The sequence below is a fragment of the Saccostrea echinata genome, unplaced genomic scaffold, assembly GCF_033153115.1.
Source record: "Saccostrea echinata isolate AGI-Se365-2 ecotype Australia unplaced genomic scaffold, CSIRO_AGI_Sech_v1 ptg000005l, whole genome shotgun sequence".
NCBI lineage: Eukaryota > Metazoa > Mollusca > Bivalvia > Ostreida > Ostreidae > Saccostrea > Saccostrea echinata.
Genome location: NW_026889754.1, coordinates 4,063,663 through 4,125,000, shown reverse-complemented (window position 1 = coordinate 4,125,000; position 61,338 = coordinate 4,063,663). Strand labels below are relative to the sequence as shown.

Genomic DNA, 61,338 nt, shown 5'->3' with positions numbered 1-61,338 from the left:
GCGCCTTCCGCATATCTACAGAGATAGGTCTACCATACCTGAAAGTTTCATGTTTCTAACTAAAGCCGTATATGAGAAAATCTGCGGACAACCCGACCCTTCGAAAACCATTAAATCGGCAATATCTCCGGACCGGAAGTGACGTCATCAAAACAGAAAAAAATGCATAAGGTTCAAGTGATGTTACATATGTCCTGAAAGTTTCATGGAAATCCATCGAGCCCTTTTCGAGAAATCGCGTGCACAAATTTGGTAAGAACAAAAACAATAATAACTAGATGCGATCTCGTTGCGAGCAACGAGTGGGTCTTCCGTCCGATTTTTGATAAGATAAGGAAAAAGGGGAAGTTTTGAAATTCAGGAAAATAGAGTAAAAGTATATCATTTTTCTTCAAAAAGCAACATTGAAGCGGGAAATAAACATGTAAAGTTAAGTTTACCAAAGTTTACTAAAGTTGGCACAGGTAAGTGCAAGTGAACTCCAGATTCTATTAATCCAGTTATCAAAATAATTTTTATCGAATCATAATCCAATCAGAATCAATTATTTTATAGAAATTAAATGATTTAATATTAAAAAGTCTCATAAAAAAATCTTGGGATCTTCCATGGAACTCGGAATGGATTGGTGCTTCTCAGTGCTAGGTGCTACTCCGTAAATGGTGTCATCGACAATGTAGGTCACCTCCCTGTACATTCAATATAACTCGCAAGTCAGAGATCAAGTAGAATTAAAAAAATTATAATAGGAGAACACCCCCGTCGACAATAGACAATAGTAGATTTTCCAATTATACATGATATAAGCAGCCCTGACGTCATATTTTTCAATGCTCTAAGCGATACCAGACCTTACGACTATCTACTTATTTGACGTTAAAGTTAGCGTAAAGTCAGTATGGTTAAACATTGTTGTTGGAGGACGTGTAATAGTAATTCCCGGTATGCAGAAAGAGAGTACATGACTGGAGTAACCTGGATTCTTTTTCCGAAACTGTTTTCTCAACCAGATAAATGCCAGAGGTGAGTCAAACTGTGCGGTAGAAAAAAAAACTTCTCTGTAGCTAATGTAAACAAGTCGACATATATATATGCTCGAAGCACTTTGTCCCTGGAAGGCCTACAGAGCAGCACCCAGACCCGTTGCTAGTCACTGGCTCATCGTTTGATATAGAGAAGGCACACAGGTAAAAAGAGACGAGTGTTGTCCAAAGTTGAAAATGGAAATGGCCCACAGGAAAAGAAAAAAAAATGGTACAATATGTTCTTTGTGACTAGTTTATATGAATATTACTAGTTATAAATTAAAATTTATCCATTGTAAAGTATGTATTTTGGTTTAATTTTTAATTTATCCAGAAAATTATGTTTTCATCAGAGGTATTAGCTGGGATGTGGGCGCCCATGAGGAAATATCTTCAGAAGTTGAGGGAATTCAAAGCAGTGCTGACTGTGATGTAATACAAATACATTATGAAGAGGTATAATATCTTGATTAAAAAGTACATTTGGGGGGGGGGGTTCAACTAAAAAAAAGAAAGAAAACTTTGGCCATTTCTTAGCAAGTAAATTTCCTCGCTAGATTAAAACCTAACCCCCCCCCCCCCATTATACTTTTTAGTCAAGATATTATACCTTTGGGAAATGTCATCCTTTCCTTCTATTACAGGCAACACTTCCACCTCTTCCTTATGTGTTTGTAGTACATCACAGTCAGCACTGCTTCGAATTCCCTTCTGAAGATATTTTCTGGATAAACTAAAGTATTGTGAACAGGGTTTGCATGTTTCAGGCCGAGGTGCTTCACCAAATCGCTTTTCGCAAGGGCATACACTTAATAGATCTCGACTATTTTTTCAGTTAACATAACGGAAACATTTCTTATCTTGAAAATTGCTGTTGCTTTCTTGAAATCGAGAGCATAACTTAATGAAAACATAAAATACTTGGTAAAGTCCCACATATTTCGGCTAGAGCCAAATAATTTGAAATTTAAGCTTATAAAATGCGAATTCTATTTAAAGCAGCAGCACACATTTTCAGTAAACTGCAAGTTATGTTGAAACAATTTATACTTAAATTTTTTAATATTAACTTGGGTATGCCCTTGCGATATTGGAATTTTTTGTGACATACATATAGTACACATTACATGCATTTATCGCTTAACTGTCAATTAACGTGACCAAACCAAATTCAGTACAGAGCGGGGTCCTTGCAAAGGATAAAGACTGTCAAAAAGTCTTCTCTGAATTACCTATCGTGTCCTACAAACGCAATAAAAACCTGGGTGATATTCTCACCTCAACAATTAAATAATCTTATTGTTTATGTGTAGATGCATAAATGTATAATGCAAATAGACTCCTGATGAGGCGGATTTGCAGCAGTAGGAAGAAAATTATTTCTTCATTATAAAATTAATTTGTATAAATATACCTCGTTTCACACCGCCGAAACACTAAATTAGTGTAGAGTCAAGTGATCGGAGGTAAATGGCTGATGGGAGCCACCTTTTTGAAATCCTTGTAACCAGGAACAATTAAAAAAAAATGATAACTGAGTCTGCGTCCGATGAAGAAGATGAATTTGATTATGATCTGGACCTAACAAATTTGGATTTACCTTCTACAAAAAGGAATTCTCAACCCAAAAAGGCACTGGCAGACATTGTGTCAGAAGCAGTCAAGAGGTTTGAGACTGAATTAAATAAGAGACACAATATTGCATGTGCGTGTGAAGGCATTTCCTACGCAATTGTGTCAGGCAGATTACCACCATACATGAAATGGCAAATAGAGTGTCGTCCAAACTTGGGGGATCCAAATATTTATAAAGAATTTCAGGAACTCTGGAAGAATGAAACACGGTTTCTGAAAGATAAAGCGCTAAAATCAACAGTTGACTTACTGGACGACAAGATTAGTCATTCCAATCACCATCTTAAAGATATCCGGGTAGAAACCATAAATTCAACTGGTAAATCTACCTCTGCTGCTGGTCTTGCTAAGACACAATTGAATGACAAAACAAGAGAACTTAAAGAGAAATTTGTTCGCTACCTAATGGAGTTCAAAATGAATATTAGATCGGTAAGAAAACCAACTGAACGGTTTCCTAAGAGACAACCAAAGGACACCAGAGAAAAACACGGGAAACAAGTGCAAAGAGGACAAAAATTCCGTCCATATTAACACAATAAGATGCACTCTGTTTGAAATTGACTTCATTCTATACTAAAACTCAGTTAAGATTCCATTCATCTTATTTGTGCAAATCTATGAATCATATCTTTTGTTTATGGGATTAGTAAAACGGATTACTATGAAAGGTATCTAATTCATTATCCTTCCACATGTCAAAATAGTCTCTTGGCTGCTTTAATCTGATTGGAGCGAAATCGCCCATAACTCCTCCCACATTTTGAGGAATATCTGTTGTCATTATTACACTCATTCACTTGCAGAATGGGTCCTCGTTTCAATCGAAACGCCAAGTCTAAATGTAAGAAAAACAGAGCTATGAATTTTAAAGCTCGAAAAATTAGAGAACACAAGAATAAAGTACTAATAGCTCGAGATCATGTGTTTAATCTCACACCTGACAGATTGTCAGATGAGGAGTATTTACTTTTGGCAAAAGGTCTAAAATTTGTACCTTCATCTATCTCACACCAAGTCAAACAACAAGTAATGAGAGATTTTAATGAATTTGCCAGAAAATTAAAATGTAAATACATGTTTCATGACCCAGATAGTGACAACAATATACATCCTTTCCGCATGAAAAGCGGTTTTGAACCTGAAATTATGAACAATTCAGTTCAAACATATATTGACAATACAAGACTTGAATTGTCATCTATGGAAGTTCGCAAATCAACTGACAATTTAAGCATATCTGAACGCCAAGCACGAAGAAGGCTAAAAGGTCGTAAAGACATCATCATCAAAAAAGCTGACAAAAACAACATGTGCGTCGTAATTAAAAAAACTGATTACATCCTTAAAGGTGAACGTCAGTTAAATAGCAAATACTTCTGCAAAATTACTAATCCCAATCTAAATCATCTCGAAAATATTATCACACAAAAATTGTCTGAGATGAACACTAAGGGTGTACTTGACAATATTATCTATGACTTTCTACGGAAAGCTAAAGACACGAGGATAGGGAGATTATATTTGCTCCCTAAAATACACAAGCTCAATATTGAGACTTTTAATGAGATTAAAAACAATGGTAGCTGGAATTCACCAATTATTCCACCAGGTCGACCTATTATCTCACAAATAGGTTCACCTACAGAACGCATAAGCCAGTATGTAGATTACTTTCTGGCTCCCGTCGTGCAAACACTAAGCACGTATATCAGGGACAGTTCAGACTTCATTCTAAAAGTTGAACAACTTAGACCACACGCTAAGTGCCTACGGGTCAGTTATGATGTAACATCGCTCTACACCAATATGCATTTCGAGGAGCTAATTACGGCTGTTCAAATGGCCTATACAAACTTCAACAAAGCAGAATGTATAATACCCGCTCCACCTACAACTGATCTTTGTTTTCTTCTTCGACTTGTACTAGAAAACAATATATTTGAATTCAACTCTGCTTTGTATAAACAAACAATAGGATGTGCGATGGGTTCTAAGTGTTCCCCATCTGTGTGCGACATACGCCTACACCAAATTACTGATGAAATCATCGATAAATTTACAGGGAAAAATAAAATAATATATCATGGTCGCTATCGCGACGACGGATTCATCATTTTTCATGGATTAGAAACTTACATCCATGAGCTATTTGAAATAGCTAATTCACAACATCCTCTGCTCAAATTCACATATGAAATTTCTACACAAGAAATCAATTTCTTAGACACCACAGTGTTCAAAGGAAAGAGATATAAAACCAGTCAAATTCTGGATTTTAAAACCTACATTAAACCAACAAATACATTCCAATATTTGGAACGCAACAGTGCACATAATTCCTCTGTTTTTAAAGGATTTAGCAAAGGTGAAACAATACGCCATATGAGAAATACAAGCAATAAAATCACCTTGCTTAAAATTCTGCCTGAGTTTGAGGTTAATCTCTTAAAGAGAGGATATGATAAAATTGAAATCAAATCTAACATGCAAAATGTACTCGCTAATTATAGCAGAGAAAAAACCCTGCAAAGTAAAAGTAGCATCAGGAAAAGAGGAATTCCTCTTGTTTTTGTCACAAAGTACAACCCCTGTATACGACATTCAAAAAGAAAACTGATAAAATATTGGCATATCCTTGCAAAGGATGAAGACTGTCAAAAAGTCTTCTCTGAATTATCTATTGGGTCCTACAAACGCAAGAAAAACCTGGGTTACATTCTCACCTCCTCAACATTTAAATAATCTTATTGTTTATGTGTAGATGCATAAATGCATAATGCAAATAGACTCCTGATGAGGCGGATTTGCAGCAGTAGGAAGAAAATTATTTCTTCATTATAAAATTAATTTATATAAATATACCTCGTTTCACACCGCCGAAACACTAAATTAGTGTAGAGTCAAGTGATCGGAGGTACGTGGCTGATTGGAGCCACCTTTTTGAAATGTTATTAAAAATAATATTATATAAAAGTAATGTGAAAATAAAATTGTTTTACATAAAAAAAATCAGTCTAATAAGGTATGTATTTATGTACGTTTTTATTCCGTTGATTTCTTCATAAACAGACTACCGATGAAAACCAATAAAACTCCCAAATATTTGACCTGCCCTAAGGTAACTAATTATCTATATACAGGTGTACAAGTTTAAAGGTAGGGCTAGGGATATAAAGGAGTTGTTGAAGTCGGTCGAGATGTTGTCTGAAAGAAGGAAAAAAATAATTAAATCATCCAAATAAATAAAACAAATTTTCAGATGTAGGTCGCGTAAAAATTCTTCGTGTAGCCGCTGGTACGTGGCTGGGGCGTTCGCTAAACCGAAACTCATCTTGTTGAATTCATAGAACCCTAAAGGTCCTGCTGTGAATGCGGTTCTCTCTTCATGATGTTCCTCAATCTCGAACTGATGGTAGCCGGACTTCATGTCGAGGACGCTGAAGTAGGTATTACCAGAGAGAGAGAATCCAAAAATTTCCTCGATCCTTGGTTATGCATAATTGTCCTTTATGGTCCGAGAGTTAAGTTGTCTATAATCAATGCAAAGGCGTAGTGAACCATCGCTTTTACGGACTAAGACTACATTTGATGAGAAAGGAGAATGAGATGACCTAATTATCCCAGCAGCTAAGAGATCCTTGATATGGTATCGCACTTCCTCTATCATAGCTAGTGGTATTCTCCGGTATTTCTGCTTGAATGGTGTCTCATCAGATAATTCAAACCGAGGCTTTACTTTATCAGTTGTTCCTGTGTCTAAATCGCCAGTTGAAAAGATTTATAAATACAGGACAATGGGAAATTTCGGGTTTTCGAAGGTCTGTTTGAACTATATCTAGTGATTTAAACCACTATACACTACAGACACCACATGAATAAACAAACAGCACAAAATACCACTGACAATAAATGAAAGTCAAACCTCCACTCAACTTATTGACCACCTGCTATAAAATACTACGTACTAAAACAATTATGTCTTGTCCGTAAACAGATAAAAATGTCAAAAGGTATAGCATTTAAATATTGTAGTTATTAATATCTGGTAGGTTAAAGGGTATAAGGCTAATGTGCACTGTTAATTTTACCACTTACCCATCCTGGCACTCCTGCTTTCAGTCCAGTGATCAATTCAAATAAAAATGTGCACAGAATATACAAATATAACCCAGGCTAACTACGATGACAGACGGACAGACAGGTCATGATCAATAAACACGTGTTTCTATATATAGGCTAGCTAGCTACCTCAAAAATAAATATAAAACATGCATGTATCAAACTGAAAAATCTTATCTAAAGAAAATCTTATCTACTACTGTCTTTGGTCCCGGTGCACCAATCAGGCCGATGAAGCATGCATGCTGCTGCGATCATTACACTGTCACTATCAGCTGATATCACAAACACACTAGTGTAAATGTTCTGATCAGTCAAGCGCGAATCAGTGGGATCACATACACTGTCCAGTGTTCACTCTGAAGTGTTGTGCACGGATAGCTGTTTATTCAAAGTACCAGTCGTGAGTTACATCTCCTTGGAATACCATGGTGTACACGATTTCCAGTCCTCTCTCCATTCCCTGCTGTACCTCACTCTGTCCCAACATGGGCGCCAAATTGAAACGGGGGGTTGTGTATAAATAAACAAGCACGCCTCTGTCAGGGTTCAGGTCTAATTTTATTGACACAGTGAGCAATATGAAAAGATAGCCCTGAAATATAATAAAACAACAATATTATATCACATCAAATCAATCCTATTAATGCATCCGCAGGTATGTTTTGGCTTCCCGTAGAATATCCCAGTGCACTCTGTGCCTTCACATCTCTGAACTACCAAATATGACGTCATAATGGAAAATGACGTCAAGTCACTGCAAATTTGAGGTGTTATGACGGAGAGTGTCATGAACTTTACACTTTATTTCAAACTGTATGTAAAATGCTAGATAGCTATTACAAAATTCACGGGTCGTTAAAGGTTTTTTAAGTATTATATGTCCGAATATTTTAAAAATACACCGCTTACCTACCCTTGATTGAAATTCAGCAAGTTCGAAATGCTTATGAAAAATATACTTTTGAAATGTACTCTGTTTTATACCCGTGGTTGGAGGTAGAATTTATTTTGTGTGTATAAAAGAGCATGGCGCAGGTGATTAATGAGAATTAATCTGAGAATTTTTGTGGAAATCTGTGAGAAAAGGTTATTCTCTAACTGAATCTTGCTTGGGAAAAATGTTTTAATACAGATTACGATATTGTGTGGAAAATACCCTCAAATTTGTAGATAAGTTGAATTTCTCAAAAAATTATAAATGATCGTCACGTGATCCACAAAGTCATGTGATATCATAACAAATATGTTAATATATAGCCGAGGAAACCCTCTATATAAATTGGGAGTACTTAAGTTCAATACTTATAAATTAAAACTAAAACCGACCTCGCAATGACATATTATGTTTTGAGCGCATTTTAGAGCTTCGGGAAGCCTTAACATAGCTGCGTCATTTATACATACATCTAGTTCTCATAGATAACATATTGATAATGATATATTATAGACAAGATGCATCTATGTATATTGACTTATGGTTCAAGAGTAAGCTGTCCAGTATCTTCCTTGAAGCACCTATCATTCTTTCCCATGCCCCGCCAAAGTGGGAGGCATGGGGAGGATTGAACACCCACATGATCTTGTTCTCCTCGAGATACTTTTTTGATACTGGGTTTTCCACCAGGTCAGAGGGAATTTTTAGTTCATGCACTGCCCCAATGAAGTTTGTCCCGCGATCTGATCGAAACTGTATAACAGGGCCTCTTAAGGCCACGAACTTGCGTAATGCATTAATAAATGAAGCTGTGGACAATTCTTCAATGGCTTCCAAATGAACTGCTCGTGAAACGAGGCATGTAAACATCAAAGCCCATCTCTTCTGATTCACAGTTCCCCCTCTGGTCCGTCGTTGCGTGGTTGTCCAGGGACCGAAGGTGTCTACACCTACATAAGGAAAAGGTGGAGCAGGCTGTATCCTGTCCTCAGGTAGATCTGCCATCTTCTGCCAACCAAAACTTCCTCTCAACTTGCGACATGTGACACAGGATTTGATCTCTGATCTTATGAGATTTTTGGCACCTACTACCCAGAATCCTCCAGAACGAAGTGCACCTTCCGTCAACAGTCGTCCCTGATGTAGCACTTGGTGGTGGAATTTGCGCACGAGCAGCCTGGTGACATAATGGTTCTTGGGCATGAGCACAGGGTGAAGATTGTCATCTCCTTGTCTGTTTTTGTCAAGTCTACCTCCCACGCGGAGTATGCCATGTTGGTCAATAAATGGCGATAAGGCCATAAGTGAGTGTCCGTTCGGCAGGGGACGTCCACCTTTGATACATCTTATTGCATCATCATATGCTTCTCCCTGGCATGTCTGTATCACATAAAGTTCTGCATGTTCATATGCTTCACTAGAGTCAATGTCACTGTGTTTCACTGATTTATATATGAATTGCTTCAGGATCTTGACTCCTCGAACAAGAGATTCCCATGTTGAGAATTTTAAGAATCTTTCTGATCCGATCTTATGGTTAAAAGGTTTCACATCATCCATCTGAACTTTGTTGCATGTGACTTCAGGTCTAATCTCACAGTCGTTGTTTGGTTCCACTAACGGATAACATAAGGGTGGTTCTGAAAATGTTTTTGTCAGGGTCTCACATGGAGGTCCAATCAACCACATACTGTTTGAATGTTGAGTAGCACAGACTGATCTCGTAGCCAGATCAGCTGGATTCTGCTCTGTGGGAACGTGCGTCCATTGTCTCGGAGATGAAGATGAATGAACACGCTTCACTCTGTTTAACACATAAACGTAGAATCTGCGAGTAGTGTTTGTTAGATAACCCAAGACAATCTGGCTGTCCGTATAGTATCTAAAGCACTCTGATGGAATACCAAGTTGTTCCTTGATTATGTCTGCTACTTCGACTCCGAGAACTGCAGCACATAGTTCCATCCGAGGAATGGTGTTGCCGCCATTAGGTGCAAGTTTTCCCTTTCCAAGCAGAAAACTGAGTGTAGGCTCTGAAGCAACAGGTCCAAAGAGCTGTAGATATGCAACAGCACCGATCGCGTCTTTCGATGCATCACAGAATACATGCACAAGACGAACATTGGAATCTGTATATGAGTGATCCGAGTACTGTCTACAAATGCACACTTGTTCTAGTTGAGTTAAGGATTGTACCCAGTCATCCCATGGGTTTTTAAACACTTCAGGAAGTGGGTCATCCCAATCTAAGGAGGTTGTACTGGACAGAATTTCTTTCATCAAAAGCTTCCCTTTCAAAACGACTGGAACAGCAAAGCCTATGGGGTCGTAAAGTCCGTTAATCACAGACAATATTCCACGTCTGGTGAATGGTTTCTTGTCTTTACATGTGCGAAATGTGAATTGATCAGTTTCAATGTCCCAAGAGAGTCCCGAACTTCTCTGCATTGGTAATGTGTCATTACAAAGATCAAGGTTACAGAGATCCTTAGCCAGCTCACTCTGTGGAAATGAGTCCAACACCTCTCTGTTATTGGATGCAAACTTGTGTAACCTAAGTTTCCCATTGTCATGTAGGACACGTTGTGTACGAACAAGCAGGTCAATGGCTTCTTCAGATGTACGGCAGGAAATCAAACCATCGTCGACATAGAAATTCCTGTAAATGAAGTCCTGAACATCTGTCTCTGCTTTCTCTACTGCCTTGCGCAGCCCGTAGGTGGATACAGCTGGCGACGGGCTGTTCCCAAAAACGTGAACGTTCATATGATAATCTATTAACGGTTTAGAGATGTCGTTGTCTTCATGCCAGAGGAACCTAAGATAACTTCTATGTCCTGGGGTAACGAAAAAGTTGTGGAACATTTGTTCAACGTCCGCGGTAACAGCAACTGCTTCCTTCCGAAATCGGAGTAGGATCCCCAGAAGACTGTTGTAGAGAGGAGGTCCTTTCAGTAGAACGTCATTGAGGGAATACCCATGATACTTGGCAGAAGAATCGAAGACTACCCTTACGCTGTTGGGCTTCTTGGGATGATAGACACTGAATAGTGGCATGTACCATTTCTCTGTGCCATTGGTTGTTACGGGAACAGGTTCAGCATGTTGTCTATCAAGTATCTTCTGCATAAACTCACAGACGTGTGCTGCCTTGGTTGGGTTGTGTATAAGACTGTTCTTGAATGAAATAGCTCGTTTCATTGCAGCTTCTCGATTGTTGTGTAGAATGGGTCTACAGGTCCGAAATGGTAGAGGCGCTGTCCATTTACCACACTCAGACATTATGAATCCTGAGTCCATGATATCCAAGAAGGCCTGGTCTTCTAATGACAGCCCTTCACATTCATCATATGCTGTTTGCTTAAACACTGGGTCATCTTTCACACAAAAGGAACTGTCACAGGGCTCTAGATAGGTTGGTCTACCATTGGCAAGTATGGCAGTCTTGTTGACGGTGACAACTGTCTGTTCGTGAACTGTTCCGAGACAGGAATTTCCAATCAGGACCCATCCAAGGGGTAGTCTCTGGCCTAGAGGAACGCCAACACGTTGGTCAAGTACTATATGAGTGTCAATAAGGTCACGACCAATGAGTAGTTCAATCGAAATGTTATCATCAATGGTAGGTATGTAGTCAGTAATATCACTGAGATGGGGGTAGCTAGCTGCAACTTCTGGAGATGGTATCTCACTGCGATTCTGTGGAATCTCATTGCACTCTATGATATCTGGTAGTCTAAACACTTGTGATCGATCACAGGACTCTATCACATATCCACATGCTTTACGTCCACTGTTCACAGATTCACCGGAACATGATTTCAGTGTGTACAGGTGGTCTGGACCATATTCATGGAAACAATCAAAGAACTTGGAGGTGGCGAGAGTGTTGCTGCTTTGATCATCAATGATGCAGTAGATATATCTAGCAAGGTCACGTTCCTGCTTTGGATACACAAGGGCTTTCACGATCTTTGCACATGACTTGCTGGTATTGAATGGCTTCCCACAGATCTGAGTGCAGCTGGAACTAACAACTGGTAGCCTCTCCCCCTCATGGGTTTCCACAGCCATTGAGGTGATATCAGGATCTTTGTGCAAGGCTGATGGGTGATCAGAGCCTTTACAAACAGAACATAGGACAGGCTCATTACACTTTGACCTTATGTGCTTCTTTGGCCCGCAGCAACGAAAGCAGTAGCCCTTTTCCTTTATGAATGTGTTCCGCTCATCTAATGGTCGGGCGCGGAATGAACGACACTCATTTAGTGTATGTTTAGAGTTTTCATGAATAGGGCACCTGTCCAACGTAGAAGCAATGTCTTTAAATAAAGTTCCAGAGCTCTGTACTTGTGTTTTAAATGCAGTCACAGTAGGGTTGCTCTTACGGCCTTGCAGCTTTACTGGGTACACTTTCTGCTGTTCACTTCTGTTAGCGTCATGTAAGGTGTCAAACTGTAGACTGGGGTCATTCTTCATACTTGTGATCTTTTCCAAGAATGCCACGAACACAGGAAATGTGGGATATGAATGTCCGGTTCTCAACTTGTAGTTTGTTGCTTCCGTCACCCATTTCTCTTGGATGTAATGAGGTAACTTGGCCACAGTGGGATTCACACCTGATGATGAATCGAAGTAAGCGAGCAATGTTGAGTAGACAGGGTTTTCCTTTAAAGAGTCAATTTCTGACACAATGTCAAAGAGTTCATATAACTTTGTATTGTCTTTGTTTCCTAGCTTAGGGAACTTGGCGAGTTTTCTCTTGATGGCGGACTCAACAACCTCTGGATTGGCAAAGCGGTCATGAAGACGATCCCATATACGCTGTAACCCACGGTCTGGATTTGATGCATTAGCATTTCTGATGCTCTTTGCCTGGGTCGCTGATGAGGTGTTTCCAAGCCACTGCACTAACAAGTCCATCTCCTCCATGGGTGTGAGACTTAGTTCCTTCACTGCATTTTTGAATGAGGCTTTCCATGATGAAAAGTTCTCTGGATTGTCGTCAAAGATGTGTATCTTTGAAACTAAGTCCTTCTTGGCAAAGACTTTAGCAAACTCTGAGCATGTGTTCATGTCAGTATGCCCAATCTGAGGTGTTTGCTGATTGAACTGTGTAGTATTCGGGATGTTTGCTTGGACACTGTTCGCAGAGGGACCAAAATATGATGTTGGTTCTGCTGTGTTGACTTGGGGGTTAAAATGTTCTGTTTCAATGTCCAACTGCCTCTGGGGTAATCTAGATTCACTTCCATCCTCGGCAGGAGGATGGTCTTGACTTGGGGAACTCGTATCACCTTGTTGCGAGTCAACGTAAGCTTCTGTGCGCTGAAGTCCTATTTCAGCTTCGAATGGATTGTCTTCGACTACGGATGGTGGAACATAGCTTCCTCCCAGATCTGACATATCGTATAACGCTTCAAGATTACATTTGGCTTCTTCAACTTCACGTTTTGTGCTAAGAATCATCTTGTTTGCGTTGAGCTCTGCTTCCTGTTTGAGAAGTGCGGCTTCTTCTGCTGCAAACTTGAGGCGAGCCTTGGCTGTAGAGAGGCGTTCTGAATGTTTCAACACAGCTTGACCTAGTTGTTTTGTGCCTTCCTGTGAGAGAAAGGTTGATAATTTGGAGTGCTGACTGAGTCGCCCAGACATTGTCATAGAAAAAGACTTTCTTGGAACCTTAATACGCTTGATAACATCATGTACTTTAGTCTTTGTACTATCCAAAACTGCTTTCCACTTAGCATTCTCTTGAATACTGTCTGATGTTCTTAGGGTACTCAGGTAAGTAGAGAATTTGGAACATAATTTCGCGAACTCACTGATATGTTGTTCCAATTTGTTTATGATGCTGTTCACATCTCTAAGATGTACTGGATTTTTTGCGACAAACTCACAAATGTTATCAATTTCGCCTTGGGACTGTGATAGCCTCTTTGAATATGATATAACAGTCTGAATATATTGTTCAGATCCAAATTCAGTGAGCTCTCTGTCTTTCCGTAAGTCGTGGGTCTTCTCAGGATTTGAAACCTCTTTAGTAGATCCATCAGCCATAGTGAAAAGAGAGAGTGAAGAAAGCTGTGCCCAAGATTTCCACTGTAAGTGTGTTCACGACGCAAGTTTATTGGTCAAACTTACAAACCTCTCTCACCGAGGGTGGAAACTGAAACATACATGTGGGGACAACATTAATTACATAATATAATCTCACAAGACAGTATAAGATTAACACATTATAATCGCTTAATATCAAAACATCGAAATAATGACATTCACGGCACGCCATACTCGAACAAAATATCAACGCACATTTCAAATCATGAAAACAGGCATGAGCATCACTAACAACATGAAAGCATTATGTTTTATAATTAATTACATGACAAATGATAACTATACACAGTGTACTTACTCTTTTGGGGCACAAACACCAAAATACAAATCAATTTTTGTAGGAAAAAACAAGCATGGTTTATGCCGGAACAAACTGTAAACAAACTATTAATCAAACCAACTCCGGAATCAATTCCGGCGCCACTACAATAACAAATATTACATCATAGATCCTCAAATGGCTGTGTTAGAGCTTGACAAATGCCCATCTGCAGCCCTCCCCCCCCCCCTTCCAGCTTTCAGATTTGTGAGACATGATGCTCTGAATTAGTTGATATTTTCAAAAAATTAAATAAAAATATCATATTAAACAATATCAATTAAGTCTTAACAACTTAATTTATATCAAATTAAAATTAAAAATAAAAGGCTAAAATAAAAGGCTGGCCATCAAATGACATATGCTATAAACTAACAAGCAGTTCTGTCTAATTCCCAAAGGATACAGATAAGAGCTGATTGATCAGAGATCCTCTAACAGAAATGATCAGATGATTGAGACAGCTAGCCTTCCTACACTGAACTCATTAATTAATCTTTAACTGGATGCATGTCCACTCACTACTCCCAAGGGATGAATGAATCTATACATACTATCTGCTTTGTAGTGCAATAAAAATGCATATTTATGTCATTCTGATATTAAATTTGAAAATAAAGATTTTTTTTAATTTGTTACAAAGATTTATAAAAAGAAAAAAAAAACGTGTGTAATCTTGATGTAACATTTTTAATAAGGTTCCTGCATTACTCTTAGATTTGCAGGGACTCTCTACCATAATTAAAACATTTTTTTAAATACATGCACTTGATTTTTTTTTTTTTAGATTTAATGTCAGACTGGTTTTAAACTGCAATTCATACAGACAGCAGGCATGCTGATTCCAATACCCCCCCCCCCCCCAAGTATAATCAGTTTTAATTATATTATACAATATCATATTAGTTTATTACACAATATCAAATTAATTTATTATACAATATCAAATAAGTTTTAATTACTTTTCACTAAATTCATTTTAAAAGTTAGGATAGCCAACTATTTAATCCAACAGGGCTGATTCTTTTTGCCCAGTTCCCAAGAGATATAGATAACACCTGCTTGATCAGAGATGCTCTACCAGTTAGCTCCTCACACTAATCTCATTAATTTCTCTCTAATTTGACATGCAATTTTCTGTTATCAAATTCTCCTTGACCAGTGCTTGATAATTACACTATCCCTACAATTAACCCCTTGCACAAGTCCAGACCTCTTTAAACAGTTTAGAGTTCTTTGCTGCGCATGTCTCACCTGTGTGGACACACACTTTGCATTGCCATGTTATTCTGTCAGGATGGAATTATCAAACTTTATGCACTTATTTTAAGCCAGGGGAAAAGTAACATCAAATATACAGGTTTTATAACAGTGTGCTTGTATTTATTTATGAGTAGTGTTCAGCTTTAACAATTTTATACATTTAAAAGTATGGTATATATAAGTAATTAATATTTACAGAAATACAGTGAATAATGTATATGCATTGTATATCTGATGTAAAACAGATCTTTAAACAATTATACAAAGAAGATAAGTGTACTAAAACTGTAAACTCTCTCATCACCAGTTATTGAAGTTACACTCATGCTTTGTCATTAAGGATGAAAACGTGGTTCACCAATGTCAATATTGTCAAATGACACATGATATTAAAGGAAATCAAACACTGGATATATGCATACACTATGATTTATCATTTTACACAAAATGATGCAATTCGAAGGCTCATAAAACTTCGTCTTAGTTTTTCAATTTTGGAAAGAGCTCTTCAATATAAAATTTATTTAGCTTTATGAGTAATGATTCCCAAAAAGAGTTGTCAAATTGGATGGGAATGACTAAAAAGTCTTTGATCGTATAAATAACAAAATCACATCTCTCCATTTGAAATACACCCATTTGACCCTGCACCTGGGTATAATATTTATGACTTTTCTTTAACTGAATTGTATTGGTATCATCAATATAACAACAAAATGTTTTATCCTTGCACGCTTCTAAAATAGTACACTGTCTCCATTTAAAAGGACACTTTACTTCCAAAAGATATTTGTGTGTTTCAAACTTCACTAAGCCATCAGGGCTTGCACCTAAGTAAGAGCAATGCGTATACAAAACCAGCCCCATATCTTCAACAATGACATTCTGTTTTTTCTTCAATGTCATGTAAGCTATGTACCTTTTTTTAGCAATGGGTTCTTGCTTAATCCCCCAATGCACAGCACTATTTTCTAAAGGTTTACCCTGACCCAAGAGTCTACATATGATATTTTCCGATTTTGTGGAGTCTTTTTTTGTTTTAATTTCATGAAAATTTAAAGCTGTTAAAAGAGCTGCTCGAGCTAAAACCCACAAAGGATTGTTATGTTGCCCTTTAGTTCGAACTTCAATTTCACCAACTATTTCTTGACTGCATGTGGATATAAGTCAGAAAGTCAGATTGAGACATATTTTCATCTTTAACAGTTTTGTGTAACGCAATATATTTGTCAGAAAGGTGAAGAATGTGGTCACTAGTCTATACTTCTTGAAAATGAGCAATATTGCGGTCACTTTGTACATCAATATTGTTATTAGCACATGGGGGAAGAATGTAAAAAATAGCAGCACGTGAGTTATTTCCAAGTTTTGCACACAATGAGTTTCTAAATTTTATGCTATCTACTTTATAATTCACAATTTTTTTTATTCTTTACATTTTCTCAAGATAATTTGATCTTTTTGAAACTCATGTCTTTCACAGGTTTTGTATCTTTCTTTCTTTTGCTGGGTCGATTCCACTCACAAGGCTTTGAAGTGCATGGAACATCATCGTCTGTCACAGGGCGTCCTTCCAGGGCAAACAACAGTCCAGCAACATGGGTACATCCTTCACCAAGGCTGCAAATACATAACATAATCATATACATGGATTCATATCAGCTATGAGAGTTTATAACATTTATCAATTTGATAAAATAATGCTATTCACCGAGATATCAAAAATTAAATTGAAGTGTTCATTTTTAGAATTATTGTTTTATGAATGCATGCATAATTAAATAAATAATGAGAGAAATAATTCATTTATTTCATAATTTTAATTTGGCATATTTATATCATTTAAGAAAGTGATTTTCATTTAGTTAATACTGGTGATTCATACTCTGCTTGGCACGTGCAACTTGCTTTCTGGACTTGAAAAGGGGGTTTCTTTGTCATTAGGATCCACTGCTCATCCACACCCTGCTTCATTGAAGGATAGCATTTTGATCGTATATAGCAATACTCGCTGTCAGCGAGCAATACTCGCTGTCTCATTCATCATAATCTTATGTATGTAGCCCTCTTTGAAAAAATTTAATCCTCTAATATATTGTCTATAGCACTGCATTTTCTTTGCATCGACAGTCCTGTGGCTACTGTGGATCAAATAATTCTCCACATCTTGAATTTTAATGTTGGGAAACATATCCGATTTACCTGCCCAACCTGAATGCAGGTCCTTTATATCTGGTACAGGTACATCTGAAGTTTGACACGATTGATGTGGGGGTATTTGACTGGGCGTCGTGCACGAACGATCTTTATAGCCTTCACTACACGTTGGGCGAGTTCTAGCTTGTTGCCACTCACTTTTATGTGATTTACTCGCAGAAATGTTTGTATTTGAGATTTCTGATAATTAAGTATGTCTTCCACCGTGGTATTGAATGATAACGGCAAGTGTAAGCCTTCATTACGAAGTGGTTCCATCGCATCGTTTGGAATATGGCGCTATGCAACTCTTTACTGGAAGTTTACATACCGTCCCGCAGGAACGATAACTCGTATAAGCAAACATTACGAAAGGAGGGAATTCTTAGTTTCTGCAAAAACCCTTTTAATAATTGATGACCCAAACAACCATACGTCTTGAGAATCTGAAATAATAACTCTGGGTTAATTAAAATCTTGGAATACGTATGTAGGTTTTACAGCAATTCGATTTGTATCTCCCTGAGGATTGGATAACTTGAGATGAAAACCCATTTAAAGCCAATTCCGTACTTGCTCCAATACGAAAGGAGTGGGATTTGTAGCCCAAACAATCAAGGTTTTATGCCGATATTGCTTTGGATAAAAATGAGGTAAACGGGTACGTAGAGAGAGAAGGCAGAAAAGAAGGTATTTTCATACGCCGCCATTCCGCCAAAAATATAGTCCCTGCTAGATTTCAAACTCTGTTTACCATTTCTATTTAAAGTTGTACAATTGTGATGAGGAAAGAAAAATATTTTCTTTTATATCTCTTACATCTAAATATATAAAACATATAAGCAAATATACTTTGAATATTTCATCTAGTCAGAAACCAGACAAGAATCCCTCCTCAAAAGTCTTTAAAGAAAAAACAATGAATCTTGACTGTTTCAATGCTGAACTTAGTTCAATAATAATAATTACATTTAGAAACTTGAGTGTAATAAAGAATTTCAGTAGTACATTAATAGAATATTTAATGTAGAAGGGTGAATGTACAAAGTTCAAATGAGCTTCTTCACAATAAATTGTATGAATTCATTTATTTGTTTCTTGTTGGTACACATCATTTAACAAGAGGTTCCTGAAAATTGACTAGACAACTTGCAACAAATACTAATTGATTTGCTACTGGTGATAAAGACAAGGGAATTTGACTGTTGATGCTCTGTTATCAGTGTCTGCCTTTAAAAAAAACTACAAGACGGCTAAAACCATCGATTCCACCATGTGTTGATATTCCCCATCTGTTTAAAAGATATGGATTGAATCCACCACTTAAAATGACAGAAATTGACAATTGGGGGGTGCCAGATGCATTATAAGGCTTTGCATATTTTAACTGGAAAGTCAAGGTTAACACAGCCAGTAAAACAATTGATAAACAATGGATATACCTTATCAGCTTCATGTGGCCATCTATATGCCAGTATGAATTGCTCGTTGGAACAGAGTATCTCCTGCGCTTCACAGTCTTTGTTAATCTGTGTACGACAGGAAAAGGACTTGTTCTATTTATGCTTTCCCTTACTCTTTTACTCTGAACTTGATTGCAACATACCACTCGACATCTGAAAAAAATTTAAATTCCAGTTAAAATGTTTCAAAACAGCATAGAAACTGTCCATCCATCTGTCAACTTCTCCAACTGTCTAACTTCTCCAGAACCACTGATTTCAACCAAACTTAACATAAAGCATCCTTGGGTGAAGGGGATTCAAGTTTGTTTAAAGGACATGTCCTCTTTGAAGGGGAGGTAATCAACAAAAAAATGAGTGTGTCTTCAAAAATCTCAAGATATTCACAATTGGGGGGGGGGGGGGGGTCTTAAATTCCGACTGTATCGTATTACATTAAAGTGAACAACGTGACTTACTACAGATCCAGCATTTGGAAATTTCGTCTGAAGCAGGCTAACTTTGGAGTCTAAATCTGCATCGCTGATATTGCTGTAACGATCCCTTTAAAGTTTTAAAGTGTCTGGGAAGTATGAAATAATGCTAGTTTTAAAATACGTAGAATTGTATAATAAAAACATTCCGTAAGTTTTACAGTCAGATTCGCAACGATAACGGAGATATTCCGGGTTAAAGTAGGCGGTTCTCGCACCTGTCTAAAACCAATCAACGCTACTTCCGGTTTTACCATAAATAGCGAAAAACCCCGCATGACGTCACATCACATCAAGTTCAAAATGGCGAGTACAAACAACAACAGCGAAGCCTCCGATTCTGCGTCCGATATCGACCTACATATGTCGTTTGAGGCCTCATCCTTCGAAGAAACACAAGAAGAACATTTCCAGAATGTAGCCCCTTATCGATTTGAACCTGAGGCGAGTGATTCTAGTGAATCTGATGGCTAAAGTGAGGACGATGTCGACAACCCACAGCGGCTCGGCAATACGGACTGGTATGACTTTCACGTTAAAACTCTCTGGTATAATACAAAGAAAAATATATATTTTATACTCATAGAATTTCGCATGGTCTGAACGAATAATAATTAATAAAAATATTACTATATAAGCCAAATGTTGCGAGAAATGAGGCCATGTAAATTACACCCATGCAACATGGCTGAATATTCGTTCGGGACGACCATTTGAATCTTATGGGCTAGCAGATTTAGATCTATTCTTGAAAATTGTCTCAATGAGAAGGAAATAATTAATCTGATCTTGAAAAGTGGTATATACACGCCCAAAGAGTTTACTACTTTTTTGTAGCTTGTCAACTTTTCTGGTCTCTATAGTCATGGAGTTTGGACATGTTTTTTTTTTCTGCGATGGCAGAAAATTAAGATGACAACTAAATTTGTCAGAACCTCTAACTCTGAGAATAAAATTTTGCCCCTTTACAGGCCCGTAGGAAGCAATTTCAGTTGGGGGGGGGGGGGGGGGGGGCACAGCTGAACATTTTCAGTTGGGGGGGGGGGGCACTATCAACTACCAAAATTCCTTGACAAGCAAAAAAAACAGGTCATCAGACGTTTTCATTGAGGGGGCACAAGCAACAAGCATATAGTAGCTATGTTTTCTATAGTAATCTAGATATCGGCAAAATTATTTGAGGGGGACAACCCCCCCCCTTCCTACGGCCATGCTTTATACCTGATGATAAGTTGAAAACAAAAACTGTATTGCTCTATGCACATTATCTACATGTATGGGTCTTCTGGAGTATTTTTTTTTTAAAGATTAAAGTTGATAAATAATCATTATGTCTAATGCATCTTCGTAAGCCAAGGGTTTTCGGTCTGCTTCGCGGGGAGAAAAGTGGACCGAAAACCCTTGTCTTGCGAAGATGTGTCTAATATAACTTCCATGTAATCATGTTTGAATATTGTAGGTGCACTTGTGGATTCTGTACTCCGAAACCCACACTCAGAGAAAGTATATGCTGCACTGAAATCACCAGGATTGATGAAAAGAGAACATCTTATCAGAAAGAATTGCCTTGCATTACAGAACACCCTGGATTCCAATCTGTTTGTCTCGACATCTACGTCTTGGAGACAGCCTATTATCAGTATCGTTCCCAGTATGGGGAATTGCAAAAGACCATTGAACAGTAAGACATTTTATTGAATTTTTACATATTTGTTCCAAAAATGAAATAAAGCATTTGAAGAAAATCACAAAGACTATCACAAGTAATAACAAGTGCATGATAACATGATTTTCTTTTATTCAATTACAGAAGAAACAGATATACAGCATATCGTCAGCTTGTTCGTTGGTGTTGGGGCTACTTGGGGAAGAGTGTTCGTGTCCCACTTCCCTCTTGTGCAGTTACAAAGATACACCATTCCTTCAGTTCTGAAGAGTATCAAGGATTCAGAGACCCTGAATGAGTAAGCCACTTCTATATTTTGGATTAACAAAAATTCACCATATTATCAACTTTTACTATCAATTTTACAAATTAAATAAATATAAAGTTTACACAGCATAAATCTTATAAATGAGAAATGGTTAAGCATAGGATACAGAAAACAACCTTGCCTAGTCACACATACAAGCAAAAAGCAGTTCAAAATAATTGACAAAACATAAGCCTCATGTACATATTACAATAAAATTTATAAAAGCATCAGCTACAGAAAAAATCTTGATTACATAGGTAAACAATTTTTTTTGCACCCAGGAACGGGACGTGGACCCTGCTTTTTTTGTTCCCATTTTTTTTTTTTTTTTGCAATTTTATTTTTGTTTTCCTACATGCAAATTTACAAGTAAATGCTAACTATAACACTATTTATACAATTATTTACAAACAGACTATGACAAACTACAGCATGAGTATCTACAACTGATATTTACAGTTCTATGTATACAAGGGCTAGAATCTCCTACACAGATGTCTCCTTCCTCCCAAACCGAGACTGGAAATTAAACACTGCTTCCTCCTTTTCAGGGTGAAGAAAATCACTGCACAGAGGAGGTGGTTGCAACTGAGGCAAACAGAGCGCAGGTGGAAAGGCGGGTGCTGGTGTCCGGGATGATACCTCAACGTATCGTAGAGTCTCTGTCATCAAATCAGATGCATACCCTGAAATGCATAGACAATATTTAAAATTTGTAAAATATTGAGGACTCTATCTCTGTTGATAAATACAAGTATCATTCTCGTGTTTTGCTTGGTATTGAATAAAATTAAATTCAACATATTTTGTTATTTATATATACATTTTTTTTTTGGTTGTTCAATTTTTAAATGAGGAGGGACTTTTACAATTTTTTTTTTTTTTTAGGTGCGTTAATAAAAGCATCTTACCAAACGTTGAATCTACAGTCTTCATGCGAACACTATATTCGCCATGCTTGAACTTGGGAAAGCTGATCTTGTACTGCAGGTTTCCCTCCTTTGTAACTGCCTGCATTCTTGAAGAGTTCTCATTAAAATGGAGAGCAGCAACCATCAACCTACATAAAATTTTTAACCTTGTAGATTACAATAAATAAAATCTCCATCTGCTTTCTGTATTGTAGAAATTTAAATAAGAAATGATATAAAAAAATATCCAATATTACTGTGTAAGCATACCTGCAGTACATGCCATGATAAGAGAAGGAAACCATCTTGGGGGCAAAGTGATTGATAGTGCTATGGAAAGCCTCAATCTGGGATGTTTGGTGCAGTGGGGACAGCTTGGGTATATCTTTCTTCATCTGATTGGACAGGATAATATCGCAAATCTTCTCACTGGCTTTTGTTCCTTTATGAAAACAAAATGTATACTTATTGTACAGGATTTTTCCCTTTAACAAGGCAGTTATGAAATTTGCCAATACAGAAAGTAATAATTATTTATCAATTCTAAAATAAGGTTTTACCTGGTTTTATCCACTTCTTTTTCTGCTCATCACCCTCTAACGTGTCATGGGCACAAGATGGGAAGAGGTCATTGTGGCCCTCATGAATATTGTGGATATGGTTTTCCACAGACTCCCACTTTGCCCACATGAAGTCCCCATTCCCATCAGGTGTTGAAGCTGCCACCCAGTACAAGTGGTTGGTCAAGCTCTTGATCCATTTGGCAAGATTCCCACACTCCTTCTGTTTGGATGCAGCTAGGATCTTTTTCTTTAGACCTGAAAATATTTTGGAAGCCATGTTTACAGAGTAAAATTAATATGTCCCATCTTAAGATGGGCATATAAAAATCATAATTTAACTGCTTCATTTCATCTTTTACATTCATAACTTTTTAAATCATACATGTTAATAATAACTTTGGAGATAACTCAGTAGAAGTCATTATAAAAGTTAAACATCAGCTAATGTTGATTCTGTACAAAGATGTCTTTAAATACATACAATTCAAATACTGGTAAAGAAAGAAAAGAAAAAGAATACCTTTTGCCACATGCCAAACATCATAATAGTGTGTCGTCTCCGTCAAGTTCTCCCTGATCCACTTTTGTATCTGGACATGGCGGTCAGTCACTATCGTACCAATCTCCAAATCTTGGTCTTTCATCCAGGCAATAGTCCGCTCTAATCCCTTCTTCTCCATTCCCAAGCTGTTTTTTACTTCATTGCTCTACAAAATTTAATCAGATTTCATTAACTTCACAAAACTTCAACCAAACACCTAAAGTTAGTACACATTTTTTCCCCTCATTAGATCCTTTTTAGCATTTTATTTTCATGTATACTTTGTTGAATCTTTTCAGCAGTGTTTGAGTGATAGTTTTATTTAAAATAATGATAAAATAATATTTTTTTTTTAAAACAGTTCATCTTTAATTTAAATAAAAAGTGCAGATATTTATCGAAATAACTTGTTTACCTGAACCAGCTGGATATCAATGACAATTCCTTCCTCAAGGTCAATGGTGCTGTACGAGCCAAACTTTGCACAGTGACCAGGGGAGTCAGCTCGCCCATCTCCACCAATAACCAGAGGATCTCCTCTTTCCAAAGCTCGACTTGCATACTCCTGCTGGTGCTTGTCCCACACACGAGCAATTACAGGAAACAAAATGGCTGACTGGTGGGAATTGAATGTTCTTCTGGTAATGGTTGCAACCCCCATGCAGTTCAGCACACGAAGAACTTTGGACACAAGGGCACCAGAAAACAGTATGGCGGCAGATAACCCAATGTTCCCAACAGGAATATTCCCAATGAATGGCTGACTGCTCCACTGCCAGGTAAACCCACAGAACTCACACTCCACAGCAATCTTCACCATTGTTCCAAGCACCTGCTGTACACTTGCTGCTGTATACTTGTGGCACCTCCTGCAGTTACTGAACAGCTCAAGCAGCTTGGTTTCGGAGATGATAAACTTCCTGTCTTCCAAGGGGTTGCAGGGTGCTTCAGTGCTACAATTTTTAAAAGATTAAATTAATTACAGGGAAATAAAAATTGCCAAAAGAATTGAGGCTAACATATTCATTTTCTCTTCATAGTAAACTTTTTGAAGCAATTCTTAGGTAACTGATCAATGACCATAGCCTAATCACTTACTTGATATCCTGTACATGAGAATCATCTGAACTAGTGCCAGAAGGTTCATACAATGAGGCAGTCTCATTCTCCGTCTGGATAGACTCTTCACCACTAGAGGAATCAGGAACAGGAACAGGTGCTGGAGGTGGACGTGGAGCAGGCAAATCATCTCGTACATCAACCTGAATACCAATGCTTCGAACTCTGGGTTGTAGGTCAACTTGTAATCCTAACAAATTACATATAAACATTATATGTCATTGTGAGAAAACAAGATTTTTCTCTTAAAATTTATATTTAGGAGGAAGAACAATGATCTAATTAGTCTTATGCATATGAACTTGCAATTTTTTAAAATTGAATACTACACACGAAATTAGGTACTGATAAGTTAAATGTTTTCCTCTCTTTTCAAAATTTAAAAAGAAATGGTGAAAGGGGGTATATAAACGATACTACATAATATAATTCAGTTATAATAATCATCAATGAGTAAATATGTAATAATCCCTGAATGTACGAGGGGTTATCAAAAAGTTCGTGGACTGATGCGATAAAATTATTACTATGTCGTCGTTGATTACAAAATTAAGAAGGTACATAAAACAATAAAAGTTAAAGAAGTGTTGAAAATTTCAGCTTAATACGTTAATAATTTGCCAAATTATCATCAAATAAAAAAGACATTGTATGATCACCCGGCGCTTTCGCCATTGAATTCAATAACGTCGGACAACGTCATTATTTCTCATTGTTTGCTCCCTCTGTCTCAATACACTTATCTTGATGAGATTAAGTGTAGTTAAGTAAAAACCTAAACCCGTCTTATTTATATGACTTTACAATGTCATGAACAGCTAATTTCAATGCATTAATAATGTAAATAAAACTTTACATAGGAAAAGGTCCTCGCTTGAGTATGCCAGCATAATTTGCTTCTCGGAGTTCAATGTCTACCTCACATAATTAACGTCACTTTTCGGCGTGACTGACTTTGGACACCCTGACTACAAATCGACATTAATTGTGCGTCTCTTCTCTAGTTGGAACTGTTTTGGAATTAAGAAACAAGTACTCTGGATGCATTTTATTTCTCTGTAGCCCGTTTAAACATTTTCTAGGTCTACGCCCGTTTTTTCGGGGCTGAAACCTTATAGAATGTTGGAAAATGACGCCCCCCCCTTTTTGACGTCATTTTTAACCCTTTGATTGTTCGAACATTCCATATAAAGATTATACCATAAAACTTCATAGAACTTACAGAATGAGGTAGAAATTGCAACTTTTACGAATCAATTGTGTCATATCACATGAGTGAATGTATGGGACTTTCGGATGACAAATGCTCTTTTCAAAAGAGTTTTTCTCAGTAACACTCAGGTAGAAAATACGTCATGTTGGAGGTTGCGCCGCTTGGACATACCATTGCTTACAAAAACATCAACAATTCATTGAAAAATAAAACTTATGATACATAGTATATTTTATAGATAGAAAAAATGATGCTTATTTATAGTTTAAATATTCATTGATGTACCTCAAGCGGTTTTAATTTTATGGCGCTAGTCCACGAACTTTTTGATAACCCCTCGTATGTCTTTCAATACCAGCTTAGGGGTCATAGTCCATAAATGTACATGTTCTAATATAATAAATGTTTTTTAAAAAAAAGCCAAACTAGCCATGGGGAATCAGATTGAGAGTACCAGGTATATTGCAGTAATAATCAAAGAATAAAGAATGACAATTACAACATATTATTATCTTATGTTGCAACAAGTTACTTCGAATAAGTACCTTTTTCCTTATTCCTTGCAGCAACTTGAATCTTTACGCTACGTTTTCGTGTTGATTCTGTCTGACATGCCATAGACACACTTTTCTCCTCCTAAAATGAACAGAAAAAAGATTTATAAGTAATCCGTAGAAGTATAATTGTGGCCTGCATACTTTACAGCAATATTTTTATCTCTTTTCTTTAATAATACTCGTATGAATAGTACAATTTTTTCTTCCTTTCACTAAATTTAGAACAAGTGCAAGTTTCTGTTTTATTTCATAATAGTTTACTCATACACATATGGACTTATTTGCATAGAGTCTAGTATTGTGGACATGTTAAGCAGGAAATTTAGATTTGGTTATTATTTATTTAGGGTCAAGTAATTTAAATTCAGAAGAACACAGCGATGAAGAATGTAATAACCATCTCTTTTAATCTTATATCTGAACTGAATAAATCTTCATGATATTGTGAATAATGCACAAGATGCATGATAACATCATTTATATTTAACAAAATAATCATTGAACTTTTTCTTAAACGAGGCAAGCTGACAAATTTATACTACATTTTTTATTTCGTATATTTTTGTTGACCTAATCAATCTGTGCAGAGTTATCTTAATTATGCCCAAACAAAAGTCATAGGAGATGTCAATTTAAATAAACATATCTCTTACTACACATCGGATCCTCACCAATCTATCCTTGTTTAATACCCAATACAGTAATAACCAACTTATCAGTTGTAAAAATCATTCTTACATTCATGGTCCTCATGGGACTTAGAACCGAAAGTTGAATAGCAAGTTGAATACCGATCCCAATCGGAATCAAGATGAAGAATTTAACAGAAAAGAAATTGAGACAGAATTAGATGAGAATCTAGGATTTTTTTTTTTTAAATAATGGCCTTAAAAAAAGATAAATAAAAGATGCATCAGCATGTGGAATAAGAAGAGAAAATTTAATAAAATCATTCTTTCTTTTCAGTTGGTTTAGTACTACATGTACATATATTGTGTAAACATAATTATATAAAGCTAAGGTGCAAGGAATGTAACAATTTACACATTTCTCTCTATTTTTTTTTTTTTTTTTTTTGGGTTCTTAAATATGTTATAACATACCGAAACAGGTGTGGGAAAGGGAACAGGCGTTGTTTGGATCCCAACACATTCATCCTGGTCTTGCGACTCTTCCTGTATTTCTTCAACCTCTGTGTTGTCATGAAGCAGCTCTGCCAATACCTGCGATAAAATAATGAACAAATTTTAACACAAACAAATAATATAAATTTGAATAAGTTTAAGATATTTCAGTGAATACCCAGTGTAATTTACTTTCTGTTTAACAAACAAAGAACATGAAAGCATTTTTAGTGCAGATGAGGTCTTTTTTCTTATTCCGAATTTTCTCACCAAAAGTCTACAAATTTCTGAAGTTAATATTTTTTTATTATCGAATCACCACCATTTATAGATTAAAACAAAATAGAATAGAACAAAAAAAACTAACCCTATTCCTCTCACGCTTTGCATGGGCTCCTCGTACTGGAGTAGGGGTGTTTACATGGGGAGACTCCAGGAACGCATCGTTCAGTTGGTCTCTTTTCCGCTTGGGATATATGCTTGGTATGGACCCCTGGCGTAGACGCTTCTTCGCTGGGATCCCAAAGTCCTTCATGAGCGAGAAATGTACCTCATAGCAATCCTCGTTGAAATGGTCACTGCAGATAACGGTGTATTTCGAAGGACCAGACCAGTCTGCCCTCGTCAGCTTCACAAAACGACACCAGGCCGCTCGCAGTCGCTCATCTTTGGGGAAAACATGAACCGACACGCCATCTGACTGTCTTTTGCTGCATCCCGCTACAACACACATGCGTCCGACACTTTTGCTGGCCATTATTCGCCGGAAAACACGCACAGGTCAATAGAAGACTTTCTAAAAATGGCGAAAACTGATGTGTTGTGACGTCACTTCCGTTTTAGCTAGGAATAGCCTCGTTTTCGGTATCGTAAAGGTGTATATTTTTAAAATTTTCAGTTTTTTGGCAATATCTCCTTCATAAAATCGACTTTGTTGGAAAAACTTGCTTTTCTAGATATTTTAATACTTAAACAAAATATATAATACCACTTTATCATCTACTTCCCAGACACTTTAAGCCTTCGTCCTTTAGCCTTTTATAAATGAGGGATAGTGAGCATCCAAATTTTTCTGCCATTTGTGTGGTAGTAAAATTTAAATCGTATAGCATTTTTAACTGCTCGTGTGGTATAATAACTGTGTATCTTCCACTTCCACCTGTAATTAATGTTTTGAATTTATAAGGTGAAAAACTAGGAAAGGGGCACAAAATATTGAGTTCATGCCGCCATAGTTATGTTGACTGCACACAATATTAAATATTTTATATTATTTTATTCTCCCCGAAAATGTCCCAATTCTAACACCATGTCCTAATCCCTCCACCTCCGCACAAAATAGGCTTCTTGAATAGTCACAGTTTTCTTTTTTTTTTTCGGAGACGTGGGTGGGACCGTGGAGTGTTGTCAATTACTCCTTGTTTACTTTTTCGCTCAGATTTATGATTTAGTTACCCTTGGTCTTTTGAACTTGGTTATCCTCTAATATTTACAGCGCAGTACAGTTAAGGCAACATTTTTATAAAAAGGCACCAAAAACGAGACACTTAAAGTTTATCCGTCTTTTTTTAGCATGAAACTCTATCTGAAATATCTTAATGGCTTTATGAAGAGTTGGTCCATCGCTTTTCACATCGGTATTTTTTTGTCATCATGTGACCCTCTACAGTCACGTGAGCTCTGATTGTAGGTCAAAATATGAAATGTCAAATTTAACCAAAAAGTGCAAGGGCAAGGCATACAATATTTGAACTGTACAATGTTTCGTTGTGTCTTATCGAAAAACTGATGCTCAATAAAAAAAAGTCTCATTCAGACAGATTTCTGAGATGTTTAAGTTATTCCTTGAAAACAAACACCAGTATTCAAAAATGGGGTATTTTTCATCATTTAACCGGAAATTTTTAATTCCTTAATGAATTACAAAGAAATGAGCATCACTTTTTAAAAATTATACGGTAAAGTAAAGAAATTAAAATAAAAACCTACCTCTTGGGTTGTCGCCTTGCCCTTGTACTTTTTGATTAAAAATTGAAATCTTAAGACAATCATTCTAAATATAGTTTTCAAACGCATCATTGATCCAGCGTGGGAGATAACTCTGTGGTACTAAATAGAGTTTGTGTACCTCGCTAATTTTGAACAAATAATACCTACGGACTGTGCTGGGCTTTATTTCATTAAATCAAATCGGTATGCATAAAAAAAAATCCTTGACTTTACTTTGGTTTGTATATCTTCGTTCTTTTATACGCTACACAAGACGTATTTGACTTTGGTTTGTATATCTTCGTTCTTTTATACGCTACACAAGACGTATTTGACACCTACCGCATTTCCTCCGTTCGTCAACAATAGGCCTAAAATTTGCCGCAACATCATGAAAATCAATTATTTGGAAATGCCCATGGTTAAAAATATTGAAAGATTCAATCATTTGTAATACAAAACAGACAGCCGCTATCAATGATAAAATATTTATTCTTCCCCAATAGACACAGAAAAAATATCTCCAACAGAACTTTGTTTTTTTTGTTTTTGTTTTGTATATATATCGAGAGAGAGAGAGAGAGAGATAGATATATATATATATATATATATATATATATATATATATATATATATATATATATATATATATATATATACATACATATGTGATTATTTTAGTTATCAAACCTTCAAGTGTTTAGGGATTCTAGACTACGTTAAAAGTTTTAAGAACAGGAGGAAGGAATTGGGGTGCTTACTCCTGTATTTAATAACCTGTTTTCCTACTACAGATCTAACCCCACCCCACCCCTCCCCATCACCAGTTTGCTTCTGGCTCCTTTGATACCATTTACCTTACTTGCATGTAAAAAATAAAATATTAAACGGTGTTTACATCAGGTTTTACTTTTTTGGGTATTTAGCACAAATCACATTGGGGGAGGGGAAAGGGGGGGGGGGGGGCTTTAGTCTAATTTTTTTTAGTTATTATCAATCCATGCGCAAACAAGATAATCATAGTAAAACTTTGTAATCAAGAAACATAGCTGTAAAAGAACAGGTGAACACAATATACATGCTGAAATTTAGATCTTATTGGTACCCAAAAACACAGACAGGCGTGAAGCCAGAATTGAAGTGAAATGTACGCAAAGAACGGCTGGGGTCCGCTTTGAGACCCCCCGTTGGTCCAGGGCTAGGCCCTGATGAGGACCTAGGGGCGAAGTCTCTGGAAGCTCATGGGATTTACAAATATTTCATTCAGAATCATGCCATTGCGGTTTTCTTTAGGAAATACAAGAGTACTTAATATTGCTTTTAACACAAAGTTAAATACTTCGGTGCAAATTTATTTTTTAAAATGATATATTGATATCATCTACTCTTAACTTTCAGCAACAAATATAATTAATTTCAATTATTAACAAAAATAATGTTACATTTCAAATCATTTTCTAGTGGATCACAGCATTCAACGGTTGATATTTTCTCAAAGATCTTTAAAAAAAATTATCTATGTGGTTTAGAAGAATTACAAATTAATAAACATTTTATTTGGTTGTGGCAATGATTTAATAAAACATTTCAATTTTTTTTATAAAGACATAGTAATATAAAATTTGAATCTGAATCCAAACAGTACGAGATAAAATAATTTGAAACACAAATATTTGCTGGGTAATATTGATATTTTTTCTCTTCTCACAAACCTCTCCTCCCCCCCTCCCAATTTTTAAATTTTAAAACGATGTGTATACATCTGCGTATTTGCGTATAGGCAGTTACGCGTCTGTCAGAATACATTCAAGTAAAGATATTCAAATCTTAACAGCCTTCAAACTTTCACACCATTGTACTGTTAAAAATTCAAAGTATTATTTATCTAGAAATAGGCTTCTTGAATAGTCACAGTTTTCTTTTTATCTTCATTAATGCAGAAATTCTATAAATTTACAGCCCAGTGATACAGATAGTAAAAGTTCTATGATGAATTTAAAATAAGAAGCAATGGTAAAAACTGAAATCTTCAAATTCACATATTTTTGATTGCTAGAGGTATAAATTATAACTTATAGGGTCTTATACTCTTTTATGTACAGTGCACATACATTGTACACTGTGCAGTTTGACTTCACAAATACATTGTAAGTGTGACTGCATCTAAATTATACTATTTGATATCATGACGTGCTGTGCTTATATTATGTTACATGTTTGTACATGTATGCCAAATGACAACATCATTGCATGTTTAAAAGTGTGCAACTTTCATAATGTGCGTGTTTTTGTGTATGTGTGTGTGTGGGGGGGGGGATACACACAAGGCACGGTTATTTTACATCGATGTAAAGAATATTATGTTTACATGTTAATACCTAATACCTAATACATGCACATACACACCTTAATGAACACAAAGGGACCTAGGGAGGTAGTGGGATCGTCTCAGTTTTCCATGATTTCCCGAAATAACGTCATCATCTTCTCATCAAAAAGATAAACAAGGCCCAGGTCTCTTATTTCATCCCTATTCTCTTTAAAGATTGCCTGATTGTTGCATTTATCAACTGCATATTTCAGCTGCTGTCGCCACGGTTTTAGATGTAAACAACATTCCGTGTCACCGAGTGCAAGCGCTTGGCTGTAGCCGAATGCAGACAAACGACACAATAAAAAGAGAATTATTTCGAAGACGTGTTGTTACTATATAAGAGAAAATCACTAATGTTTATTTATTTAAACATGAAAATACAGACATTCATTACAAATTCTCGCAATCATCATTAAATAGCTTTTTTTTTAGCTCCATTTCCTTATATGGATATCAAGGCGGAGCAACTGTCATGACGTCAAACCTCATTATGACCTCATTACCATATTATCTTCATGTGTAGCCTTAACTGTACTGCGAGGTAGTAGTATATGATAAAATAAGGTGAACGTTTTTTTTTATTAGTTGGGTTACGGATCCGCCGACCGAATTTTTTGACTTGTAGAAAAAAAAAATAAAATGCACTTTTCCAATTTTTTTTCATTACTGACCGACATAAATTAAAAGAAATACAAAAGAAAAAAATTCAAATGACTGCAAACTGTGAAAAATATCGATAAGAACACCCTAAATTGGTTTCAATTACGAAAAGATGCCTTAATTTTTGTACTTTCGGTTTTAAAATTGATCGGGTTTGGTATACACACTTGACTGTCACATGCGCCATGATGGCTGAGGAGGAAAGTTTGTTAAACGGCGGTTTGTGAATCAATTTAAGCATATGTACATGGAATACTAAATAAAAATCAAACAAAACATATAACTAGTTTTATTTTTAATATTTTTAAAACTATGTCAAAAAGTTTTTTTTTTTAATTTTCTTTTCGACCGACCTAATTTTTTTCAATAAAAAATCCGTAATCCAATCTAAAAAAAAAATTCGTATAAGTGAACGTAATAGATTATACATACCCGAAACGTTTTCCCGAGGTGCAGAAAATGGATTTTCATGCTGTGATGCTCGTTGATTTGCAATTTTTATTTCAATCTGGTCAATTAATACAGAGACTGTGGATTCTACGTCACGTTTTTTTTTCTTCTAGATTGACAAGATTCAGACACCTTTGGGATTGTCTTAGATCTGTCAATACAATGTTACAATCAGCATCGCCATTTTCAAAGCAACGGCTACCAGTCAAGATGGCTTGTTAAATGCTTTAGCGTGTCAGCAGTTCCATTATCCGCCGCATGAATTCGATAAAGTGTGAGGCCTTGACAGAATGCCATTGAATAGTTGTTGTCCAGTCTAGGTCGATCAGGTCGAAATGGTAGAGGTGATGTCCAGAATTCCTGTTTATCCTTATAGAATCCTGCTTCAGCTTTGTCTAGAAATTGTCGATCCTCCACAGACATGCCTTCCTTCTCATCGAGAGATGTTTTCAGAAAAACAGGATCGTCGTTCAAACGGAGAACACTCTGACAAGGCTCCATACATGTAGGACGTCCATTCGGCAATATTTGTGTCTTCAACACGTTGATGCGAGGTGGGACGTGAAAACTTCCGAGACAGGTTTCTCCCACTATGGTCCAGCCTAGACGTAATCTCTGCGCAAATGATTCAATGTCGGAACCAGTACGTTGTTCAAGCACGTGGTGTGCCTTCATTAGGTCTCTTCCAATCAATAAGGAGATGCTGGCCTTAGAATCTAATGGTGGTATGAACACCTCAATCTCATGAAGATGTGGGTATTCTCGTGCAACTTCTGGCGTTGGGATCTCACAAAACTTGTATTTTTCTTAAGTATTAAGGATAAAGTTTACTTTGTGAAAGTGCAAGGATGTGTCAATCAAACGCGTCCCGAAATTCGTAGTTTCAATAATATCAAGATAAAATAAGTTTTTTTTAAATTATATTTCTGTGTGACATGCTATAGCAACATAAAGACATGATATTATATAGGCAATTTGAGAAAATATTAACTTCAAATCTGCGTCTATGTCCCTTTAATTCTTAACAAAATTTAACATGTTTGTAACATAAAATTTCCTAAATTGTTATTCTGAGCTTTATACATGTATGATGAAAAAGATTATAACACAATCTCAAAGTAGTGAAGTCTGTTAAAATATAATGCAAAATACTTGATATTTCAACATAACTTAACTAAACCTTTTTTGTAGATCGGGAACATGTCATCAACAACCATCACCAAGATGGATGTCAAGCTGTGAATGAATGGCAGATCTGCCCTTCTGACCCTTTGGGGAAGAAAAGCAGAAGAGCCATCCATTTCCGCAGGATCAGTTAATGAATTGCGTGCAGTAAAGGCGGTCAATGAATTCAGGGGCCAAAGGGTCTATAATTCGACACAGAACACATTTTTAAGGTAGTTAATTAATATGTCATAGTCAGAAAAATCTTGCATATGTCTGAAGTGCTTAAATTACTTTGCATCTGTACAATTTCATATACTACATTATATTATAAAGGTTTGCTTGGTATTTCATAGATATTGTGTCTATCAATTGATATTAACTTCTCTGCTAGGTTAAAGAATGCATCATCAATCAATCTTTGAAATACATGAAATTTGTAACTTCGATTTTCTCAAGACCTGAATTCGCAAACCATGAAATTAAAAACTTTGCGAAGGGGGGGGGGGGTGAAGTATGTAGACAAATACAAAGAACTATGTAATTTTTATTTACCACGTGTAATTAATTTCAGTTCTATTATTGGTGTTGTTAGCCCATTTGCTGTTTGTTTGGGCATTCTCAGTAAAAAGTTACCCAATCCGCTAATACAGGTTACACGGTTTTTTTTTCTGCAATGCTACTTTTATGCTAGTGTCGTCCATGTTTCCTGGGAGTCTGGATCAAGGTTCTTATCTTTCTGTTAGGAGTCTGACTCAGACTCCTTACTTTCTGGATCACTATAATTTGTTGATATTTATTAATGTATTACACTTTAATATTCTATAAAAAAAAACAACCAAGAAACAGAATATATATACCGGTAGGCGAATACTCACAGACTTCAGCTTTTTGGCAGTAAACACCATTTGATGCAAATCTTCCATCTCTCCTTATGAGCGTTCACAAGATGGCTATCCAATCAGTTAACAATTGCTTTACATCCAGGTATTGGACACTGCTTAAGTATAAACTATAACATTAAATACAAAAGGTATTGACATTATGTTCTGAGAACAATAAAAACCCTTGATATTGATAAATGAATGATCTAAAATTGCTTACTCTAGATCAATGCACTGGGTGAAAAAAGCAGTTTCCCGTCATGGGAAACTATATGGAAACCACATGGAAACCTGAAGATTACATCATGTTTCCTAGTGGTTTCCGCAGCGGATGCCAGGTTATTCCGTCAAGTTTCCGTGGCACGGAAACTACTACGCTCCGATTCCATTAGGTATCCCGAACCACGGAAACCTCAGGAAACCTGAAGTTTCCCGAGCCTCCATGTAGTTTCCCATAATGGGAAACCTGAAAATTCCACTGGTTTCCATAATAAGGAAACTATGTGGAATCGGAGCGTAGTGGTTTCCATGGAATGGAAACTTGATGGAATCCTCAGATTTCCCATGAACGGAAACTAGAGGAAACCTCGTGATTCCCCAAGTTTCCATGACTCAGGAAACTACATGGAATCGGAGCGTAGCGGTTTCCGTGTGATGGAAACTTGGTGGAATAATCTGGTGTCTCATAAAAGGAAATTACACGAACACTTCAAGATTCCCTTATTTATCTGAGACGGGAAGCAATGTGTAATTGCGGTGTAATAGTTTCCATACCATGGAAACTACAGGGTAGGTGGAGCATTTCAATTACGAAAAATGATTGACAAGCAACTGGAAGCTCAAGGATCCCTGTATTTTCCATGGTAAATCTTTCTTGTCTAGAATATGAAAAGAGAACAGCAGGTTTAAATCAAAATATATATTATTAATTTCCTTGGTAAACTGTGTTTTCTTTTCAAAATCTATCAAGAAAATGTATAAAAAGGAAAAAGCATTATCAAATCATATGTTTAATAATTCATTTGATGTGCAAAAACATTATTTGAAAATGATATCAAAATAAATAAAATCATATATCTTGGTAAACAATGAAGTAGTCTTTCACATCTAATTATATAAGTCCATTCATAAACTTCATTAAATACTCTATACTTCTTTCAACATCAGCTTCCTTATTTTCTTCACATCATCTGCGATCTGCAATATATTTTCATACAAAATTATTATTTGATGTAAGAATTGTATGCTTGAATATTATTTAGAAATTTGACATTATCACTCAATGTACTTTAATGTACCAATATCAGTGATTAGTTTCAGTCTTTAAAGGACTATATTCTGTAGTGGCCAGTATCTGCCCCCCAAAATAAAACTTTGATGGAGAAATCTTTAATTATGTTCTAAACCAGGTGGATATTTGTAGACTTCAAAGCATTAAATATTTTTATCAACTATGACATCATTAGTTAGATATGACGTCAATAAAATGACGTAAATTCCAAATTGCAATGATTTTGAGAGAAAATAGTGTATTTTACGTCGGTATTTTGATTGGAAATTATCGAGCGCAAGTCTGCTCAGACTAGATCTTTTGATATAATGTGTAGAATGATAATATCAATGAAATATGTGAATATGGTACCTGAGCAAGCTTGCGCTCTATAAATACTATAGTCAAAATTGAACAAACTCTGTGCATTTTGGCCTCTTTTTTAAAAATAACGGAAATCCAAATAGTTTGTGACGTCACAGAGACAAGAAAAGCCAACTGATTTTTCCAATTTCATAATATATTGTCTGAATTTGGATTATTTTATACAATATATGCACTTTTTCTCATTTCAAGAGATTTTCAAAATTTGACTATTATGGGGGCAGGAATACGCCCATACCGTATATAGTTCTTTAATGAATTCCGAATAATGAACATTACATAGTAAGGTTTTAAGCCAGATTAATATTAAAACAGGTATGATTGAGAATATGACCATCTCATGCATGTAGAACACTGCTTTTAGTTGAGTGGAGAGAAATGTGCTCTGGACAAGGATATTACAAATCTTTTTTTCTTATTAATTAACATTAGACCTAGAAAATTGGTTAAAGATCACTACACACCCTTCATCCCATGGCACACAATCCAGATCATACCAAGGGAGAAAAATTATGCTCTGGACAAGGACTTTAGATAAAGATATACAGTGTATTTTGATACTAACCTTTGACCTAGATAATTGGTCCAAGGTCACTTTTTACCCTCCATCCACAGGCACTCTATGAGTTAAATTTGAGTGAGATTGGGCTATGAGGAGAGAAAATATACTCAGGACAAGTGATATCAGATGAACAGACAGATCATCTCATGGCATCCACAGAACAGGACCCTAAAAAATCAATGCATATATATGTAAAGTTATATCCATATAAGTCAATATGAATTCATCATATGTTGCATTGCATACACATGCTTTAATCATGTTTAATACCTTATGAATAATTTCAAATTGCATGTACACTCAGTTTACATAAAAATAATCTAAATTTCATCAAAGACGACCAACATAACAGCCATTCAAGATTTAGTTAATCAACATTCAGTACAAGTTCTATATGCTATATCATATGTACAGACACATACTAGTATTATTTACCTGCATTCTAAATCTTGTTTTATGTCACTGAAAATTAAGGCGATAGCCATTAACCAATTTTAGCCCCAATTTACATACATGCATGTTGTAATGTTTGTTCAAGACTTCCCATTTATAAATATTACCTTATAGTATATTTAGTTAACATATACCTACATTTAAAGCTTCAATGTGTTTCCCTGAATATTTTAGAAATTACAGTCATTAAAATACTGACCAGCCAGAAATCAGTAAATGCATGTGCATGTCCTTATTTTTCATTCTTGTATTGTTTCATTTAACATGTTTCAATGTTAAAAAGTTTTAGTAAGTTATACAGTTATAATATTTACTACTTTATCATAGCCATACAGTTGAACTTTGGCATCTTGAACACAGACATCTCGAATACCATAGATACATGTATGTTGAAGTAATTTGAAAGTATTCTTTAAGCATTTTAATTACTCCTGATATCTTGAATCCTCAAATATCTCAAAATATTTTCAATGATTGAATTGAACTTTGAACCATGGCAAAAGGACTCTTAAACAAATATTCATTATTCTTAAGATGAAGTCTACAGGTTACAAAATTATAAGTTGCTCAACAATGATCATATCAACAATATTTAAGAGAGTTGATCATTTCCCCTTGGGGTGAAGGGGGGGGGGGGAGGGGGGCTTCCTCTGTACAATTTAGAATATCCTTACTTTGTGTCAACCTTGGTTAAAATTAGTGGTTCTTGGGAAGAAGTTACAGATGTGAAAAGCTCACAGATGGATAGACAGTTTGATGGACAAAACACAAAACAGAAGGTGATTAGAAAAGTTCTCATGAGTTTTTAGCTCGAATGAACTAAATTCCTCACTGCATGGTGTATATTATGCGAGATATTATCCAGACAGAAAATTTTATAGAGGAGTGAAAAAGAAGACTCCAAGCCATAATTTTACATAACCTCTTGTAGTTTGCAATTGGTATTTCAACATTCCAATTAAACTCAAGTTCTTTTCTTTTCATGCAATTGTTATACATGCCTATTTATGATTGAATTAATTACCACTTACCACATGATCACATCTTGATTCATCATACATCTTACTGGTTCTCCTTTAATGTCAGTTTTCTTCTCTCTGAAAGAATTTATTATGTACAGTTACTACTGCATTCTGATTTCACCTATGAGAACAACAATAAACAAGTGTCCCAGGGGCCACATTGCTCACCTAAGCACTTTGGGTAGGAAAAAATATAAATCAGTTCAGTATTGAAAAGTTTAAATATAAAAGTGGTTTGGAGGGGGGGGGGGGGATTCTACACTTTCTAAGGATGCTTTTGAATTAATATGACACATATTAGCATTGCTGTTCTTAAGAAGAAAATCCTTTTTATTCCTTTGTATAACTATGATCCCCTGTTATGGCCCCTCTATTCTCCTGGGGGGGTCATGATTTAAATAATATCTACATTACTTCATCGGCCGTGTATATAAATATGACCAATCATGGCTTCGTTGTTCTTGAAAAGAAGAATTTCTAAGATTTTTCCTATGTACTTTGATCGTTCATTGTGGCCCCATCCCACCCAGGAGGTCATGATTTGAACAAACTTGAATTTATACTAGTTGAGGATGTTTCAATATAAGTGTCATCTTTCCTGATACAGTGGTTCTAGTGAAGAAGATTTAAAAGATTTTTTCATATGTATTCCTATGTAAAATTGATCATCCATTATGGCCCCGTCCTACACTGGGGGTCATGATTTAAACAAATTTGAATTTACACTACCTGAGGATGCTTCCAAATAAGTTGGAATCTTTCATTGCCATGTGGTTCCAGAAAAGAAGATTTTTAAATGATGCCATAAATTTTTCATTTATTTGTAATTATTTCCCTTTAGAAGACGATATGGCCCTTTATTTGAACAAACTTGAATCCCCCTTATCCAAGGATATTTTATAGCAAGTTTGGTTGAAATTGGCCCAGTGGTTCTTAAGAAGATTGAAATGTGAAAAAATTACGAAAACAACGGCGACAGACAAATTTCGATCAGAAAAGTTCACTTGAGCCTTTGGCTCAGTATGCTAAAAATGATTTGTTTGATGTACTCCGAATAACCCATCAAAATCACCCCTACCCACTCATTTTTTTAAGTATTGAAATTTTATTTCAATTTTTTTTTCTTTGGTTTCATTGAAAAAATTTTGTTTCATTATAAAGTTGAGGTTTATAATTTCTCCAAGACACTTGTTTTATGGAGAAATAAATATTAAATCTGTCTAGCTGTCCAGTGTACATAATGAAACATCAAAATTTCTAATTCTGTGTTTTTGTATGACAAAAATCAATTTGTTAGATACTGCCAAAATCATCTACCTACTTACCTACTCATTTTGCAAAATGTGGGTCGGAGTACATCAAACAAAAGTATTTTTAATAATGGCCTAGACTTCAACAACTACCAGGGAGGGAAAAAAAATAAACAAACAAAAATTTCAAACAAATGCGGATTCACTTATTTTTATCATTATGCTTCTACGATGTTGCGACCGCCATCAATAATTGATGATTGTAATTTAGATGATTCATTTGCATTACTTGAAATACTATAAAAAATTATCAATTTTTGTACATCATGTAGGCTATTATTTTTAACATTTTCAGTAAATCTCTCAGCAGGTCACGCATGAAAAATTTTGTCTTTTGAACAGTAAACTGTTTCAATTTAAAATCTATCACTTGTTTGTTAAACAGTTGTTATATTATTATAGACAGTGCCCTTTAAAACCAATACATTTTCCCTATACAAATCATCACTATGCATATCAATAAGGGTTGTGCTATGGCTTTTTAAGATGTATATGTACTCTAGTTACAGACAATCTATTTAAATTGTTCTTATGATTCTTCACAATTTGTAATTATATCTGCCACATAAAGGCGTTTTATCTGTGTCGGATTACAATAGTCAGAACTCTCTCTTTCAGCTGTCTTTTAAATTTCCATTGATGATGTCCTTCGTGAATAATCTGATAATTTGAGATTGCGGACACCTTTTGTTTAAATATTAATGACTTAATCGTAATTTAGTAGCAGAAATAATTCATTTATACCTTTTCGTTACATCATAAAAAGTTCCAAAAGTCTAACAAGTTCATGAAGTTGACGATCTGAGAACACATATATTCAAACCGGATATATGTTTTGTCCGTATTAACAAGGAAACCATATTCGGTACAAACATTATTATCCGATTTAACAACGAAAAAAAAAATCATACATTTTTCATTTATATACATAGAGAGAGAACTATTATAGTAAGCATTCATTTTCACTAAAAAAAAAATAATCTAAAATGCAAAACGTACAGCATGGAAAAAACAAATGTGGTCCCATAGGGTCTAGCTATACAAAGTCTACTATCTATGCATCTTTGATCGTAAAACACTAAATACTGTATAATTCAAGTTTCTCTTTTCGTTTTTGCAATGTGTAAACTAAAATATTTAAAACTTAGATATCAAACATTTCAAAATGGCGTCAAAACGAATGTGGTCTTCGATGGGAAAGATTTGTTCTGCCCATTATTACTATTATTTACCGTAAAAAAAAAGTATATAAAAATATACGTACACTAATCCTTGGTTGTTGATCATTGCATTTTTCACAGTTTTAAAGACACTGGGTGGCGAAAACATCATTAACTTTTCACATTTGCACCTTACACCCGAGTTCTTCTCCGTCTTGCTCAACTCCAAAAATGGCGCCTCGTGAAAATTGACCAATGAATAAAGCCTCTGCAGAGCGATGCATTATGGGAAACAGAACCTATTTACTTTAATAAGTTTTTATATATAATATAATTTCCCTGTGACGGTGATTATGAGTTCTTTTCCTTAAGTTCTTCTCTGTTCATAGAAAGGTGGGTGCTCCTCAATAAATTTGCTGATAATTAGTATACTATAGAAAACGAAGCGTTCATCTGAGGGTGACCAGAGAAAGTTTATGTGTCTGGTGTGACCCCTCAAATTGTATGACTTGGGGGTGGGGCGTGGGCTTGGAACGTAGTGCCCATCCAAACAGAAAATGTCCGCTTGCCCTCTCCCCTCCAACACTACTTTTTCATTAAATTATTCATTATTCTGATTAATGTATAATGTCACAACGGAAGATGTTAAACCTTTATACATGTATACATGTTTTATATTAAAATTGGAAGTTTCAACAGGAACCCTTGAAGGAACTACCGTCAGAAAATGAATAATTGTTGAGTACCGTAGAAAATTGGGGGGGGGGTGCATTGTGGACGTGCCATACGTCCCTAATCATATTTTTGCAGTATAGGAAACAAAACTTATTTCCTGTTGCGACCCTCAAAATAAACATATGATGACTGTTTATCAGCTGTTTATTATTTTGTGACAAGAATGTTGTTGTCCTTTGAAGTCTGTCGTAAATTTCGATGGGCATTTGGCATGCAAATGAACTACATGAAATGTATACAGAACAGTATTTTATTTTTAGTGATGATGGAAAAGTTCGGCGTCAAAAATTGCTGTTTAGTAAAAGGAATTAGGGTATGTAAGACTAGTATACGCTTAAGAAAATCAAGACAAAATAATTTAATTACAAGCAAGGACGGTTCAAGAATAATAAAAATTTGATTTTTTTCTCTTGTTCGGCTTTAGATACTTTATTGAACCCCTTCCTTTTTTTGGTTTCGATTTTCATCCTCACTCAGTTATCAATAAGAATCAGTGGACAAATTGCTGGACTTTTTCCAATTTGCTATATTTTACTTGAAACATCTTTGCCTTTAGTTATAAAATTTCTCACACCGTTTTAATGTATCAGAATTTTTCACATTTAATTTGAAAATTGATTTATAAAAAAGGAGAGTAAACAAAAGGTGAATAAAAAACGAACCAATATCTAAGCAAAGGTAGAGAAAACGTGCAGTATTTTAATTTGAAAAACACCGCCCGTAGAATGCGAGGAGGGGGGGGACAGGGGGTGAAATTAAATGATTTTTTTTGGCTTGTCAGATTTTTTTGGAAGTCCCCCCCCCCCATTTTGAAACTGTTGCTAAAGACCTAAAACACATGATAAAAATAAGCCCAGAATTATTGTAGGTAACCTACAATTATGTCCATTGCATTCAGAATTTTAGTTGTGACTGGAAACAATTTGTCAATATTTGATCATCTGATTTGTTGGAAAATAATGCCCGGTGTATACTCGTTGATGTGCAGGGCTGTATAAACATGTATATATATGTGGCTTAATTTAGCCGTTTAGCCAGTACCGTCCTGTATCTTTCATATATAACTTTTTTCCTGTAATTTCTGGTAAGGTTTGCTAGTTAAGAACTTTCTAGTAAAGTTTTGCCCCAAATTGAAATTACTTTCATACAGGCCTGTAGTTTGAGTAGACAGTATTAAGTGCAGTTGTTTTTTTTTGTTTTTTTTTAAATAATACATGTCGGCGTATAAAAATCAAGAAATGGACGGCGTACATAAAGAAATGTTTGTACATGTAGTAGTATTGACAATCACCACATCAGTATATAATACCTATATATCGAAAGAAACTATTTTCTCTCCATTTTTTGAAGAAGGGAGGGGGGCTTAAATTTGTAGGGGTAACCTTCTGCTTAACACAATGCACGATTTAAAAGGAATATTTTCGGTAAGCATCTACATGTAAAACAATTAATAAATTATTGTTTTTTTTTCTTCTTCAATGAATTGCCTTAGCATGCAGTTCTTCAGAAGACGTTATTCTTAAAGAAAAGAAAATCATTTAAATAAATATCATAGAGTTTTCTTTATTTAGAGCCAGCATTGGTCTTTGTGTACAAAATGGCTAAATTAAATATACGTGCATGTATGCATTTAAGACCAACATTATTGTAATTTCATGCGAAAAATGAAGACATTTACTACATAAGGGTCTGTGTACAGATATAAAAAATGTAAGTTATTTAGTTAACACGCATAAATTTTTTATACGAATATTATTCTGCTGTTTTATCTTATCAATGTCTTAAAGGCAACACATTAAAGTTGATAATTAATAATTCTTTCTATGTTTTCAATATTCAAAGTTTACATTGATGTCAAACGTTAAACAAGGACGATTCGTTATATACCGATTAAGAAATTTTATTTCATTTATCTATGCACTTACAAATTTGTTTGAAAAAGAATTATGATTTAACACATAACGAGAATTTAGATTTATTCTAGACCGATAGAAAAGTATATATGATTTTTAAACGGTTAGGAAATTTTCTTTTTTAATCAGTAATGAAAAATTGAAATACAATTCTTTTTTTTCTTCTCTCATTGAACATCTTAAAATTAATGTAGCTGATTTTATCAATATTTTGTGATCTTATTGATAATTTAAAATTTTTTTTTTAAATCAAATCAATGGCCAACAATTATCACCTAGATTTAAACTGAGTTTGCGGAGACTAGGTGTATGTACATGCTTGACCACAGCCTATTGTTTCCCTTAGGTAGAAAATCCTCTCAAATAACATAGAATATACAAGAAATATACAGTCGCAGGTGTCTTCGCGACACGTGTCTCCACCTGTGGCACGTGAGAACAGGTGCCCGCGATTACAAGGGTCAGCGCAATGATCGAATTTTATCTGACCAGTTTACACTGATTTTTCAAAAATAAATGTTGTATTAAATCTTCTCTATTAATTCCAATCCACGTGTCTTAATGAGTTTTACCGAGACTAAAATGTTAAAAATCATTTAATTTGGGTTTACGGTCACAGAATGTTCAATTTTATTACACAGAATTACACAAACAGTTTTTAAAATTATTCTTTTGATACACGTTTCCAAAATGTCTATTATCGGGAAAATAGGTGTAAACCACGGCATACGTGTTTTCCATATCTGGGAAACATGTGGGAAACTACAGGTTGATTGCTTCCATATCGGGAATCTACGTGGAAACCACTACTGCAAGTTTCCGCGGTTTCCCATATTGGGAAACTTACGGGAAACCACAGATTGATTGTTTCCATATTAGGAATCTACGTGGAAACCACTACTGCATGTTTCCACGGTTTCCCATTTTGGGAAACTTACGGGAAACCACAGGTTGATTGTTTCCATATCGGGAATCTACGTGGAAACCACTATGTGGTTTCCATAAAATGGAAACTATATGGAAACTACTGATGTCACGATTCCCATATGTTTCCATCGGGTTTCCAAATTTGGGAAATCTGGCTTTTCATCCTGTGATGTCCATACAAGTTTGGTTTAAGTAAGACTTGGGAATGAAACTGCCCAGAAAACTTAACCCGTTTACTATTAATCAAGAAAACTTGTATGGATATTAAGAGCCCGGCCAAGCAAGTTTCTCTACTGGCTATTCCTGCTTCCTCTGTATCGTCCGAGAGGGTCTTCAGCCTTGGGGGACAAATTGTTTCTAAAAAAAAAAGATGCAGACTTAGCCACAGCAATGTGGATCTGTTTATTTTTTTTAAACAAAACCATCAAGTATTGGTAGATTATGTGCTTGCTTTACTACCTGTTGCAAAGTAACTTGTTCAATGTGTTGTACAATTCAACTGTTGATCTAGCCAAACATGTTTCTCTCTATTGCTTATTTATTTATACAACAAAAAGCTGACTTCAGAGTAAACTTGATATAGTTTTAACCGTTCACGGTAGCTCAGTCGGTAGAGCTCTCGCTCCGTGATCGGGAGGTCGCGAGTTCGAATTTCGGCCGCGACTGACCTTAGTCGATAAAAAATGGGTAGCAACTGTTCCTTCGTCATGCCCTCGGCACTTTGAAGTGAAAGTTGCGGGTCCTTCGGATGAGACCTTAAAAACCGAGGCCCCGTGTCACGGTAGGCGTTGGCACGATAAAGATCCCTCACTGCTCAATGGCCCTAATGCCGAGTGAAGGTCAAAATTTGAAGCCCTTCACCGGTGTATGATGACGTCTCTATATGAGTGAAAAATTCTCGAATGGGACGTAAAACGACATACAATCAATCAATGAATGATATAGTTTTATTCTTGGTTTGTTCTATCAATAATAAAAGATAGAAAGAAATTGAATTTTGTATTTAAATTTTTGAATTACCAATTAAATCGATCATTGATCGAAAAAGCTTCTCCAATCTTGACCGATTATCGATTATGAAATTTTTCCGATTATTCAACACGAATAACATCCAACTATACATCTGTAGATCAGTTTGAGGACAGTGTGACAAACATATTAATATACAAATAAATTTTAACATACAGTTACTGTACGTATGTTTGGGACATCCGTAACGCTGATCTGACAAATGAAAACGAAAGTACGTAAACGCTGATTGGACGAGGAGACGCGAACATGTGGAGATGATTGTTTTGTTTGTTTGTATGTTGTTAACGTCCCTCTCGAGAATTTTTCACTCATATGGAGACGCCACCACTTGCCGGTGGAGAGCTGCAAATTTTGGACCTATGCTCGGCACTCAGGGCTATTGAGCGGTGAGGGATCTTTTCCGTGCCAGCACCTGGAGATGTTTAACACAATATTACGATCTTGTTTATGATATTGGCGTCGAAGCAAAGATTTGTTCGCCTTCGATGTCATCCTAAAAACTCGAGAGGTCCCCTCAAGTGCTTATTTTCATTTCCCTCGTGTACCACAGAGTTCGGCATAAATGCGTCCATCGTACGCCCAGCAGCTGTCTAATTTTTCTCTTTTTACTGGTTGGCGAGTTTTTCCCACCAAGTTCGCCCCGTCTGGACGTAAGAGCTTCGTTATATAGATTGGATCGTTTTTATTGTCGGATTTTGGTTGTAGGATTTTTAAAATTTCTCGTTTCAATAAACTCTGGCTCTATCTCTATAGATATTAAAATTTACAATTATGTTTCTGGTTTTTCGACTAGGATCGTATCTGTCCACTCTGTGACCTTGACATATCTCTCGGTGTCATCTGTGAAGTTAGAGGGACAGATTTATGTTCTTGACAGAATGTCAAATAGTAATATCACGTCATCACTATAGAGTCAGCTAGCAAGCATTAAGGCAGCGATTACCATCATATCAACGTCCGCGTGCAACAGTTCCAACTGCAGATTAATGGTGTTGACTGTTTTTTGTTTGCCATCGCAAATGCCATACAGTTTTGCTACAGTTATTATCAGGAATCGACCTCCTTAAATTCGATAAATTATATTTACGACCTCATTTGTTGCATTGTCTAGAAAAGGAGTACTTCAATACACTCCCTAGGATAGAGATCAAGGCAGAGCTAAACCACAAGAAAGTAACTATTCTGGATGTGCATTTACAAATATAGGTTACCAAAGGCTGTGCAGATGATTGGATGTGACGCGCCGTTTAGCAGCTGTTCAGTCTGGAGATTTCATAATGTGCTGGTGTAGAAGATGACGATTGATTGATTGATTGTATGTTGTTTTACGTTTAATTCGAGACTTTTTCAATCATATAGAGACGTCCTGTGATTTTTATTTTATTAAACTACCAACCTTCCCTTTGAATTGGGAAAAAAATTAAAGACATTTTTCTCAAGATGGGAAAAATCATTTATAGAAAATTAGAATGATAAAAACTGCACACAGTAGTCAAACAAGCATTGATTGATTGATTGTATGTTGTTTTAGTCCAATTCGAGACTTTTTCAATCATATAGAGACGTCCTGTGATTTTTAGACGGTGGCTATTTCAGACCTGTTTACTCTTACGATTTCGCCGTATTTTGTGTCCATAATACGTCTCACGTTTTGCTATAATGAAATTACGGAAATAGGAAAATCCTTTCCTTTGGATCTTGGCAGCTAGTTTTCGTTATTATATATTGTGTTATAAACAATATAAGAAAAACTCATTTAATTTTTTCCATTGAAGTTTTGATTACATTTTCAAAAATTGGTTTTTGAGGTTTTTTCTTCATTAATGGATCTATGGATGTTTAAAAACTAAACAATGCAAACAGAAAATCTCTAAAATCATCAATATTAGTGCATAAGATTTTTAGCCGGGCTTTGCTGAAAGCAAAGTCCTGACTGTAGGCATCGTGATCGACTGCCTTACTATAAATAGCACATGTTCAGAAAAGTAAACAAAAAGCCTAACAGCGTCAAAGCAGACGCTTCCGATAAACAAAATAGTCACATTGAAAGACGATACTTAAACAAATTTTTTTACATCTCAATCTACGGAATTGTTAATTGATCAATATTTTTGTTTGAGAATTAAATTGAAAGAGGAATTAGATATTTACTTTATTATTATCGTGATATGACAATTTGTGCACATACGCTACTGAATGCATATTTTAAGCGAAATATTTTCAATAAGCGCGGGCTTTTCGACAGGTTGCTATATTTCATATCGTTTTCGTCGATGTTATGTGAGTGGTTATATTCTCTGTTTTGTCTTTCAGCAAATAAATAGATAAGTAAATTGGAGTTTAAAGAATTAATTAATGTGCGTTATGCCTGAATTAGGTCGCCTGACAATTGTACATGGTGTATCTGGTGTATCTAGTCGGCGATAAAAGTAGTGTTTGTTTGAAACTTTAAGAATATCTCTAAAAATATGTGCATTTCTTTAACTATGAATTACATAAATTATTAAACCAATATGAATTTAATTTTTTTTTAATTAAATTCTAATTCAAATCTATCTAAAGAAAAATCAGCAAACCATATAGTTCAACATTCTTTTTAAAAAAAAAGTTTGGCAATTGACAGACAAACATTTTTTGTAAAAAATTAATTGTTTTCTTAAAAGTTAAAATTAGTTACCTTAAATGTTTAAATTAGTGACATTAAATAAAACAAATGACTTATATATTCCCCTCACTAGCCATATGTTATTGGTAGAATTAAAAAAAATTGTATGACATTTTTTGTTCGTTTACTGATATTATAGTATAATTAGTCTGACCTATATTTATTTACGTCCGTGATGCATGTATAAACAGTAAGCCCACTGACAATGTCGTGATATCTGTAATTATTTTTTTAAGATCAGTATAGCATTAAGGTGTCTTGAATGGCAAGAAATTTAATGTAATAATGAATTTTAAAAACATCGGTGGTCATTTATCAGATGTAATTTGGTACGATACCGTGTTAATTCCTGTTGATATTTTCAGGCTTTATCTTGTGAAAACGGCTTAACAGGACACAATTCATTAAATTTTTCCTTTCAAAATAATTGCAAAAAGATGATGATTTTATGATTATATTAACGGCACAAAATAACAGCGAACACCGACTACTTGCAGCAAACAAGTGCGCCGCCATTACGAATTCGTAAAACAAAGAGACAGTTACGGATACTCGTAATTTTCTGAAAAAAAAAAATGTGTAGGAGGTCAGTCGGGTATAACCAGAAACAATTTTTTTTTTAGCCTAATGATGTATGTATGTAAATATTCATGAAGATTAATCTTACAGTTGTAATACTGGTAATGCTGAAATGATTTCAATATATTACTACTCAAATAAAAAAAGTTAAAATTTGAATGCGTTTAAAGAAAAGGGTTTGAAAATACGGTATTACTTCGATAACCCTGAATGCAATGAAAATAACTTTCTCCTTTCTAATAAATAATTTCGAACAAAAATCCTTATGATGGTTAAGATCTTGTGTTTGTTTGTATGTTGTTTAACGTCCCTCTCGAGAATGTTTTTCACTCATATGGAGACACTACCACTTGCCGGTGGAGAGCTCCAAATTTTGTTCTATACTCGGCACTTACGGCCAGTGAGCAGTGAGGGATCTTTTTCGTCCAAGCACCTATTGCGACACGGGCCCTCGGCTTATACGGTCTCAACGGAAGGACCGGTCTCCACGTCCCACAGTGGGGATTCGAACCCGCGACGTAAGGATTAACTCCTTACTTCGCGACTCTAGAGCAGACGCTCTTACCACTGCGCCACGCGGGCGACTAAGATCTTGTGTAAAGGTGATATAAATGAAGTTCAAAACTATTTGTTTTCTTTCATAATATGAAATAAACAATGCGATTCCATTTGGTTAATATTTTAATTTAATAGTATTAATTTAAATGACTGGGATAAAGATTTATATTCTGTGAAGCATGGAATATAAATAAATAAAAATGTAAACTTTATGATAGAAATTTCATGTGAATATGTTTATAATATATAAATTATTTATACCCATTTAACAATCAATTTAGCGTCGAAAATTTTTATGCTTACAAATTCAGATCAAATTTTTAGTGAAAAGTCAATGGTATGTTTTGAATGTGAAAATTTTGTTCGAGACTTCTCACCTTTGATTCATCTCGCATGTGCTCCCAAAGCGCTTTACAGTATACTGAGCGTGCATTCCAAAAAAAAAGTCTTAAAACACATACAAGCTCTCAAGGGTGCTGGGAAATAAAAATTGTTTATGTTAATATATAATTAAAAGAAAACAACATATAACAATGTTCATTAGTCTTTATCTAAGTACAACAGATTATAATTTTTCAGAAAAAAGTTGGTTAGTCTTTGCTTCAAAACTTCCTGTTCAGAATGAAGAGCCATCTATGTACGAGCCATAAAGACCTGAATACATCATGATTTTCTCAGGCAATGACCATTATGGCCGAAACTGGAACTAGAACTAGACTCATATTCATGTCATAAAGATTTGATAATTATAATTTTCGTGCAGCTGGTTTCCTAGAGGACCAAAAATAAAGAATATTTCTTTTCTGATTAATACAGGCATGTAGTATCATTATCAGAAAAAAGGAGAATTGTCCAAACCCGAAAATCCTATTCCGTTGGAGAAGGAGTAGGGGTGGGCTACAACTTACTTTCACATTTCGAATTTCATTAATTCATTACCAAATTACCGTACTTTTAATATGCTACAATGAAATGATAGGTACAATCTAATTAAAATTAGACTATCCATTTTGCTTTTAGTAAATCTGTTCGTCGCTCGTGATAAATACCTGGTATATATTACGAAGAGTGAGTTGAAAGTTCCAATTTAAATTTGATTGCGAAGAGTCAATCAACCTTTCAATGTACATTGTCCATTGTAAAAGTTTATGTTTGAAAAATGGTGACACCCCTAGCTCCTCCGATACTATATATGTGCCTGTATGAATCAGCAAAACCACTCAAAGTGCACTGTTACCATGCATAACCATTGCGCGCTTAATGTTTAGAAAGGTATAAATGTATTTTCATTAAAAATATCACCAAGTCCTATCCTGGTGTCTTAACGTTGGTTCTGGACCGTAAATTTTAATTATTGGTAGATGGGTTATTGTTAATTATAATCATACAAACTCTACCTGTTAAATATCAATGGTCAGAAAGAAAGATTTTCAAATATGTACTAATTTAGGATTAGACAATACACTCGAACACATTAAAGCCCGGCTTTCAGTACTTTGATGAAAAAGAAAGTAGTCAAATTTAAATCATCTTTCTAGAAAACATCTTTTCATTAGAAATGTCCAAAAAAAAAAACATATGTCATAAAGGAATTAAGAGACAAAATGAGGATGCTTACTGAAAATATTGTGACTTTTTAGAAAACATAAAAATGACGATAAATTGAAAACTACTCGTGTTGTTCAAAGTTTTAAAATTCCTGTCTTAAAAAAAAATAATTGATTCAAAATTACTCAAACTTTTATGTTGATAAAATTGTTTGGTTATGTAGTTTTCATTTTTGCAAAAAATTCTTTCGTTTACACTGTTTAACTTTGTATTGAAACCACAAAATCGGGACATGTTTGCTGAAACACCCTGTACCTTGGTTGAGTTTTTGTTAATATAATAAAGGGAAAACATAAATTTTCAGCTGAAGCTGTGTCCATGTCCCTTTAGTGTCTTGACAATGTGTGCCGATAAGCTTATTGGTTTCGGCACACATTGTCAATCCTGGTGATCACCCTAGAATACCAGGCTTGGGTATCACCCCATAATCCCTTCTTTACTCCTTCCTCAAAGATGGTTTCTTTAATTGAGGTTGTTCTCCGGAAATCATTTTCCTTGTATTTATTCAAAATAAAAGCATTCCCTCTTTGGCAGGAACTGCAATTAAATCTCGGAATTTTCCTTGGTGCAGATTTGGATGTCGATGTGGCTTGACCATATTCACACGATGGACCACTTCCACTTCGATCCATGTTTTCTTGTGATCGGGATGGACCAGCTTCATTTGTGGGATCGCTTCTATCCATATTTTCTAGTGTTGGGATGGAACAGCATCAGGGTTAGGTCCACTTTTATCCATCTATTGTACTGCGTTCTTTTTATCAGAGCTTTCATGGATTGTACCATCATCAACAACAGAAATAATGTTAATGTTGGCTGGATGCACAAGTGCAACATTACATTCGGCCACATACTGATTCACGCATACTCTTGTTCTCTGTTCAGACATTTCCAAATCAGATTTTACTCTCTTTAAAAACCCTTCCTGAAAGTTACTAAATTCATCCTGTGATAAGGTTCTCAATTCTTTCTTCATCTCCCGAACTTTTTCTTCAGCAACTTCCTTCACTGCTTTTCTTATTTCCGTCTTGAAAGCGTCCATCTCCTCCTGCACTATATTTCTTGTCTTCTTTGCCAAGGTTTGTCTCATCCGGCTCATTTCTCGTTGCAAAATGCTGTCCAAGGCAGACGCTGTCACAAATTCTGCAAGAATAGAGTGAAAAGACTATAAAACAATTAGAAACATATTTATGCTGCTGATTCGAAGTGGCTTTTATATTGCAAGTTAGAAAATACTTTGTGATCAAAAAGCATATACACATTAAATATCCCAGATGCACATAAGTTGTTTGTTTTCTGTAAAATAAAATTTGAAGATTGACCTACCATCCTCAAATTCGGATTCGTCAACTGCTGCTTCGTATTCCATCCTTAGAATTGATAAAAATAAAAAGTGACATTGAAATCTTACGATAGGTATCACAGAAAGACTCTAATATTTGCGAAAATATCTATAAAGTACATTTAAAAACAGACTCTTAACACATGTAATAGGCCCTATAAATGCTACAATTAAAACAAAGGCATTTTCATGAAAAGATGTTGTGGAATCACTTTCTTCCTGTGTGTGCATGGAAAAGGGGGGGGGGGGAATTTCCTTGGCAAATTAAATTTTATTGGTTTCTTGGGAGAATATTTTCTGCATAATTCATTCATACTGACGATTTCAAGATGTAATATTCATCCCTAACATAACCCTACACCGATGATTCCACATGAGGAAAGCTAAACACATTCATCTCGACTTCACCCTATCCAAATCTTGATAATCATTCAGCAAAACCTATATTGCGAATCTTAACATAAAGTCATCATCAAATATAAAAAAAGTTTTCAGTCCTTTCAAAATAAACGGAAAATATGTTTAAAGACAAATCGCCTACATCTTGCGTTTTTCTCTCTGGTGGTCCTCTCTCTTCGTTTGAAAAGATTAATCTATGCTGTCACTATTCAAGATCAGTGAGTCAACTCTGTGATGAGGTATTTCACACTGCTGGAAGAAAAAAAAACGGAATAATATATCGCAAACTAAAATAAATAACACCCTGAAATTTCCTTGAGATTCTTTGCAAATTAGAAGACTTCATTTTAAAGTGATTTCCCAATAGAATGAAGACTTTCAAATCACTTAGGTAAAAATAATGTATTAATTAGGAACAATTGATTAGATTATATTACAAAATCAGGGAGCTCTCAAATCATGGCCTGCACCCAGCTTGGTGGAAACGCGGGAAGAGAGAGATAATTGGGCACCCGAGCCCGATCCAAATTACAATATAAAACACCCCCTAAATACACTACCCCCCCCCCCATTTTGTGGAGGAATGTCCCAATTCCGACAAGGTGGAGGCCATTTACAATACAATAGTATACCACACATTAACCAAAAGAATAGTTAAAATCCTGTGATTTACAATGCAAATTGATTACGTGAAAAAATATCCATAATAAATCTTTTTTAAAATAAACTGTCCAAATCATGGTTTGCTTAACAAACTTAAACAGTTCAACACAAATCCCAGTTCTTGCAGGCTATCTGCTTCTGGCGGTGTTCGCGAACGCGCCAGCATGGATCCTCCCTGGAGTCCAGAACACAGGACACCATCTCACACCTAGATGGACTAAAAAGGACACTGGACATCAACTTAAAGATAATGGCAATGAGCCACCTAATTAGCCCCGCTCAAAGAGCAAGGGGCATGAACCTTCTAATTAATCTGGTGGAACCAATTTCCCCAGCCCTGCACAGTGACATATTGTGGTTTTGAGCCTCTTTTGCCCCTGGCCTGCAGAGGCCTGGGGTCTGTTCAGCGGCTCTGACTTGTTCCTATAGCCCCAAGTTTGACCACCTCCATTTGAAGAAGTTGAGGACTCGGACTTGAATCTTTCTGGACACTCACGACGGAAATGCCCAGGCTGAAGGCATTTGAAGCATAGACCTGACCATCGTCGACGCTTGCGTGACCTGGGGAAAGAACCCCTATGCTTGCTTTGAGAGGTCTTTTGCTCATTACTGTGTACTGACTCATTATGAGAACTTAGCTTGGACTTCAGCAAGTTCTGGCCGATGCAGGTTTATGGGATATCCTGCATGGAGCTGGTCGGGGAGAACTAGACTGCTCTGCACCTGACAACCGACCGTCTAACGAGACAGAGCGCACCCCTATGTGAGGAGAGGTAAGGGCTTGGCGGCTTAGCTGATATCCAGATATCTGGTCTTAACCTATCTTTATTGTCATCTCCCTCGGGAGATGACACATTAAGTTTGAATCACCGGAAGTAAAGTCCTAGTGTAAGCTGCCATTGATAAGCTGGTGGTCTGGCAAAGGAGCTGACGATGACACTATTTCTAAATATAGAGATGTAAACAAAATTGACCAAAGTCTGTCTATTATTAATATGTTTTACGGTGTGACCGTTGGGGCGAGCGCAGTTGTACCATCAAAAACCTATACACAGTTTACACTTCTAACGTTGATGGATCAGCCTCTTCAAACGTCAAACCGCACGAGACACAGTCAAGACTTGACGTCACATGACGTCGGAATTTACGGAGACAGCCGAGCGTCTGGTTGAACGAGATTAAAGATCTTGTGCAATAATAAATGAAATACGTTGTAGAGTGGATGTAATTATTTTTTATTTCTTTTAAGCCCTCTGCAAAGAAAGAAAAGTAAACGTATCTCTCGGTAATGAATAATTATCCTTGGTCTTCTGAATGTTTTGTAAGAATTTCGCATGGAACCCTGGTAGCGAAGGAATTCTGGGAAAGTTGCCCCAGAAAATTTGCCTGACGTATGTACAGATTTCATTCCGAATTTTCTCGTTCTTACACGTTAGTCTATTGAGCTCGCTTCGCGAGCGGCGCTTCGCGCCGCTCGCTGCGCTCGCTATTAAACAAAATGGTGCATCTTAAAGTTAAGTAAAACTACACCAGGGTTCATTAAGAGACATAGAGGTAGGATCACTTGGGTGGTGGTGGATCTTCATTAACGGCTTATATATATACATAAACTTTGTATCTAGACTATTGCGTAAAACGGTCAGCGCGCGGGGATCAAAATACACAAAACATGGCATATTGAATGTATAAGCCAAGGCGTGGAACCAAGATTTACTGACGAAAGAAAACAGTGAAAAAATTTACTAGTAAATAACAACTTACATTAAATGCATATATACAATGGCAAAAACTTTACTTTTATGTGCACTTTAGTCAATCGATAATTACTGCCGTATATATGAAAAATAAAACAGAACTTATTCAAAGAAAAAATAAATTTCGAAGAAAAGAAATTTTACCTATAAAAGCACAATTTAGGTAGAAACATAAATGTCTCTGATTTAAGTAACTCAGTGCTGCAGTCATTTGAATAAAGATCATAAAGAATCATTATGAGTATTTTCTCGGATGTGTGCACTATATTCTTTTTTATTTAAATTTACCCCTGTAGAAAAGTTTTAGGAAAAGATACAGTTTCCTTTACCTGGCTCAGATTTTAAGAATTAATAAACAAAGCAACTGTTATCATTTTCTTTATGCAATTCTAATTTGCGTTTTTTGCTGCCGTAGAAGGCGGCTAAGAACTAAAGTCAAAGGAACGTTAAGTTTTTATCCATCTTCTTTCGGAACAATTGTTAATGCTATCGATGGTGTATCTGAGCTATAAAATAAAAATACGAGATTGAGTGTAGCTTAACATGATATATGTTTTTTACGTTGAAATTAAATTTTTCACCGATTTTGAACTTGAATAACTTCATGTTTCAAGAGTTAGATTGATTAAAAAAAAATTAAACTGTGTCTGTTAATTAAATGCAGAATCGGTAAATAAATCGGTTATTGTTTTTAATTTCTAATATCTTTGAAACGTGATTGATTTAAATTGTGTAATTTACAGGAAAGTCCTAATTTTATATAAAGTAATAAAACAAATAGATTTTTTTTTTACTTAGGTAGTCTGAACTTATAAAAAAAACAAATACGCCATATATGACTTTAAATAATTCTTACGACTATTTCTCAGTGGTTAGAATTTTTTTTGCAGACATTATACAAAATATATTTAAAATGAAAAAAGCATATTTACAACTGGTAAAATAATACAGACACGGAGCTTCAGGAGGGCCGCCCCCTTCCATTTTTTCCCCCAAACATTGAAAAGGCGCACCCTTGTCCCCTCTTCCACCATTTGTTGTAGTATGGTACGTCAAATCACCCCATGAGAATGTATTATGATATAAAATATTTTTGTCGGAAAAGTTGTAATCCCTCCTTCCAAGAAATGAAAATGTTGAGTTTGAATAGCCCCTTTTTCTCCTTGTCAAAGATTGTTCAGATAAATCGTCGATTTTTTTTCTGTCCTCCACCCCCCCCCCCCCCACATTTTTTCAAAAGCGATACTACTGCCTGTAATATAAGCTGAGAAAATAATATAACATTCCACTTTTTATTCTGTGACATTAATGAAGCCAAAGAGATGACATTTCAGGCTTTCTGGAAAGCGAAACTTGTTATTCATGCGTTTTGTTACATCCTGATTACATCATAACATAAATAATACTTGTACGAATTAGTTCATCTGTTAAGACCGAGATTTTCCTATTGCGTCTGGTGTTACTGTTATGAACACTTACCTCAATAGTATGGTATAATGGTAATACCACAGACAGCATTGAGAGCTGGAACCCCTTTAATTTTTTTGTCGGTTCAGGGCTGTTACCCTGTTCGTATCCGCATTCTGAGGTATCCAAGGGGTGCAAGCACAGCGTATATGTTAATAATCCTATATAAAATGAAACTATCTTTATGGTAATTTAATAAGATTTTTGTTAAAACACAGTAGAGATTAGATGGCATGAAGAAACGAAGCCACGTGGAGATATTCACACAAGAACAAATTCTCATTTTAAGAAGTTATTCAAAGAAATCGCTGAAATTGGCCTCAAATATATAAGAAATTAAAACCGCTGTAAAGTAAAATTTACCAGCCAAGGTTCAGCTTTTGTACGCAGAGAAATCTTACGAGAAATTGAAAGAAGAATGGAGTGGCGCAGTGGTTAGAGCGTCTGCTCTAGAGTCGCGGAGTAAGGAGTTGATCCTTACGTCGCGGGTTCGAATCCCACTGTGGGACGTGGAGACCGGTCCTTCGGATGAGACCGTATAAACCGAGGTCCCGTGCCTCACTAGGCGCTTGCACAAAAAAGATCCCTCACTCCTCAATGGCCCTAAGTGCCGAGTATAGGTCAAAATATGTAGCCCTCCACCGGCAAGTGGTGGCGTCTCCATATGAGTGGAAAATTCTTAAGAGGGACGTTAAACAACAAATAAACAAAAAAAAAAAGAATAATGGCGGATCAGGTTCAGAAACTCACAATCAGAAGATTGGGGGGGGGGGGGTAATTGAAAATGAAGAATTAAAACCTCCAGAAAAGAAAATGCATCCAGATACAGCACGAAACAACACCCCAATGAATGAAAAGGAAAGGTAAGTACATGTTTTTGTAATGTCATATAAATATTATGTTTACATAGTCGTCAGAACCGGGGGTAAGGTAGGGGCGGGGCTTGAACCCTCCCATTTTTTTATATAAAGATAAACATTAATATAGGCATTGAAATTGGGGCTTAATGTTTTTTGTATTCCATTTACAGGCAAGAAAGAAAGAACAGATTGTATAGAAACCAATGAACTGTTATTCATTCTCACTATCTCTCATTAAAGATCAGTACTTCAAAATAAGATTAAAGTTGGTCAACGAAAGGAAAACAATGAGAATAAAGGTCAATGAAAAGTTGAAAGAGGAGATGTGCTTCCTAGGTGACGTCCAAGGTGTTCTTTCTACATGTAAATGTATTGATGAAATATTTTGTGGTTTGGTATGCTGGGTAGGATTCTGTGGTAGTATTTGTTGTGGCAACATTTGTTGCATTGACTTTTGTACCAAGGAGATTTTAGGAGGCATTGAATGATGTGTTGACATCTGTTGAGGTTAGATGTCCTGAGTTGGATGTGAAAGGGAAATCTGTTGTGTTGACATCTGGTGTTCAAACTATGGCACCAATATTGAATGATGTGTTGGCATCTGTTAAGGTTAAATGTCCTGAGTTGGTTGTGAAAGGGAAATCTGTTGTGTTGGCATCTGGTTTCAAACGATGGCACCGATATTTGTTCAGTCCAAGGATCACAATCATGTTTTCTAAAGGCTTGCAGATATTGAGCTGATTTTTGGTATGTGACTTTACCTTGATGAGTTTTTTATCAAGCTTGCATTTCGTTCCACTTCATGGATTTTTTTAAACGGAATTATGGCATTTTTAATATTTAACGAGAACCAGATTACACATGCCGGATGCTTGTTAATACAAGATGCTTAGAAAGATATACCTATTTAATTATGACGTTTGCCTTAAGGAGACCATACTTGGGATTGTTTTAAAATACAAAGAGTTCAGTTACAAATGGGGCACCTAAGGGGAATACGTCATCAGCTGCATGGTCATGTACAGATCTAGAGCACTTTCATTTTTGTTCTGTCTTACTTTTAATAATATAAGTAATGGATATATGCCGAATACAGTTCAGTATGAAAAAATATGAGACTGTTTGAAGCCCGTTAAAAATATCAACGGGCCTCAATCTGTCTGATATTTTTTCATACAGAATTGTATGAAGCATATATCGTACTTAAAACATTGCCCTCTAAATGACACTTTGATTTACCTGTGACAAGTCCAATATTTTAACAAAGAACAAAAATGTTAATGGCCACTGAAGCAAATTCTTTCAAGAATGCATGCTTGAATAAAAAACTACTCGGTATTTTTTAATCAGCTACACAATTAAGGGTATTTTACTAATATAATTGTTTGCAAGAGGGACTGAATATCCTTTAGTGTATGCATAGAATTTAAAGCAGTGCATTGGATTATGATACAGGCCGTCCGGTGAATGGAAAGGAAAACACCGACTGGAACTTTGATTTGAACTAGAAATAAAACAGAAAATAAAGCTGATGCTGAAAGTATATCAATTTCTAATTACTTTCATTAAGAATAATTTTACAGGCCTGTAGCAACGGTTTTAAAAGTGGAGGGGCCTCCAGAAAATATTCTGACAAGCAACCAAAAAAAAACTGAACTGTTAAAACCCGAAATTTGCCAGTGCTTGACCTTACAGCAAACAAAAGTGGGTAGGGGGCAGTATCTATATGAAGATTTATAATAGAAAAAAAAATACATAGGCCTGCTTTATAAAGGATTGCATGTGTAATTTGACTGATATTTTTAACACCCAAAGGGTTAACATCTGTATTGATAGCCAATGAGAATTTAGATCATCAAACGTATACATTTACCCGTAGGATCTGGTGGAAGCAACACGTGCTGTTATCTTAAAACGTTCGTAAATTTAAACAAATAATATGGGGGATAAGGCAGTATACAAATGTATACTTGAAACAATAATAATTGCATAATATTTAAAATACAAGGCATAAATGTATATAACAAAATTCATTCCTGCTACACTCTCCCCTTCTTAAGATATAAATGATAGTATCATTTATTTCAAAATAATATAAATTATAGCAGGAATTAAAAAAAAATAAGGAAGAAATTATCTTTTAACTTCTCAATATTAATGTAAAAATGAAAACAGATATCTAGCATTTAAACATGTTAAATTTATAATTTTTCCACTGTCTTTTTGGAAGTTGGCCCATAGAGTCTGTTCGTAACCACAAAAGTGTCTTCTCCATGGATGACCACCTCCTGGTCCCTTGCGTTTGTCGCTTCCGGGCCTCAGGGATCTGCTTGATTGGCGTAAGCCCCTTCCCTGGATTTTCATATTTGAGATTTCTCACCGTTTTGCTGATCACTCGATTATCCAGACCTAGATGCCGCTTTGTCTGGTGTCGCGAAACTTAATTCCTCCTCTTAGCAGCATAATTACAATTCCCGCACTGGAACAAGATAATCTCCTTTGAGTGTTTCTCCATCAAATGATGTCTACACTTGGGAAAACTTCCTAAAAATGTCCCACATCCCTCAGCAGGGCACGTCATGCCTCCCTCAATCCACTGCGGTCGTAAATCGTAGTCCAATAAAGCCATCTCCTCCTCGCTTACCAGAATGTCTTGTACATCCATGAAGGCTATCTATCAAATTACGCGGGGTGATAAAAAAGTTCGCGAACTATCTCTATATTTAAAAAAAAAACCATAATACAGATCAGAATGGAATTTGGCACACATAGTCATACACATGTTCTATAAATAGCAGATGTTAAATAATGATTTGCTCCGAGTTTGTGACGTCACAATGAAAACCAGAAGTCTCTGATGAGACTGTAGCTCTACTGGTCTGTTTGTATAACAAAAGAAAAGTAGCACTTGGATTTGAAACATTGCAACATGCAACAATAAAATATAATTATGTATCTTAATGTAGTCTACTTTTGTGACAAGTTATATTGAAATCAAATGAAAACTAGGAGTAGTAGCGTTTTGAAAGTATTTCACGGAAATTTCTATTTTTAGTACCGGTAACCATGACAAAATTACTCACCCAAATAAAAAAAAAAAACAGAAATACATATTATGTATCGTAGTGTATTCTAACTGTGTGCCGAATTAGATTGAAATCAGACCAAAATTGTAGGAGGAGTAGCGTTTTAAAGGAATTTCACAGAAATTTCTATTTTAAGTAACCATGGCAACACTGTTCATCGAATTCAAAAACCAATGCAATAAATTATGTATCTTAGTATAGTCTTCTTGTATGCCTAATTATATTAGAAGCAGACTAAAACTGTAGCAGGAGTAGTGTTTTAAAGGAATTTCACAGAAATTTCTATTTTTAGTAACCGTGGCAACACCGTCCATCGAAATCAAAAACCAATGCACTAAATTATGTATCTTAGTGTAGTTTACTTGTGTGCCAAGTTATATTGAAATCGGACCAAAACTGTAGGAGGAGTAGCGTTTTAAAGGAATTTCACAGAAATTTCTATTTTTGGTAACCATGGCAACACCGTCCATCGAAATAAAAAACCGATGCACTAAATTATGTATCTTAGTGTAGT

At 35.7% G+C, this 61,338-nt stretch overlaps 5 protein-coding genes and 1 pseudogene across 5 annotated transcripts; 2 read left to right on the top strand and 4 right to left on the bottom strand.

Moving 5' to 3' along the window:
* Positions 1–3,467: 3,467 nt before the first annotated feature.
* LOC133179540 (uncharacterized) lies at positions 3,468–5,405 on the top strand. The gene has a single exon (XM_061314273.1). The coding sequence runs from the start codon at positions 3,468–3,470 to the stop codon at positions 5,403–5,405; it is 1,938 nt and encodes a 645-aa protein (XP_061170257.1).
* A 2,821-nt stretch (positions 5,406–8,226) lies between these two features.
* LOC133179539 (uncharacterized) lies at positions 8,227–13,776 on the bottom strand. The gene has a single exon (XM_061314272.1). It carries the CDS (start codon positions 13,774–13,776, stop codon positions 8,227–8,229), a length of 5,550 nt encoding a protein of 1,849 aa, XP_061170256.1.
* A 3,084-nt stretch (positions 13,777–16,860) lies between these two features.
* Positions 16,861–17,893, bottom strand: LOC133179538 (uncharacterized; annotated as a pseudogene).
* Positions 17,894–19,853: 1,960 nt separating this feature from the next.
* LOC133179537 (uncharacterized) lies at positions 19,854–21,623 on the top strand. The gene is made up of 3 exons (XM_061314271.1): positions 19,854–19,918; positions 21,010–21,231; positions 21,361–21,623. Exons 1-3 carry the CDS (start codon positions 19,854–19,856, stop codon positions 21,512–21,514), a joined length of 441 nt encoding a protein of 146 aa, XP_061170255.1. The 3' UTR covers positions 21,515–21,623.
* Positions 21,624–21,990: 367 nt separating this feature from the next.
* Positions 21,991–24,769, bottom strand: LOC133179771 (uncharacterized). The gene is made up of 7 exons (XM_061314462.1): positions 24,640–24,769; positions 23,957–24,486; positions 23,521–23,707; positions 22,998–23,255; positions 22,708–22,879; positions 22,438–22,586; positions 21,991–22,212 (listed from the first exon to the last, which is right to left on the bottom strand). Exons 1-7 carry the CDS (start codon positions 24,704–24,706, stop codon positions 22,013–22,015), a joined length of 1,563 nt encoding a protein of 520 aa, XP_061170446.1. The 5' UTR covers positions 24,707–24,769; the 3' UTR covers positions 21,991–22,012.
* A 1,632-nt stretch (positions 24,770–26,401) lies between these two features.
* LOC133179536 (THAP domain-containing protein 7-like) lies at positions 26,402–28,339 on the bottom strand. Its single transcript, XM_061314270.1, has 3 exons — positions 27,922–28,339; positions 27,534–27,653; positions 26,402–26,509 (listed from the first exon to the last, which is right to left on the bottom strand). The coding sequence occupies exons 1-3, from the start codon at positions 28,309–28,311 to the stop codon at positions 26,402–26,404; spliced, it is 618 nt and encodes a 205-aa protein (XP_061170254.1). The 5' UTR covers positions 28,312–28,339.
* Positions 28,340–61,338: the final 32,999 nt, after the last annotated feature.

Bases quoted from the DNA above. Each gene is read 5' to 3' on its own strand.
- LOC133179537 (XM_061314271.1), top strand. From the start codon at position 19,854: ATGGCGAGTACAAACAACAACAGCGAAGCCTCCGATTCTGCGTCCGAT. The intron at 19,919-21,009 runs GTTTGAGGCCTC...TGAATATTGTAG, and splicing joins GATATCGACCTACATATGTC to GTGCACTTGTGGATTCTGTA. The intron at 21,232-21,360 runs GTAAGACATTTT...ATTCAATTACAG, and splicing joins TTGCAAAAGACCATTGAACA to AAGAAACAGATATACAGCAT.
- LOC133179536 (XM_061314270.1), bottom strand. From the start codon at position 28,311: ATGGCCAGCAAAAGTGTCGGACGCATGTGTGTTGTAGCGGGATGCAGC. The intron at 27,654-27,921 runs GTTAGTTTTTTT...ATTTTATCGCAG, and splicing joins CAAAGCGTGAGAGGAATAGG to GTATTGGCAGAGCTGCTTCA. The intron at 26,510-27,533 runs GTATGTTATAAC...TGTTCATTTTAG, and splicing joins CCTTTCCCACACCTGTTTCG to GAGGAGAAAAGTGTGTCTAT.
- LOC133179771 (XM_061314462.1), bottom strand. From the start codon at position 24,706: ATGAGACTGCCTCATTGTATGAACCTTCTGGCACTAGTTCAGATGATT. The intron at 24,487-24,639 runs GTAAGTGATTAG...GTAGCACTGAAG, and splicing joins TCTCATGTACAGGATATCAA to CACCCTGCAACCCCTTGGAA. The intron at 23,708-23,956 runs GTAAACAAGTTA...TAAATTTTGTAG, and splicing joins TTGATATCCAGCTGGTTCAG to AGCAATGAAGTAAAAAACAG.
- LOC133179539 (XM_061314272.1), bottom strand. From the start codon at position 13,776: ATGGCTGATGGATCTACTAAAGAGGTTTCAAATCCTGAGAAGACCCAC.
- LOC133179540 (XM_061314273.1), top strand. From the start codon at position 3,468: ATGGGTCCTCGTTTCAATCGAAACGCCAAGTCTAAATGTAAGAAAAAC.